General features: G+C 38.9%; 1 protein-coding gene across 3 annotated transcripts; it reads left to right on the forward strand.

Annotated features, from left to right (window-relative positions):
- The first annotated feature begins 23,666 nt into the window (after positions 1-23,666).
- Positions 23,667-41,493, forward strand: LOC140693468 (N-acetylated-alpha-linked acidic dipeptidase 2-like). Of its 3 annotated transcripts, XM_072957315.1 has the most exons (13): positions 24,114-24,243; positions 25,732-25,817; positions 26,098-26,145; positions 26,284-26,404; positions 27,060-27,098; positions 28,567-28,630; positions 29,986-30,053; positions 31,981-32,112; positions 33,515-33,622; positions 35,483-35,593; positions 35,972-36,034; positions 38,255-38,339; positions 41,260-41,493. In XM_072957315.1, exons 3-8 carry the CDS (start codon positions 26,102-26,104, stop codon positions 32,026-32,028), a joined length of 384 nt encoding a protein of 127 aa, XP_072813416.1. In that variant the 5' UTR covers positions 24,114-24,243; positions 25,732-25,817; positions 26,098-26,101; the 3' UTR covers positions 32,029-32,112; positions 33,515-33,622; positions 35,483-35,593; positions 35,972-36,034; positions 38,255-38,339; positions 41,260-41,493. The 3 variants fall into 3 exon arrangements, 2 of the variants coding, with proteins under 2 accessions (XP_072813417.1, XP_072813416.1); XM_072957316.1 differs by lacking the exons at positions 26,098-26,145; positions 27,060-27,098 and having other exon boundaries at positions 23,667-24,243; XR_012069219.1 differs by lacking the exons at positions 24,114-24,243; positions 25,732-25,817; positions 26,098-26,145; positions 26,284-26,404; positions 27,060-27,098 and adding an exon at positions 27,715-27,767.
- The last annotated feature ends 30,596 nt before the right edge of the window (positions 41,494-72,089 follow it).

Consider the following 72,089-nt stretch of genomic DNA (forward strand, 5'->3'; position numbering starts at 1 on the left):
ATATAGCTTTCATTTAAAAATTACAACCATAAGACATGAAACATAATGCAAAACTCACTGGTTATCAAAGACCAGTTAGATCCAAATTATGTTTCTAGTACAATTTCTGACTAGATTTATATAACAAGTACAAACTTTTAATACATCAAGAAATTGGGTTGCAAACTGAATGATATTCAGAGATTTTCCTACCTAACCAAATATACCATCTTCAATTTGCTTCTTTATATCATGTGAAAGATCTTCAACTTAGATAGAAATTAAAAAAAATTGTTATGCTTTGTATTTAGAGCTGTGTGTCTTTGAAATGTTTTAGTAAATTCTTCCACAAAGGGTTCAGTATTTTTTTTTTTACTTCGTAGTTTTATTTCAGGTTAGGGGATAAGGCCTTACAAAATGTTTCTATTTACTCTATCAGCTCCCAACCCTGTCATCTTCTGACCTTAAAGCTACTTTAAAAAAAAAAAAACCCTTCCAAATATTTTGTCAAGTTTCAGCAAGGAAAAACGGTAAATATTCCTGGCAGTATTAAATCACCCTTTGGAAGCAAGAGGCATCCCCAAAGATGGTGCAAATGATGCTGTCCCCTCCAGATCCATTGTGTTTGTTTGTTTGTTTATAAAATATAACGTGTTTATTTTGTACTCTCTGTTTCTCCTTAATGGAGGCATTGGGGATTTGTGCTCAGCCAGCATGTAATCCACCACTGAGCCCAGACACTAATTCCTATGTACAAATAGATAAACACAAGGTGCTATTATATAGCACAGGGAACTATATTCAATATCTTGTAATAGCCTATAATGAAAAATAACATAAAAGGAATATATATATATATATATGTATAACTGAATTACTATGCTGTACACTAGAAATTAACACAACATTGCAAACTGACTTTACTTCAATTAAAAAAGAAATTAGAGCCATTCCCAAAGATAACCAAAAGACTTAAACAATTCCTCTGAGAGCTGGAAACATTTCAGTATGACTTTGGCTGCAAATGAAAAGCCACTCATGTTTCTATCCAGCCATATTTTGGGGACCCTTCACCTTATGATCATCAAGCCAAGTTTCCAGGACACAAAATAAGACAAACAAGAAGTCAAAACCATCCACGTCGAGGGAAAGGACTGACAATCAGTGGGTACGTGAAAGCAAAATTCACAAGTCACAATTCAAAGATCTAATTCTTACAAATGTCCTTTGCCAGCCAATCTGAATTTGGAAAGGCACAACATGACATTTTTAACTCCATCTCTTGACCAGGAGCCATAGACAGAGATCTGGGAGAGCTGACTTTGGTAAGAATTCTCACCCTTCTCTGGCTTCTGCCAATTTCCCCATGATCTCATCTGTAGGCCCTGGAGCAAGTGGAGTGGCCCAGCGGGTCTCATCCTGGTAACTAGAAACTGCAGAGGAGGAAATTTGTTCTTCACTTTACCCTTTATGAGGACTGTGGCTGAGAACTCTTCTCCTCTAGGGCACCTCATGGATGGATAACTTATCTAAATTAACTGTTCTCCCCTGTGGCCACAGTCATTCAAAGTTATCTTTGGTAAAGTTAACTTGCTTGTTCAGCCTAAAGCAAAATTTTATTCACCCAAGGCCTGCACTGGACCCAGTTCAGTGTTTTGAGCCAAACTCAATTCTACTATGGCTGGTTTCCAGACCTAGTCAGGAGAGAGAGATTCTCAAATGAGCTCTAAAAGCTCAAAATATGGAAGCTGTGGAGTTTGGATCTGAGAGGGACTTACAAAGAACCCCCGGGGGCAGCAAGAAAGCAGCCAACTCAAGGGGCTCAAAAGGTACTCATGTCTGGTTGGTCAGTGTTACTGGAGGCCTTGGCTGGGGGGTCTCCTTCAGTTCCCTCTTCTGACACCACAACTGTTAAATGATAAACTGAGCCATATGGTCAAAATGTAAGTGTGTATTTGAACAGACATCAACTTGAATTGAGCAGCATCCAAATGAAATCAGATATAAAGGAACTCCAAAGAGTGGTAAAAAAAATGAGATTTCATATGCAGAAGGGAACAGAAAAAGGCGGTTTTCCTAGGCAAAAAAGCAGGTTGGTTATTGCAAAGTTCCTCTCCTTTGCAATAGATGGCAGGAGTCGGCCAGCTTGATTATGTATCTAATGCTGATCAGATGATTCCAGATGGACTGTTTTAAGATTCCATTTCTGGGAGACCTGACACCGTAATTAAGTCTCAGTTTGGTGACATGGGGCTTACCACAAGTGACTCCATTTTGAGCCTCCTTTGTTGTTTTTAACAATACTTTTTTTTTCCCAAGAACACAGGTAATTAATAAAACAGGGCTGCAAAATGGGAGTCCATGACCTGAAGTTTTATTTATATTGGCTAGTGCTTAAAAATTGAATTATCGTGCCACTAATAGTGATATGCATACTCTAGTTTGCCCTTGTTACTACCATTGATGTGCCTTTACACTACCGTGTTTCATGTATCCACGTTACCAGCTCACTTGGGAAGGCATAGGCTTTTCAAGTATTGGGAAAACATATTTAAAAACAAAATCTTCTCCCAATCTAGATATTCTTTCTACAGAGGTAGCAGAGAGAGAGAATACTTTTATTATCGAAGAAGCATGAAATCAAAATGTGATACGCACCACAGGAAATCTACCAAGAAATTGCAAAGGCACAAAAGAACCTCCTCCCCATAACAGCCAAGCAGATACAACCCATGTTTCCAAGATAAAAGAACAAACAAAAGAAAACAAGCAAACAAAGCAATGAAAGAACTAGTCCTTAAGAGGACTTGACGGGCACTTTTTGTCACACATATTTCATCCTGGCTTTACCTAGTAATCAGTGACTGTCTGTGTTAGCTTGTTAGCTTTATGCCCAAGAAAGGCAAGTCTCATAACCTTGTATGACAGGAAGCTGCTTTGCAAATTGGAACCAAGTGCCTAGGGAAGTCGGCTTCCTCACTGGGAAAAAGGGGGGCTAAGTTCCTTAATGTTTGCATTTCAAAAAGTTGGTCTTTAAGGAAGCTATTCCTAGGTCCTGAAGCTGACAAAAGGACTAGTTTCCAAAAGGATTTACACACATTTCAAAGAGAGGAGGAAGTGCTTCCAAGGATACATTCTCAAGTAAATTCTCTCAGAGAAAGCTGCACAGAGAAGTCTCTTCCTTTGTTTTTAAAAGGGGAAATTAAGCTCTTATACCTTAGTTTCATATATTCTTACAGAAAGATCACCTGAATGGGCTCTCCTAAACAAAGTAGCTTAAGAAAATATTTTTAAAGTAGTGTTTTTTGTTTTTTGTTTTGTTTTGTTTTGTTTTTTAACAATGGCAGTACCTGGCATTTGTGAAGTGATTTTAAAAGTTTGGTTTTAGGAAATTAAAGAGCTTTCTAAAATGCAGATTCTCATAGATACCGATTGTGAAGATCTGAAATTCAGTTTAAATATTCCCATTCTTAGCAGATACCACTCTGACTATTCTGAGGGAAGTTATGCTATTCTTCTCCTTAAGAAACACCACCTGAGGCTAGGCAACCGTTTTGAAAAAGGCATCTTGCATAAAGCTTTTTGACTTGTTTAATGACTTTAGAGTACTCTTAGGCTACTTGCTTACCTAATAAAATTAGTCATTTCTAATTATGCCTGGACAAATATTTTCCCTTGTTGGAAACAGAAGATATCTCCAGTTGTATAAGTGAATGGTTGCTATGGCATCGGTGATGCAGAGCATCCCCTGTGAGTACCAAACCCATACACTGTTGTGATGTGGTCCAAACACATTTTGGATTAGATATTATTTTTAAAAAGAAGAGAAAATATTATCATTTTTGTATTAATTTATAAGCCAAGAGGAAGACTAAAAATAAGGAAAATTAAATGTTTAATTTGAAATATATCTGTGGCATGGTGCTGCATTCAGTACATAATAAGCAAGTCCCTGACTTTTTAAAGTAATCAGCTGTCAGATATTTTTGTCCTTATTAGCACTAGACTAGACCCCTAAAGTCATGGCTACTTGTCTCCAACTTCAGCACTTCAGGCAATAAATATCAACACTGCTAACACAATTATGATGATTAAAATGTTCCTTTAAAAATGGTGACACTTACAATTAGTGTAAGTGACAACAGCTCTTTTAGTTATTTAAATTGAACAGTGGTCGTTTTACAATTATTGTTCTACTGTATTGAAAATTTTGTTAAGGTATTTAATAAGATTGTTGATTGAAATAAAATCGCACAACATGAGAGTTGTGGGTTAAGTTTTATTTGGGGCAAAATGAGGACTATAGCCTGGGAGACAGCATCCCAGAGAGCTCTGAGGACCTGCTCCAAACAGGCAGGGGGAAAACTCAGTATTATAAATGATTTCAGTGAAGGGGGTACGTGTAGTCAATCACACACTTAGGCAGAGGCCTGCTGCTAGTCACAAGGAGCAGTTGTCAACGTAGATGAATTTATTGTTTTTCAAGATAGAAAATGTAAGAATTTGGGCTCATAAAATCTTCTCCTGAAAATAGCTAACTATCTGAAGGCCTGTTCTGCCAGTTCTTCCAGAGCACAGAGCACCTCACTCCTGTTCTCTCCACCCCAAAATCCTTTCAGGGTGGTTTGAGCAGCTGCAGTGGCTCACCACCTAATCCAAGCAGAGGTGGATGGCAGGTGCCACAGTGGCTCCAATCCTTGCAGAGGCAGATGAGAACGGCCAGTTTTTAGTTGACAAGATAAATAGCAAACATAAAATATAAATAAAGGTACAGAGAAGGCTTCAAATTATCCTTTCAGGGAAAAAAAAGGTAATAATATTTTCCTCTTTAGAAATGTGTTTTGTCAAATGATAATGTAGTGATAAAGTGTCATTAAAATCTTGGAAAACAGCTCTCAATCATTAACTTAAAAAAACTGATATTTGGTCATTACTTATTACAGAATTTAACAGCATAGGAAGATGTTTCCATAAGGCATTTTTAGGAAAATAACAATTATTATTTATTTTGTAAGGACAAAAGCCTACACTGTAGTTTAATAAAAACATGATGCAATTCCTGTAGGCTGTGATTCTTTTTGGCCAGCTAAGATTGTGGCTTCTGTTTTCTATTCCCAATGGCAATCTCCAATCTCCTGCCCCCTCTGTCCCACTAGCACAAAGCAAATCAAGAAACACACTGTTTTATTCCATTTATGCTTCTCTCCCTTCAAGCGCTTCAAATTCTTTAGCCAGGGAACAAATTTTAACCCTCTCATCCCACCAAAAAAACAAACAAACAAAACCCCTACAATTTGACTTCTCTAGCCCTTTCTTCACTACTTTGTATCTATCCAAATCTAGACAATTTAATTATCAGTTTATTCTTCTTTTCTTTTCCTGCCACCTTGTCTTTGGTTCTGCGCTCTTCAGCACTCTTTCCTGGAAGTCTCTCGTGCGTCCTTCATCTGCCTCCTTCTCTTGCTGAATGATATTAACCTATCTTTCAAGACCCTGGTAAATGCTACCAATTCCTTGATGCTATTACATCCACAGCCAGAAATGATCATCTCTCAACTGTCCTTGCAGAATTTGTATCATCTTTTCACACAAGTGTTTATCATGTAATTGCTGAATGCCTGATATATACCTGGAAATGTACCTGAATGTTACAAGTTCGGATCTCTGACTTCATGGAACACATAGGTAGTTTTCATAGACTAAAGGGTAGTAGTCTTTCTTGCCTCTAACTATACTATTAACTCTCTAAAGGCAGGAATATTCATCTTTGCATCATCACAGCACCTTGTATGATATTGGGAATGTAGTGGATAGATAATTAATAAAATGATCTTAGTGAGTGGAGGAAAAAATTCTCTACTTAATACAGCATGTTTGAAAGCATAGATGGCTTCTGACTTACTGGCTTACACTTTTCCTCCCTGATGTGGCTTCTTTTTGATCTTTCACCTGAACTCAGCCTCCATTATCAGAGATTTATAAATTACTGTAAAATTATGGAGATTTTAAAGAGTTGTTCTGGTGGAGTGCTTTGAGAAGGTCTACAGGGAGCTGGAGATCTAGCATTTAAAAAGAAATAAACCTCTCACTGAAGCCAAAATCAATTTTCTGAAATACAAATCTGAAATTTCCAGCTATTTTGCAGCTATTTACAGAAAATATTTCCCAAGATAAAACAGAAGCTAATTAACATACCTGACCAGGGAGTCCATCAAACAGATTACTGAATAAACTTCACTTCTCCATTTTTCTGTTTGTCTAATTCCCACTTAACTTTGGTGGTTCTATTTTCTACCACAAACCACACTTCAGCTTTCCTCTTGGGAACCATACTTCCTCCATTCTCAGCCACGTGACCTGAGGGGAATTGCAGCTGATGGGCTGAAGCCATCTACGTATTCATTCCCTGAGTCAGAGTGACAATTTCAGGGACAGTGGGCACGTTAAATAGGCCTAGTTGGATCAACACTTTTCTCCATTCTTCTTCCCAACAGTGACTGGTTCAGAGTGAGAGGCAAATCACGCAGCCTCAGTTAGTCCAAAAAAAGTTAAATTCATGAATTTTCCTGAGAATATTGAGATACTGAAGCCATCATGTTTTTTCAGCCTGAAATTTCTTCAATTACAGCGAAAAGACAGGACCTAGGGGTTGAGAAGGGAAAGAGAGGATGTGAAGCCTGGGCAATGGGCAGATCCAGAGGAAGCAAGGACAGGACAGAGATATGATGATGCCATTTAATTCCAGGAGTCAGCAATGACTGGGGCTTCTCTACCTTACTGCCATATTTGTCAGTAGTTTTTAGATTTTGATGCTCTTGCTGCCAATGCAGAATTTATAGAAAGATGCTAAAAAGTATACAGGCTCACAATTGTATAATACAATACCATCATTTAGACGTTAAGTCACATAACACATAAAAAGTGCACTTATTTAAAATGTACACTTTAACGATTTTAATTCAGCTACAGAATATTTCAACCATAGTTACATTCTATTTTAGGACATTTTTGGCACCCCACGAGGAAACCCTGTACTCACTTACAGACACTCTGCAATCCCACTAAGCTCTCCAACTCCAGACAACCACTATCTACTTTCTGTCTCTATACTTTGTCTGTTTGGGATATTTTATGTGAGTGGAAACATATAACGTGCCTGTCTTTTGTGACTGTCTTTTTTCTCTTAAGAGAATGTTTTTAAAATTCATCTATGTTATAGTGCTCAATTCTTCGCATGGCTGAATAAAATACCATTGTATAGATATACACCATTTTATTTATCCATGACCATTTGGGTGTCTTCCCCCATTTAGCTGTTATGAATAACTTTGCATCAAACAGTCATGTACAAGTTTTTGTGGGGATATATGGTTTTGATTCTCTTGCTTATGTATTTAAAAGTTGAACTGATGGCTTAAATGTTTAGTGTGTGTTTAACTGTGTAAGAGGCTACCAATCTTTGTTTTCCAAAATGGTTTACCGTTATATATTCCCATCAAAAATGTCTGAGGGTTCTAATTTCTCCACATTTCTCCCTCTGATTTTTTTGCTAGCAATTTCTATTACCTTTGTAAACTTTAGAGCCATCCTAGTGAGTCTGAAATAATATCTTATTATGATTTTGACTGGCATTTTCCTGATGGCTAATGATATTGAACATCTTTTCATGTGGTTATCAAACTTTAGTATAACTTCTTTGGAGAGATGACTATTCAGATATTTTATCCATTTTAATTTTTTTGGTCTAATTTAAATTAGTAATTTATTTTCTTAATTTTTAAATTAGTTTTTTTTATATTCTGGATGCAAATTTCTTACGATATATGTGATTTACAAATGTGTTATCCCATTCTGTGGGTTGTGTTTTCAATTTCTTTATGGCATTCTTTGCAGCACAGAAGTCCTCGCTGATCCTTACAGAAAAATGATGAGGGTCAACCTGAGTTTGAGGAAGGAACTCAGTTCTCCAGCCCAAAAACTGAAGAAATGGAGGTTCCTGCAGTCTAAACAACAAGAGATGGCAGAGGTGCAAAAGGTACTCAAGTTCCTGGAAGAGGTCATGGGAATCACCAAGGTTTATTTTCAAACCGTTCAGGAGACCAAACACCAAGCTCTGTTCATTTTTTCCCAGGGGTAGGCCTAGGTAGTAGGAAATGTCTAATAAATCTCTTCATTTTGGTGAAAAAAGGAGCATCTTCCTTTAAATTCTCCTAAGTAAAATTCTAAAGGTAATGACTTAAAAACTTTAATCGGCACATTAGAAACTGCCACCATTTGCACGGAAGTATTACTCCGAGGGAGGGAGCCTTTGATTTTGGTACGGTTTAAAACTGAAAAGGTGGCTCCTGTGTTTATTAGAGCCTTATCTGGTTCTCCCCGTACCTTTATTTCTATGTCCCCCAGAGTGAAAGAGAGATGGGGAAAGACTCCGGGTGTTTCCTCAGAGCAGCCCTGTTTTTGTTTAATTTGGGTTTCTGGTCCGAAATCTTCCTTCATTTTTCTGCAGTCCTTTATATAATAGCCTGGTTTTGTATGTTGGTTTATTTTTTTAACAGTAAAATCAAATGTTAGATGTCTTTGTCAGTCATAGATTAGGCGGGGGTTTGTTAATTATTGACTCACCTTGATTACTTAATTAGCACAATTGGTGGTCCATAATTTTTCTAGATGTATTCCTTTCTTTCCTCCTAATGGTTTTGGAAAGTGGATCAGCCAGTGTGACAAGGGCATTTGTATATGATGCAGACCAACTTAACTTGTCTTTTATTTGGAATAGCCAATTCTTCATCTATGCCTTCTAAAAAGGCAGAGTTAAGTAAAGGGTCATTTTGGTGGTTAGAGGATGACTCACGTGTCATACCTGAATCTTGTTTAAAAGTTTTTTTTCAGACCTCTAAGGGTAATCTGAAATTGAATCATCTAGCCTTTGTTTGCATTGTTGAATAACCAATCTATGGCTTTTGGAAGAAACTCTGGGATAAATTGAGTAATTTATAGCTAATTCTTTACCTCTTATTCCTTGCTCCCAACTTCATATTTAGTAAATAGATACCCTAACAACTCCTCTTTTTTTTTTTTTTGGAAATATTCTTTCTTTCAAGATTGAGAAATAGTAAGAAATATTTGATTTTCAATAATGACATTTAATAGCAGTGTGATCTCATCAAAGTTATGTCTGTCAGATTCAATCTGAAAATGAAGACAAATATGAGTATTATGTAAAAAAGGGTTAGATATGTGATAGCACTTCCCCAAATTGTGTGTATTGCTGGGGCCATAAATTTCTAAAAGGGAGAATTGGAGGATCAGAGAAAAGACAATAACCAACTCTTTGAAATCAAGCAGTTTGGGCTGCCCAAGTGGGTCTGCAAAGGAGACCTGGTGGAAAAGATTATGGAAAGCTGCTGTCTCCATTTATCTGTTGGGTCTCAGTGGCTCTTGGCCAGCAAGATTTTCATTTGGGAAGATGATGTGGGTGTGGAGCCAAAGACAGCAAGAACTAGCTAGAATCCACATGTATCTCTTTGTTTGTTACTCGTAACTCTAAAATAACAGATTTCAGATGAGCTGCTTTATTTTCCCCTTCCAAAATTTGTAAAAAGAATTTCTTATTTGGGCCAGTTAACAAAGTATCATACAGGATAGGGGATTCTTGTAAACTATTCTAGCTTAGCCAAGATGACAGTGCAAAAAATTGCTGCAAGTCAATTAATTTTCCTGTACTTTAATTTCTTTATTTCTAAAATGTTTGATTTTGCTTCAGCAACTCAGTGTCATAGTTGTTGGAATCACATGTGAATATACACTGAAAATTAGGATAATGATAAAAATTATTGTTGTTTCTAAAGTACTTGTGACAACATATTTTAAAATGATTTGCCTAAACACATCAATCTGTGAAAATAAATATTTAATAAATTTTAAAAATAGAAGCCTCTTGAAACAGTGTGGGCTTAACTTGTGTATATCTGCTTGTTCTATAGTCTATGATTGTAGATTTCAAATTTTTACAGTGCAGTACACAACATTTACATTAAAAAATTCAACAATCATCTGTTAACTAAATCCTTACTTGTGACTTCTAAGATAATATATAAATAATTTAATGTTCATGACACATACAAAGAGGTGGATAGCTTACAAATTCTATTACATGGAATTCTGAAGTTCATGTACTACCAAGAAAATTATAAATATAGATTTGTATCTTATATAACTGCTGCTCTGATAAAATTAGTTGGAAGAAAATTCAGAGCCTTGAGTTTTTAATAGTTATTATTTTTAATAATTATTTACTTCAATTTTAGCTAATGAACAGTGGAAACCAACACACATTTAAGCCAGTAATTTCTACTATTAGCCAGAAACACATAGGAACTGTGTATAAATAAATGCAAATGCCATTAATATATAGATTTTTAAAGTTCTACTATATTTTTCTTGGAAATGAAGAGAACTTTCAAAATTATCTTTCTTAATACTATCATTTGATAGATAAAAATAGAAAATTACCCAGATAAAGTAAGAAAAATTATATAGATCATAAATAAAATTTTTGCATAATTTACTGAACATTTCATGTGCCTGTTTTATATTATTATTGTTTTTTGTAATACAACTGACTACTTACACCAACCACTGTGGTATATATTTTACCAATTGTGCACATATTTCTATGATTAAACCTAATCATAACTAAAACAACTGAGGAATTAAAAATTCACTTTAAGCAAAAATCAAAAGAGACTTTGCAAGAGACTATCCCAATCAAACCTATGGCCCTATTGCAGAAAACAGATTTTAAACAAATCTGGACTAGGCCTTGATACGTACATGGTATATAGACTGAGGTTCAAACCACAGTGCCTGATGTTGGGAGTATGTGGTCTTATTAAGATAGTGAAAGACATGTAGTCAGTAGTTACAGAGCAGTGCAAGTATTTGACAATGACTGTTTCATAGGGGAGACAGTGAAGAATTCATTTCTGTGTTTTCATCAGAGACATAGAGTTCAAAACAATGACTTTGGTCCTAAACTTAGGAGATTTTATACTACAATAAATAGTAGTAAGGAGGACGTGTAGATATATTGTGTTGTGCATGTGGGGGCACACACACACATGCCTGTTGTGGGCAAAGATAATGTGTTATTGGCAGGGTTAGCTCATTTAGCCGATACTAAAAAAAAGGGGGAGGACATAGATCCCAAGTGACTTGTGATTTTTACTACTAATAATTATAAAGAAAAACACTGGCAAAATAAGTAAAAATTACAGAATTTTTATAGTCTTTTAAATTTATTTTTTATTTTTTTAACTTTTTTTTATTGATTTATAATCATTTTACAATGTTGTGTCAAATTTCAGTGTTCAGCACAATTTTTCAGTCATTCATGGACATATACACACTCATTGTCACATTTTTTTCTCTGTGAGTTATCATAACATTTTGTGTATATTTCCCTGTGCTATACAGTGTAATCTTGTTTATCTATTCTACAATTTTAAAATCCCAGTCTATCCCTTCCTACCCTCCACCCCCCTGGTAACCACAAGTCTGTATTCTCTGTCTGTGAGTCTATTTCTTTTCTGTTTGGTGCAGCCACTATGGAAAACAGTGTGGAGATTCCTCAAAAGACTAGGAACAGACTTACCATATGACCCAGGAATCCCACTCCTGGGCTTGTATCCAGAAGGAAATCTACTTCAGGATGACACCTGCACGCCAATGTTCATAGCAGCAGTATTTACAATAGCCAAAACATGGAAACAGCCTAAATGTCCATCAACAGATGACTGGATAAAGAAGAAGTGGTATATTTATACAATGGAATTCTATTCAGCCATATAATCGACAACATAATGCCATTTGCAGCAAAATGGATGCTCCTGGAGAATGTCATTCTACGTGAAGTAAGCCAGAAAGAGAAAGAAAATACCATATGAGATCGCTCATATGTGGAATATAAATCACAAAAACAAAAACAAACAAACAAACAAAAACAAAGAAATTTTCTAGTTTTTAAATCCAAAGTCTGTTTATTTTTTCAAGCAACTGTTATACTCACTGAAGGTGAGTAACAGCTCCTGCCTTTTACAGTGAAGGAATAAAGAGTATTCATGATGTGGCTTTTCATTAAAATATGAAATTTTCCATCCTAAGGTCCTAGAAAATGAGTTATTCTACCCTGATCAAAAATGGTCCTCTGGGCATTGACTCATATGGGGTAATTTAATGGAAATTCACATTCTGTAATCGAGACTATATGTTCATCTAATGATGCCAAGCATATTTTAAAAACCCCTCAAAGCTGAAGTTTCAGTCTTCTGCCATGATTGTTCATACCTCTCAGTTGATTAGTGATTCTAAATGACAATGCAAATCAAAGTGAATTTTCATGTTGTGTTTACACCATTAGTGAAAATCTAATTAAATATTTAATAATTAATGCAACTCCTTCCAGGAGAGTTAATACATCAGAGAATGTCAATGGGGAATATCCAGTGGGAATATTACCTTCATTGTTGTGTTTCATATTGTGAATTGAGTGAATTATAGTTTATATTATATTTTATATGCATATTTTTTAAAAACTGCTTGGGCAAGACAATCCAGTTCTTGGTACAATAATGTAACTTTCTTTTAGTTGGACATTATTTTATTGATAACATGTCTATGTGTCTGACACCAGGTCATCAGCCTGCTAGCCAGTAAACATTTAGAGAGTGCCTAACACGTGACCAGTAGTGTGTTAAATGTCAGTGATATTGAAAGCGTTAATATAGAGACCTTTTTCTAAAAAAGATCTTTTTTAAAATTACTATTATAATTAAGCTTCTAATTTTCAGTGGGGAACTTTTGAGTGGAGGTCACAGAAGGTTATGGTGTGTATTAGAATATCCTTTGGCATTATATTTCCACATGTGGAGTATTTATCTTCTCCTACTTTTGGGCTTGAACTTGTAACTTGCTTTGGCCCGTAGGCTATCAGCAGATATGATGTGATGCAAGCCAAGGCTTGAAATGTGTTTATGCACTGGGCTTTCTCTCTTGTACTCTACCTCTACAATGAAGACATGCTGAGTAGGCTGATTGGTCTCAAACAAATCAAAGGCACTTAAGATTAGACCTGAACTGAACCCATGTCCTGGAACTAAACAAAAGTGAGGGCATCAGAGGTCTCAGCAGAGCTGGCCCAGTGGGTCAGCAGTTTGAGGTAGAACCCCAGCTGAACAATTAGTCAGTGCATAGGAATATATATCTTTATAAGCCTCTAAGTTTTGGGATGTTTTGTTGCAGACGCATAGCTGACAGACACAAATGAATCTGTATTTTATAGTGATTGCAATAACAGATATGTTTTTGTTTTTATATCTTGTATTTAAAAATATTTACAGGAGTATAAATATGTGTTCTCTGTTTTAAGGAAACAGAGGCTTCATCATTATTTAACTATTATTTAAGAACCAAGCATCAAAGGCAGAAACAGTGAAAACATCAATGGTATAAATGTAAAAATATGAATGATTGTATTCTACCAAATGTATCCATGACAATTTCTTAAGTGATCATCAAAGTATAGGCAAATTATTCTCCTCAGAAGGCCCTGTAAGCTCCCTGTGTAGTTAACCAGTTTACATAAACATGGAAGACAGTGATGGAGTCGCTTCTTGGTTTAAAAAAAAGTTGTGTCAGTGTGTTTAGATAATTTTTTAGAGTTGTGTTTGTGTTTCATCTGAGTTGGCTCAAAAAATGACAAATATGCAACGTAAATATAAAAATTCAAGGCCACTAAGAGAAAGAAATATATGCTAGACTTAAAGCCATTAATATGTAATTGTTAACTCCTTAAAATAAAGCACACTCTTATTTTATATTATACACCTCTAGTTCTTAGTGCTATATCTTTCATGATGTTGGTATATCATGTGTGAGCAATAAATAGTATTAAGTGATTAAAACAATTATCATACATAAATATATTACAAATGAAAAATTAAATGTTTAGGGACCTTTGTATTGTTAGTTCTTGTATAATGTACTAAATTTACTAAAACAACCTTTTCATATACATATGTACATTAATAATAGAAAGTCATTTGGCATAAATTAACTGTGTATTTTCAGTGATTATAGTCACACCTCAAATCTCTGGAAGCAGTTATTTGGTACATTTTGACATGGACCCTTTTAAAATTAGATTAAATTATTAGTAACTATAAAATCTCTGACAAGAATATGCTCCTTCCAGCACAGTTTATATAAATATAAAATTAAAGGATGGATGTACCCTCCTGTGAGAAAAGCAAATGTAAATATCCAGTTATGTGAATTAGGTGAAGCAAGGACCTAGCGTTCACTTTACATAGTTTTATAGTGGGCGTTTTTTCACCATGACTCTTTCATCACAGGGTGACTAAATGTGACTTGTTCATAACTCACAATTTAAATAGTTTGAGCTCATGTACCCCTTATGAAAAAAGTGAGATTCAGCATTGCATATTTAATTCTTAAAGCGTAAACTGTCTCATATTTACTATCACACAAAATAACAGAACAAAAATAGGTAAATACAGTAGAAAAATATGAATCTGTAGGCAAAATTGACCTGTAAAAATAAATGGGATTATTCCAACAATGCAAATTAGTTTGCCTGTATACAATTAATTAATGTAGTATGGGACAGTAATAGATTACAAAACTACAAGGGGAAAAGCAATTGATCATTTCAGAAGATGCAGAGAAAGTGCGTGATTAAAGTCCAATACTAGTCCTGATAAAAAGCTCTTAGAAAACAAGAAATTAAAGAACTTCTTTATTCTGACAAAGAATATCTGAAAAAAAAACACCCAAAGTAAACTATTGTGATCAATACAAAAAAGTAAAAACATTAACTTCAAAATTAGAAACAAGTTAAGAATATCCTCTATGACCTCTTCCATTCATCATTGTAAGGGAGGTACTTAAGAACTTAGTAAGAAACAGAATCAAATGTATTATTTACTAGAATCTGAAAGAAATAATCCAAACTGTTTATATTAAAAAATAGATAGGTATAAAAAGGGTAGTTTACAGAGACTAAATATCAGGTGTATTTCTATGACTAGAAGCAAAATGTTTGAAATGCAATAAACAGATACAATTTTAACCACAGAAAATATGAAGAAAATAAATTCACCAAATAAAAGTCTTGCGTGCCATCAGAAAAAAAATGACTGTGTGGAAATGCATTAAAGATACAAAAGTAACTGGAGAAATATAGCTTCTTCATGAATATGGAAAGCCTATATTTTAACCATATAAAATCTTACCAAAGTGATTCACAGATTTAATCTCTATGATTAAATTCTGGCAGAGGTTTGAATGGTACTCAACAAACTTACTCTAAAATTTACATGGAAAAAGACACAGCCAATGATACTCAAGTTATTCTTGAAGAAATTTAGGTGAGTGTAAATTCCAGCCATAAATATTAGACAGTAACACTTAGCAGAAAAGATAGAAAAACACTTACACAAACGTGAAACTTTAAGTTTAAACTTTAAACATTAAGTACAAGAGATGTGGTGTTGGGACAAGGAATAGCGACTTTATTTGGAAAGCTGGCAGACCTAGAGGATGGCCGACTAATGTCTTGGAGAACCATCCAGATACAGTCACAATACAGGCTTCTTTTATACAAAACAAAAACAAAAACAAACAACAACAACAAACAAACAAATAACTAGGGAGGGTGTATGGTTGGTTGTTGCAAACATCTTGCTGTAGAAATTCTTCATTCTTGCAGCTGTCCATGTGGGTCAGTTCATGGTGTCCCTGTAAACCTCCAAAAAACAAATGTTATTCTCTATTCTACAGCTGGTTATCTTTATGTGAGTGCAAAGCTAGCAAGACTAAGCCTCGGAAACAGGGCACAGTGGTCAAAGCTAAAGGAACAGATCGAATATAGAGTCAGATTTGTTCTCCTCTATTACGTTAAATTCAGAAAATTATAATATCCTTATAAATTAAAGGTGTCAACACACGAACTCTAGCAATTTCTTTCCTAAGTTACCTTCAACCTTCTGCTTGTGTTCAGTGTGCACCAAGATAAATATACAAGTATGTTCATAACATCATTGCTTATAGTAATCAAACATTGTAAATAACTCAAATATCCACTTTTTGGAAAATGGATTAATGGAATAATTTTTAAGTTGCATTCTAAAAATTTCAGTTTTATAAAAATTAATAATTCTAAATATAAAAATTGTAGTAAAGAGAATGTTTCAGGGGAAATTAAAAAAATAACATTTAATAAATATAAATAGCAACTTAAACTAAATGATATCATTTTATTGATATATAAGTGTGTTCAAGAAATTATAAAGAAAAGCAGGAGAATGCATTTTAAAATAACAGGATACTCCATAGTGAAGAAAGAGAGGTAAATAGGATAAAAATAAAAGCACATTAAGGGCTTTAATAATAAAGTATATGTATTAGTTAACGTCAAAAAGAAGGTTCATAAATTTCAGTTAGCCAGACAATTAGCCATTTTTGTTGTTTAAATTTTATCTTACTTATTTTTATGAAAATAGTACAACTTTAGCATCATGAAATTTGTGGACACTTCCTTTCTGACTTACTATATAGTTATTTTTTGTCATTTTTATATGTACGTTTAAAAATATATATTCTGTGAGGTGTACAAATTCTTAGACAAAGGTTGGAAACTCTATAAGAAAATACTCTCTGTACATTTTTTGTCTAATTAATCTAGAAATCTTCAAGGGATTAGTTGGTTTTTATTATTGTAAATTTTCTCACTTTAATTTTGAGTTTCTCATTATCCAGACATTCTTTTTTTATCAGTCTACCCTATATCTACATATATGAGAGGACCAAGACCCTGATGCAACAATCATTCTTCCCAGAGAAAGCCCATGTCCTGGGATCTATAGGACCCAGCAGCATATATAAATATATACTTATCTACACTGGCACATTATAATCACTCATAATTACCTTTGGACTCACTCTTGGTGTTGAATACTCTGTGTCTGGACAAGTGTACAGTGGTATTTACCCACTATTACATTACCACACACAATTGTTTCACTGCCCTAAAAATCATCTGTGCTTTACCTAATCAATCTTCCCTTTCTAATAACACTTAGCAACTTTTCATCTTTTTATTATCTCCATAGTATTGTTTTTTCCAGAATATCATGAGGTTAGAATCATATAATACATAGCCTTTGTAGATTGGCTTCTTTCACTTATCATTATACATTTAAGGATCTATATTATCTTTTTATGGCTTAATAGCTCATTTCTTTTCAGCACTGAATAATAATCCATTGTCTGATTGTACTATGGTTTATCCATTCTCCTACTGAAGGATATTTTTGTTGCTTCCATGTTTTGATAATTACAAACAAACCTGATGTAAATATCCTTGTGTAGGTTCTTATGTGGACATAGTTTTCAGCTCCTTTAGTAAACTGCAAAGAGTAGACTTGAAGGATTTTATGGTAAGAGCACATTTAGTTTTGTAAGAAACTGCCAAACTGCCTTCCAAACTGTTTTAATCATTTTGTATTTCCATCAGCAATAAGTAAGAGTTCCTGTTGCTCTACATCTTGGCAGGATGTTTGGGGTTGTCAGTGTTCTAGATTTGGTTAGTCTAATAGGTATGTAGTAGTATCTTCTTGTTTTAATTTGTAGTTTCCTAATGGCATATAATGCTGAACGTATTTTCATATGTTTGCTTGCTATCTGTTACCTTTTTTGGTGAGGTATCTGCTCAGGTAATTTGCTGATTTTTTAAATCAGGTTGTTTAATGTTCTATTGTTCAGCTTTTTAGAATTCTTTGTATATTTTGGCTAATAGCCTTTTATCAGATATATCTTTTGCAAATACATCCTCCCAATCTGTGGCGTCTTATCATTCTTTTGACAATGCCTTTTGCAAAGAAAACCAATTGTAATTTTTTTAAAAGTCCAGCTTAGAAATTATTCCTTTCGTTGATCATGCCTTTGGTGCTATATCAAAAAGTAAAGTGAACAAAGTCAAAATATGGACTAGATAATCCTTTAAATAGCAGAAACTAATTTCCAAAGATGGAGCGAAATACCATAATGTACTTATAATATAAAAAACAGTTAACATGACTATTTTCTTGATATAAAGTAGAAAATATATAAAAAATATATAATTAGAAAAAATTTAACTATCCTTGTGTAGGATAGAATAATAACTATCAGAAAAAGACAATAAACAGGTTTTTTTTATATAATATTGGCAAAACTGGATTAAAGAAGACAGCTTCTTGAAATTTATGTTTTATAGAAAAGTCATCCTGAATTTTAAATTCTAGAAATAGCCAAAATATTATACAAGTATGAAATAAATGAAATTATCTTCAGTGGTATAACGAATGAGGTATTTAATGCCTGAAAAACACATGTGAAGGAAAAACAAAAGAAAGTCACTCAAAAAAAAGGAAATTAATGAACAAAGTTATATGTGGAAAACAAAATAAAGTCATAAATAAATTAGTCAATAATACATATGGATAAGCCTAAATTGAGTCAATTTTCCTATTAAAAGACATTAAAATGCATAAATTCTCAGATATTTGGGGGAAATCTCTAGGATATTTGCAAGAGGAACACTTAAACATGCTGCAAAAATAATTGAAAATAAAAATATAGAAAAAGAAACACCAGAAAGAAATACCTATTACTATAAAATGTAGTTATATCAGTTTTAGTTTTAAGCAACATAAAAAAGCAAGGGTAAATATATTGGAAATGTCATGTTTTACTTCTCAGTTTGGGTGGTAGAGTAATGCATATATATTTTATAATCATAACCTGTATGTATTAAATGTTTCATAATTTAGAAATGCAAATAAAACTATAATCAAATCTTACTGTAATGTAACAAATAAAGAATTAAACATTCTTTTTTGTATGTAATTCCTGGGTATTAGTTATGTGTGTGTATATTATATATATGTATGTTTTTGTCCTAGAATCAAATTATGCACACAATTTTGCTCTATGAACATTAGACATTCTATATTGAGAATCCCTTATGGTTTTAAAAGACTGTAAATATAATTATTAATAACAAAGAACTTTTTATTTGTGAAAACCATAAGAAATATAATTACTCAGCTTTACTGATGTTGTTACTTTTTTTTAATGCTTCACACTGGCATTTTTCTATTAAAATAACCATTCTAATATCTCTATATTTATACAATTGAAATGATTTTAACTTTGAAATTAAATTCTTAAAAATTTTTAGTGAATAATATAGATTATGAAATTTAGAAACAGAAAAAATATTACTCACAAGCCCATAATTAACTAAATTTAATCTTTGATATAGAGACTTCCAGAATGGTATCATTAAAAATATACTCATTATTTTAATCATAAATTTTGCACAGAAATTTTAAAATGTTTTACATATCCAAGAAGTCATTAACTCTGTTTTCCTTTTCTTCTTTTTCCCCACTACTTATACCTGATAGGGATAAGTCTTGAAGGGATCATCAAGAGGACATGACTACTGGAATGTGTTTGGCTTGCCTTCCCTGCAGAAGCCCCACCAAGTACTCAGCCTTGTGACAGTAATGTGCTTGTTGCCGAGACCATTGGACATTATTTTAAGACTTATATATAAAACTTTTAAGATTCTGGTGGGGTTGCAGGGAGACTCTTGTGGCTGCTCAAGACAAGTCTCATAAGTAAGTTATCTTGCTGATAAAACCTGCTGCCCACTAAGCTGCAGGGCTCTGCTTCTTTCAATGGTCTCTCCTTCCCCTCTGTGTTGGACCAGTTCATGGATCATCAAGCAGACTGGGATGAAGTACATCCTCCAGAAATTCTCTCTCTGAAGATGTCTGGGTGTAAATTTTTTTCATCCTTTTTATTTCTAGAAGTATATTTGGTTATTACTCTCACAACTGCTAATTTGTCCAGATGCATAGTTTTAAGCTTAGAGTGATTTATCTTCCTTTCATCATGCTGAAAATGTCTCTCCTTACACAGATTCATTATCATGGTGGCCCAGGTTTTTTTTTTTTATTTCAATTTGAAATTATATAGGCAGAGGTATCTTTTCACCAATTGTGACATCAAAGTTTTGAACTATTTTAATATACATACTGTTTACTAAAATAAAATTGTATAACATGAGAGTTGTGGATTAAGTTTTATTTGGGGCAAAATGAGGACTATGATCTAGGAGACAGCACCTCAGATGGCTCTGAGGACCTTTTCTGAAGAGGCAGGGGGAAACTCAATATTATATATGTAATTTTAGTGAAAAGGAGTACATGCAATCAAACACACATTGAGTTCTTTTGCCAGTTATGAGGAGCAGACGTCACCATTAATGAATTTTGTGCTCTTCTAGATATAAGGAGATGCAAGAATTGGGGCTTATAAAATCTTCTCCTGAAAACATCTATCTGAAGCTCTATTTTGTCAGTTTTCCCACAGCACAAAGTGCTCCATTCCTGATCTCCACTGTGAACTTTTAGGGAGTGTTGAAGGTCAGCGGCTACAGTGGCTTGTGATTGGTTATAGTACCAAGCAGAGGTAGATGGCAAATGTTATAAACGATTATTCCCCTTAACATTTTTATTTGAAATCATTTTTTGCTTACTTTTTTCTCCATTATAATTTTATATTTTACTGAAAATATAAAGACTTATAATTGATAAAAATTCACTGTTTAATCTTTTAGTTGTAAATATTAGAAAAGAAAGTTATTTTTGCTATCTCAACTTTTTTATAATTTTCTTTTAATTGTATCTGTGTTATTAACCATATAATAATCAATAATGCAAATTGATATAAAGTAACATGCATTTACAAAATCAAACAAGTTAGACAGAAGTATCATTTTATGAATTACTTTTATTTATTGGCATTTATTTTGAAATATTTTCAAAATAGACGTGATCCTTATTTTGTCTACCTGTAGATTCAATACCCTTTAACATAGCATTTATATAATCATATCATACTTCTTAAATTTTAAAAAATGTATCCTTTTCTTAGTATTTATATTTATTTTTTAGGATAAATATATAGTTACCATTCCTTCTGATTCTTTGAATGTCTTGGTATTACTTTGGCTTAACTACAAACATAACAACATTCGTGGTAACACAATTATAGAATTATAATATTTTCTCTCAAAGCTTTATAGCTATTTCCATAATATTTTTTGGCTAGTCAGTCTTTAATAGAAGAAGACAAGGCTATTCTTTGTTTTCTCTATAGAAGTAATTTTGTTTAATTTTTTTTCTGGTCCACTTTTAAATTTAACATTTTGAAATAGATATAGATATATATGTATTTTGCATTATAATTAAGCTTTAAACATGGTATATTCTTTTACTTATCTTGCTAAGCCTATTTCCCTGCCCTGGGAACAAATCTGGATATCCAACAGTTTGGCACATTTTCTTGGTTGTTCTCTGATTGCTTAGTCAGGTCATACCCATGCTTTAGCTACTGCACTGGATGACTGAATTTCTAATGCTATTTCCGTCTTTTGAGCTGCAGTTTCATTAAATTTATGTATTATTTATTGTAGAAGCAAATAAAAGCTTATATTTGTAGGTAAATGGCATAAGTTTTAGTGGAATGTGGAGGTCACAATACAAATGTTTAGTTGATATAGATCTTTACTCTAAATAATGATGAAATTTTTTGATGTTATGTTGCCTTCCTGCTTTCCTTCCCTCTTCTTTTCTTTCTTTTTGATTGGTATTTTTGGCTCTAAAATTTTTTTTTTTGGCAAAATGTTATTTGAATTGATACAGAGATGAAGGATACACACACACACACACACACACATAAATGTCTATATAAACTCTGCTAAATAATCATAAAATCTCTGTTTCTCGAATCAATTCAAAATATTTTAAGAATGCTGCTTTCCTTGAATTAAACTTAATTCTTCTCATTTATTTATTAAGCAGCATTCCTTTGTCATGCACTGACTATAGCCTTATTCTTCCACTAAGTAATTGTGTTTTATAAATTTGCAAGCAACCAGAGTGATTTCGGAATTTGTTAAAGATTTACAAAAATTTGACATGATCTTAACCACATGCTGCTATTGCCAATATGCCCGTTAGAGTGATGATTTTACTAAAGCAATGTCTAACTCCTTCCCATTCCTACAATAATGGCCTTATTATTATACTACAAAAGATGACATCTTCAAATAAAGATGTCTAACTCTATAACAATATTCCATGAATTCACTTATTACACAATATTAACAAACTACTTAAAGAATGAATCAAAACCATATAAGATATTATTTCTCATGTATTGGAAAAAATAATATGATGAAGTAAATTAAATCTAATAGTGTTAAAATATTCAAAGCCTTTCTAATGACAAAAACTTTAAATATAAAATATTCTACTTCAAAAATGCTTTCAGAGGTGTTATAAATGGTGAGAGGATTATATATCATATATAGTTTTCTGTTTATGAATTTGATTATAGCAATGGAACAGTGTAGTATTAAATTTAAAAAAATGCATATCAATTGAAGATATAAATTAACCTCAAATTTGGGTTGTAAATAATTTTATATTTAGCTTTCAGTTTTCTTTATGCGTTTTTATATAATTTCAGGAAAATAATTATCATATACAAATGTACAGATCTGAGTTTTTATCTAATATATCTCAATCTCAAGAGTTCTAAAATCCCTCCATTTCCTTCTTTCCTTCCTTCCTTCCTCTTTCCTTCTTTCCTTCCTTGGTATAAAAGTTAATTGTTGGCAATATTTTATCAGAATTTATAATGTGAATGAAGGATGAAAGATATATACATATATACACACACACATATAGTGATGATCCAACTTGGAATAAATATTTCCATACTTCTATAAAAAATATGAATGAATTTAACTATAGTATGTAATTCCTTAACATTTTTCATAATATACAGTATATGTACTTACAACTTTATACAGTGAAATTAATTGTTGAATATCAACTTTTATGCATGGAAGAGTTTTTATGTTATTATAAAGTATACTTTAATAATTGTGATAAAGGAGAATTACATGGTGTTAAGGAATCATGTTAATGTAATGGGCTTTATGAATTCACAAATTAGCTGAGCACTGAGAGTGATTGGAATTAGATAGGCAAATCTCTTGAGGGGAGTAGGGATTGACGTGTAAAAGATTATTTCTAACAGTGAGGATAGCATGTGTATACCCCTGTAGCATGAGGGAACATAGTTAAGTAGGAGGATTGTCAGAAGTATATCTATGGTAATGATCCTGAAGGTGAACAAGGAGTGATTTGAGGCTACTAACAAGGGTAAGGCCAAATATGTAACAGTCAGCATATTATAGCAGGCTGTCCCACAAGCCGGCCCTCCGCCCGCGCCGCGGGGTGGGCAAGCGCCCCGCGGGGGTCTCGGGCTCCCAGCCCACTGCCCGGCCTCCCTGCCACATGCTATGCGTCATCCGGGGACGCCCCTCGCCGAGAGAGACCCTCAATCACAAGTCATCCGCCCTCCCCACCCTCCTCGCCGTGTCCTGCAACCCCGCCCCCGAACCGCCCTCCCGATCTCCGTGCAGTACCCCCCCCCGCCCCTCGCCGGGAAGAACGCAGTGACTCCAAGAGCCGTGGCGGCTCTTTGAGCCCAAGGGGCGAGCGAGGCAGCCATTGGCGGAGGCCGCTGCCTCTGGCTGTCAATCCCGCGGCCCGGCCCCGCCCCACCGGCCGAGCGTGGCAGGACGCAGGGCCGCGGGGACTGTCGGGACGGTTCCAAGATGGCCGCGCGCTTGGGGTCCGCAACTGCTGGCGGCCCCGAGCTCCGTTCACTGCCACCGCTGCTGACCGGAGCCGCCGGTCGGCCCGGCGACTCCGGGGGCTGACCCCGCGTGGCGGGAGGCCGCCATGGTGACCCTGGTAAAGCTGGCGAAGGCCTTCGAGTCCCTCAAGTCCTTCCAGCCGCCGCCGCCGCCGCCGCCGACTCAGCCCCTTCAGCCGGCACCGCCGCCTCAACCGCCACCGCCGCCCGCCCAGCCCCCTCAGCCAGCAACGCAGCCGCCGCCGCCTCGGACCCCCCAGCCGGCACCGCAGCCGCCGAACCCCCAGCCCCCTCACCCGGCACCGCAGCCGCCACCGCTTCAGCCCCTTCAGCCGGCACCGCAGCCTCAACAGCCACCGCCGCCCGCCCAGCTGTGGGTCAGGAGCTGCTGCATAGACGGTGAGTCCCTGCGGGCCCCTCCCCAACCCTGCGCGGGTCTCCGTCCCTCCCTCGGCCTCCCACGAAGGCCCCGAAGCGGTCCGGGCCCCACGCCTCTGCTTTCCCGGCTGCGAAACTTGGGAAGGAACAGGGCTGTGTTGTGATCGGAGGCCGCGCGTCCCGTCTGGCTTCCTCTGAGCCACTCCCCACCCCTCTCCTCCTCCGGGCCAGGTGTAACATTTTGTCTTCCCTTTTCAACTGACGGTTTAAAGCAGTGTTTCAGATAACTGTCAAAACACTGTACATGCAAAATACTAGGTTAACTTAAGGGAAGGAGTAGGAGAGAAGGGGGAAAGGAGCGAAGTTCACCGGTCACTTCTGTGGGGGTGGGTTATGTGGTCACAGTGGTGAACGCGTAACTGCTACATGGCCCCGTGCGCTTACCATCATAGTCGTTACTGTTACTAACCCCAGACAGCCCTGGTATTAAGGAGGCATAACCACAGAACATGTGCTCATTGAGCTTAATTTTACACAAACAGTAAGATTTCCACGGAATCAAGACAGGCAGTAAACGCCAGCTGCAGAGGACAGCTTGTGCAGGGCTGGGAAAGAGCATGGCATGATCAGAACTTTAGTTTGACTGGCTTGAAATGTAGAGGGAAAGGGAAACTTCACACTGATGAATCAGAGAGGAGATAGCTGTTTTTTATTAAACTAAAATGGTTGAATGAGCCTTGTTGATTAATGATTTGCCTTAGCAATGTGAATTTGGATTCTGCAAGTATTTTATAAGTTCTGTAAGAAGCTTGTTTTAAAATTTCAGAACTCTTAAGGTATTAGAAGCTCAGTTTTATTTTATAAGAATTTTAAAAAAGTGTTTATTTAACTCAATTAGAACAGAGTTCTTTTAACATAGGAGACTTTATTATCTCATGTATTAATACCCTCTAGAGGTACACAATGAAAAATGTGATTTATAAACAGATACATACAGACACAAGGAAAACAGAACATGTAGCTTCAGTAACAGTTTAAGAGAAAAGTCAGAAACAGAAATTTTCCCTGGTCAAAATATCAAAAAAAAGCACCTGGGGCTTATATTCCTTAATTGATTTGAGCTCTAAATGGACAAATACACATTTTTTTAAAAAAAAATTGCTAAGAACAAGATTCTTTTTCATGTTGAGTAATAATTTTGGAGTTTAAATAAATACCAACAATAGAGCTATGAGGGAGGAAAAATATAAAATACTGATTTTTTTATTTGATTTCACCATAAGGTGCATTCCTTAAATACATAGGAGACAACTGTCATGATTTGTGCAACTTGCTTGCAAATAGTTCAACAGTATTAACAATGATTGAATTTAGGTGGTGGGCATATGGGAATTTATCATCCTATTAAACAGTTTTCTGTACTTCTGAGACTTATAATAAAACATTGGAAGGAACCTGTTAGACATAATGCTCTATGTGAAGTAATTTGTTCCCTTTGTGAAATTCTAGGAAGGTTAAAATGCATGTTCATAACATCAAGAAAGTCACAAGCATTTACGATGTAATCAGAACTACCTGAGGATCTGTGAAACTTGGTGAGTTGGTGAATTTTTTGAAATGCTTAAAACATTTTGTTTTTACAAAGATTACAGGAGTAAGAGAAGGTAAATCTTAATCAACTCTTAATATTTTTTTCCTGGTTGATGTGATATAATTAAATGTGGGGGAAAAAAGGTAAATTCTAAAAGGAGACACTACCTTGATGGTTTTCTATGGAGGAAACTCAAGCAGGAGGAAGTTTAATTTAAAAACATAAATTACTGCTCTTTATAATACATTCTAAGTTGTCATTCTTTTGAATGCCTTCCTTTCCAGACAGATGTGTTATTCTGGGAGATCATCAGGACTTCTGGGTATTTGGAGGTATTGACCTAACCAGTGGAACTGCTGATTTATAAGAAGTTGTCCAGAATTTTGGAAAACTGATTAGTAGAGGTAAATAATGTTTCCATGGCAAGTGATGACAGAAAGTGACTTCAGTGAATTTTCCTTTGTTTTTAGGCAGATGTACCTAACCATGTATGCTAACAATGATTTCAAGCTGGAGACTGAGAAGAACTGCCATTTTTGCCAGCTGGGATGCAGAAAAATTTGGACTTCTGGGTTCCACAAATGGACTGAGGTAAGTAAGTCAGTAAACATATCTTCTTGGTCAACATGTATCTCAGGGTAATCACAGGTGTGTTCCATTACCTGATACTGTTTTAATTTGGATAAAAACAAGAAAATTTAAGAAATAGAGTTTGTTTTTGCTTTTACATCAGTTTGGCAAAACAGAACAACCTCTTAATTACTAAGCACAATCCAATTTTTTCATTATTTTTAAAATATTTTAGTTTCTATTTATATTTGTTTTGTGATAAGTAAGTAAAATCTGTAAGCTCAGAAAATAGTCAAACCTAGGAAGCTGCTTCTGACAAGTGAATTAGCCTATTGAAAATCTGATTTAGATCCTTGGCATTAATTTTCAAGTTTTTACAGTTTCCTTGGATTTCTTCTATCCAGGAAAAAAACATGCTCTTTTTAGATGACTATACTCTGATTATAGTCTCTCCTTTATGGATTCCACACTAAATTGTAACCATAGGTATATTTTACCATTTACAAAAGTGCCTGGTTGGGAAGTGTAATACAATGATTTTGTAAATTGAATTACTCTAGAATTTCAAGGATTTATTTTTAATTCAATTATGATTAATTTTCATTTGTCACTGGCTCTTAATGCTTTATTTTAAAGTGTCTCTCATAGACCCCCTTCTTTCATCTTCTTCCCTTAGGCTCTCTGTCCAGTAACTCTAAGTTCTTACATGTTCAAGGTAGGCTTGTGTATTTTTTTAAAGGCAGGTGCACCAAAAAGCACTTTCCTGTGACTATCCTCTGTTTTGTTCATCATTTATGAGTCCAAACTTTATAGAATTGATTTAAAGAATGTCATATCTTTCTTATTATTGTGAATGGTTTTTAAAATGCTTTCCTTCTGACTCATTTCTGCATACTTTAAAATAATAATATGAATCAAATAAGTATGGGAATAAAATCACAGTTACTTGTATCACATTTGATTCCATTTATATGGCAAAGTCTTATTATTATGTTGGTGTTATGAACATGCATTTCATAATACACTTATTTAGATGAATCAGATCTTATTCATTAAGGTCATTTACTTTTAGAAATATGTAATTTCTTGTGAATACATGTATATAGAAATACATGTGTCTTTTTATAATTTAAGCAGCTTAAAATACAGATAAAATAAATCCAAGATACAAGATAATATGCCTTGCATTAATTTAAATTCATGTGAGTTAAAAGACAATTTGAATATTGTTTCCCATTTTCTACTAGCTTCTTGATCATATTCGGCAGCACATTTACCTTTACATATAGTTAAGGAATCTTTTTTATTTCTACTGTTGCTCTGTCATAATGGAAACTCTGCCGCAGAATCAGCTGTTATCTATCCCATGTGGTCAAGTGCAGAGGTGAGAATTCTCATTTGTGGGATGATCACTCACAGCTTTAAATGTTTTTTACTGTAACTGCTTTTATAAGGTAGCAAGCTAGAGAGAGAGAGAGAAACAGAGAGAAGAAAAGAGTTCTCTCTGCATATTCCCATGTGTGTGATGGCATTAGTCTTCTTCTGCTGTATTTTTCTAGAATGTGTGTGCGTGTGTGCATGTATGTGTGAGAAATGTCTTGTCTTTGTCCTAATAGCCACTCTTCTCTCCCTCTAGTTTTTTTCTCTATCCTCCACTCCTATATTTTTCTTTTTCATCAATATCTTCTCTTTCAAAAAATTCTTGATAAATCAAATTTCCAACTTCCTCACTTTTAATATGGTAAAGTTACTTGGATCTCCAACATCAAGGGATCTCATACTTTAATGTCTGTAAGGATTGCCAGGGACACCTTTTAAAAATACAGATTTCCAGGCCTTACTTTGAGCAGTCCTCTTCCAGTAGATCCAGGGTGAGGCTGAGCATCTCCGAGCCTTCCCCCTTCATATTGTGGTGCAGGGGATCAGGGGCAGTTTTCCTCTGGGTCTCCCTGCTGTTGCTATGAACAGTGGCTACAGCATCACTAATATTTTTCTTTCTTGTTTTAATTGCATTAATATTATCAACCAGTTAATAGCATTTTCTTAAAATTATGGTCAAAAGCATAGGTGTTTGATTTATAATGGTATCTGCAAACCACTCTTTTACTGAATTAATTTGTTTTGCTTGTATTTCCACAATTGTAAACGCTGTGAGTTAAGTGACTGCTTTGCTTCAACTACAGGAGAATGTGAAAACACTCCAGGAGAGAGAGGTTGCATATATCAATGCAGACTCATACACAGAAGGTAAATTTTATTTCAGATTGTCATTAAATAGTATACCAGTATTTAAGTCTATCAACTCCAACTCATAAACTAGGATTATCCTCTTTCTATGAGATGCCTCAATAATACTTCCATTTCTCCATTTTACCAGAGAGAACATTATTATGATTAATTGAATCAATATGATTCATAACTAAGCTATTGATCCTAATTTCTTTAGTCTACTTACCATTTGCCTATCTTGGATTACTACTTAAAACTTTAGTACTTTTGACATTCTTCCTGTGGAGCTATTTTTAAAAGTTGGGCTAAGATATTTCATACAGGAATAGTTCCTGTATGTATAGGAACAACTCTGAAATAAGCACCCACTACAGACTTCCTTTTGACCCTGACATGTGGCATGTGCATCTTTAGGCTTTCATCGTATTATGGTTATTTCTAGGTAAGTATCACAGGACACATGTTAGTTACTGACATGCTCTAGTCTAAAGTCTTGATATTGAATTGAATGAATGAATAAAAACATGAACATTATGGCCTTACCACTTCCTTTGCCAAAGACCCCTAGGTACTGCTGCCATAATGAGCAATGACCCTTACTGTTACTGCAGGAGCTGCAGCCTTAGCAGCAGAGTCCGCCTCTGCAGTCTCCTATCCTGAGTGTGTGCTGCAGCCTCTCTGGCTCCTGAAGAGTTATTTCCACCTTGTGTTTTAGTTTTAGCCACACTGTCTGCCTGTCTGTCTATTTATCTCCCTACCAATCTATCTATTCTAAAATTTTATTCATTTCTTTTTACTGAAGTACATTTGATTTGTAATATTAGTTTCAGGTGTACAGCAAAGTTACTCAGTTATATACATATACATATACATATACATATACATATACATATACATATACATTGTTTTTAGATTCTTTTCCATTATAGGTTATTATAAGATACTGAATATAATTCCCTATACTATACAGTAGGTCCTTGTTGGTTATCTGTTTCATATATAATAGTGTATATCTGTTAATCCTGAACTCCTATCATATCTCTTCCCTTCCCCCTTTCCCCTTGGGTAACCATAGTTTCTTTTCTATGTCATGAGTCTATTTCTGGTTTGTAAATAAGTTCATTTGTATCATTTTTTTGTTTGTTTACATTCCACATATAAGTGATAGAATGTGATATTTGCCTTTCTCTGTCTGACATACTTCACTGAATATGATTATTTGTAAGGTCCACCCTATTTTTAATTCTCCAGGAATGATGCCTTCAATTTGAAATCTGTTATATATTGTTTATAATTAGAAAATAAAGTTAGAATTAAATACAGGTTTGTAGTCCATTTGGAGGTATTAAAATTCTCTCTTATTTATTTTGCAGGCAATTATACTCTCAGAGTTGACTGTACACCCCTTCTTTTCCAGTTGGTATATAAACTGACAATAGAGGTATGTAAATAGATCTGTCGTAATGATTTCTGATGAGTAGATAAATCAATAACTTTTGTTTTCTAAATTACTAATATTTAAACTGGTGACAGACATAGCTGATTTGTATAAACAAGAAATCAGAACGAGCTTTAATACACTACTTATGTGACATAACTATGAGAACAGTAGTGATAGTCTCTGTTCTAATAATAGTTCCTAATAATTGTATACATTTGTTAAAATGTGCAGGGTCTATTGTTTCATGGGGCAGTGTCTCTTTGATATAACAGAAAGAATACTGAGCTGGGTTGGGGAAGCCTTGGCTGTGAAGATTGCCTTGGCTATTCATTCATTCATTCAGGAAGTATTTATTGTGTGGTTACTATGTATCAGGTCCTATGAAAGGAACTCTAGCAGCAACAGTGATAAAAGGACAAGGTTACTGAATCCAAATACTTTGTAATCTAGAGAGGCCACAGACCTGTAAATGAGGACTCATACTTCACTTGAATATTGGATACTATATACAGTGGAGGACAGTTGCAGAAGAGAGAAGTTAAAATCCTGGAGTAGCTGGTGAGGTTGGAAAGCACTAGAAGGTGTTTAGAGAAGGATTAGTGGTTAGGCTTTAAAATGGAAGGATGTGAAAGTGGGGAGAATGTTTCTCCTCAGAGGACACAGGACCTAATAAAGATGTGGATGTGTGAAAGAACATTTCCTGACCTCTGGGTAATGCAATATAACCTCAATGTAAGGTGTTGGTGAAAAAGCTGGTAAGAAATGGGGCCTGACACATAGGCCTAAATGTTCATAAATCTGGTGATGGTGAAATTAAATTATCATTTTTATTCGTTAGAAAAATTACTCTGTATCAGTGCAGTGAATACGTTAAGCTGTAGTAAGTCTAAAAGCAAAATGGAAATAATTCCACATACTTATTTAGCACACAGGAATTTATAAATACTAGTTATTGATGTAAAAAGTACCCTGAAAATGCTACTGCACTCTGAATCTCTAAAAATTATGTGATCTACTCATTGATTATATGTGTGCTTCATTTAAATAACCCCCCATTAAAGAATTTAACTGTAGAAATATTTCTTTCAAGTAGGTATCACTTAGATGACAGTGGGAAGTAGATGTCACATCTCTGTGGTCCTGTTTCCAAATCGCCCTTCATCTTGCCCTGTCCTTTTCACTGTTAGTGTCTTTAACATCTCATCCTCCCAAGTGAGCATCCTCCCATGCCCATCACAACTCTCACCATACTGGGAAGCTTAGGTCCTTGATCCTTTTATTGAAATGTCCCATAAAAACATCTAAAAGCACGCTGAAAAGACAGCCCTTGTTGGGGAATCCTTTTCAGGAGATAGATTTACTCTCTGTCCTACAGAGGAGGCTCCTGCCTTTATAGGAGGGGTAATAAGAATTTTAGGGCCAAGAAGGAGAAGCTTAGGTCTATCCCCTTTGTACATTTATTTAATAAGTATTAAATGTGTAAGTGGTTACCATAGTGACAGGATAAATCAAACATATTTTCTGCTATTAGTGTGTTACCTGTGTAGCCTGGAGAGACTATGATCAAGAATTTTCAAATCCAAGATAGGGATTAAAATCACCAAAGGGTATACAGATAAAAGTGTGGGAAGCAAAAAATAAGTATCTTAGTTTATTATTTTACATTTTGGAATTAAACAGTCTGCTTAATGGGAAGTTGGAAATTTTTTCCCATTCTAAAGCCTCTTTTACGTTAATTTGAATTTAATTTTCATGCCACTTTAGATACAATATATTTGTCTTTCAGAGTTTTTGTTTTAGGTAGTTTTTTAACAGTTTAACTGGGAAATTAAAATGTATATTTAGAAGTTACATTATCAGGATGAACTAATTAATTGTCCAGAAGAGAAGAGTGAGATTTTATAATCTTGTTTGATTTGATTGTCAGTGGAAGAATCAGACATCATTCATCTGGAGAAATGCTATTGGTTGCTGAGGGCTCAATCCCAAACTGGATGATTTGATTTAGAGACATTTGGCCCATTGGCTTCACCACCAATTCGTCCATCTCTGAGTGAAGGTGGGAATCCTTCTATTTTCTGCAAATGTTCTTTGCTAAACACGTGAGCCTTGTTCCACCTTTGGAGCCTTGTGTAAGTCGGTTTACCTTTCTGCACTTGAATATTCTCATATATAAAATCAGTTTGACCAAGACAATCATTATGAAAGTGTGCTCCAGTGTGGTGCCTCAGCATCTGGTGCAGGGTCAGGGTGGTGGACACTGAATAGGCAAAGCTCTAGCTTCCACACATGACCCCACCTCTTCCACAGCTGAGGAGTGTCTATTGTATTTCTTTTATATAGAAGAAGGTTCTACTGCTGTATCCTTCCCCCACCCTTAAAAAATTAAGAAACCACTAGACCATCTCTAAGGTCCCCACTTAGCTCTAAACTTTTCACTACTGTATATAAATATATATATGTATATATATATATATATATATATATATACATATTATATATATTAAATGATGTTTACAAGGAGCAGTTGTGGGTGATAATCACAAAAACTGTATTTGAAATCTGAAAGCTTGGGTTCTTCTTCTGATTCAGACCTTTTTAAAAAAAATTTCTTACTTTTAGCAAGTCATTTAACTACTTCCTAGCTTCAATTTTCTGCTCTTTGAGGGCACATAATTAGATTCTTGAAATAGACAGTCTGTATTCTTCAGATTTCTAGTGTGTTTTAGAAATATTTATTTGTTAGGGAAACATAGAACAGACAGGGTTTCCACTTCAGCAGTGCAGTTATGTTTTTACCTTTTTATAATTAGAGATTGAGAAATCATTTCATTTGAAAGTAAAATGATTCCATTTATTTTTTATGAAAAGTTTAAAAACCACAGGATTAGATTATAAATTGCCCTTTATTTCTGAAATTTAATATATTTAGTTATACAGATTAAGTGGTACAATGAAGACTGCAGTACAGAATTTCTGTCTCTTATAATATAGTGTGTTAGTTTTCTTGCTTCATGAAGGAGCTGTATGAAGCTCATTAATAACAATACAGTATATCTTTGATAGAGTTCAACTTTTCTTCTTCTTTTTTCCTTTTACTTCTTAGTCTTTCCAAATTAGGATAATTGTGGTCTCTGACATTTTTCCAGTTAAATTTTTTAAATACATTTTTATTTTTTACATTCTACAATCACTTTTGACTTTTGGAATTAATATAAGATAGAGACAGGTATGCAGACAAAACCAAACACTAAATGAGAGTATTTTCTTCTAGAAAGTTAAATTTTGGTTATAATTATGCCAGGGGGAAAAAAAAAAAACTTCCTAAGACAGTGGAAACTACTGCTAACTTTTAAAAACTAAATCAGTTTATGCGAGTCATGCCTCCTTTCATAGGCATGTCATTATTAACAGGAAGTTTGTTGGATGTGATTTATTCTGTCTGTGTTCCTATTTTACAGGTTTATTTAATGCTTTTGGTGAAAATCATGACAGCCACATAGATATTAAGGAGATATCCTGTGGGCTATCAGCTTGTTGCAGAGGACCTCTGGCTGAAAGACAGAAATGTAAGTGTGTTAAACATCACAAAATTTGGAAGCTATACAGAGAAAAAAATTAGCATCCATTCATGTAAAAAATCATCTGATTAAGGCTTGAATTTTCATCCCTTTGGCAAATAGCAATCTCTTGCTGAGGTTTTACTGAGGTCAGTGTAAAGGTTCAATCATCTATTCTTTTTTACTGTGGAGTAATTTAAGATCTTTGTTATTAATAATGGTTGATTTTCCAGATAAATGTACAATTCATGATAAATGAACTACATCAGTCATGATGTGTTTGAAAATGTTAAGCATATAGAAAATATTTTCTGGTAGTCTATATAGAAAATTTGTCTTGCTTAACTTGAATTCCAACTTATTTTCTATCACTGTGTATATTGATATTTTATTAGCAAAATTAAATTTATGATAAAACAAGTTTATTAAATACTAAATTTATCTTTTAAACCTATCAAATATTATGGCATAATTTATAAGCATATTACATTCCTAAATCTTAACCATATTTGTTTAGGAAAATGCAGCAGTTTACATTTAATTGGAACCTAATTCTTACATATTCACTAGGGTCATTATCTCTGCATCTTTCTAAAATACAGCTTCACAAATACTGCATATTTTGGATATGATACTTAATAGTTCAATATTCTTTAGTAATGTTGTACTGTGATGCACTCAGTTAACTTAATAGCATAATTATTACATGGGTGTGTGAAGTAGATAATTATTTAATCTTAAAAATTTAGATTTCTTTTATCTTCCCTGATAGTATATCTTTACTCTAACCTGGCTTTGTGATAGATTATTTGTTCACATTAAAGTTCTGGTATTAAAGAGGCTGAAGTCTTTGTTTCTCAATTGAGGTTAATTGTTGTCTTAATTTTTTTTTAAATTTATTTTTTTGCCAGTGGACTAGTGGAAGTTAACCAACTAGACTAACTAGCAATTTTGCTGATATTGATGTTAATTAGCAAAGTGCTGATATTTTGGATTTTTAGCTTGTTGTATATAAACTTCATTGAAGATTTGAAATTGTTCTTAGGCAAAAATATTGGGTGCACATTAATTACATTGGAGAGGCAAAATCTTTATACAGTCATCTCTCATTATCTGCTGAGGATTGGTTCTGAGACCCCCTCAGATACCAAGTCCATGGATGCTCATGTCCTTATGTAAAATGGCATAGTATTTGCATATAATCTATGCACATCCTCTTATATACTTTAAATCATATCTAGATTACTTTTAGTACCTAATACAATGTAATTATTTGTAAATACAATGTAAATGATATGTGAATAGTTGTCAGTGCATAGCAAATTCAAGTTTTGCTTTTGAGAACTTTCTGGGAAAATTTATATATATATATATATATTTTTTTTTTGATATATTGTTTATACCTGTGAATGCAGAACCAATGGATACGGGGAGCTGACTGTACCAGCTTTTTGTTGATTCTTAATGTAGATGGAATATTTTCAGCATTGTAAGAATCAACTCTGAAGTGATCAGTTATAAATATTAGAAATTAATTTAAAAGCTTGAATTACCTTCTCAAAATCTGTGAGATATTGTATAGTAACTTGGCCCTTCTTTTTCAGTTTGCAAGAAATTTAACTTTAGATTTAGATGAAGGATAGAGTTCTCTAAGCTGGCTAATGATATAAGGAGAGAGACTTGTGAAGTGTACAGGAATTCCTACAAGTTCAAAGGACTTTAATGACACAATCTCCTCCAAATAAGAACTTAATCCAGAATGTAGTTGTTTGAGGAACTAAGTAATTTCACTAGGGCAGGTTGTAATAAAATGTATTATACTTCAGAATATAAAAGTAATTTTCCTCCATAAGAGTTTCTTTTCTTTAGTTTGCTTCAAGGTATTTGATGTTGATGGTGATGGAGTTCTCTGTAGGGTTGAACTGAGAGACACGTGGTTGCACAGAGGTCTGGAAGGACAACTGCACCGATGATACCCTGGTAAAGTCTGATTGTATACATCTTGCATGTAAACTTCCAACAGGAACATAGAGTGAAGAATTTTTTAAAAGAGGTTGAGAAAAAGATTTCTTACTACTTCTAGGTTCTATATTATGCTACTCAAAATATTCATAGCCAAAGATGCAAAATTGGGAAGAGAATTTGCCTTAGAAAATTTAATAAACTGAATGTATTATGTAAAAAAATAAATGAAACCACTGGAAAATTGTCATAAATTTTTAAGGCAAACAAGCAAGCTATTTCTGGAATTAAAAAAAAACAAACCTGACCGAAAAAATATTTTATACTTCAGCTACTGTCTAATAAAAATGATACCTTCTCTTTCCTAACTACTGATTTGGGTTTCTGGTTTTAAAGGAATTACTTGTGGATCTATCCAACATTGTAGAAGACACATAGAATGCACATGACACCACAAAGGTGAGTCTAGCAGAGACTAACTTATTCTTTTCTAAAAATACATTATATTCTGAATTGGTATAAAACCTTACATATACATACTTGAATCTCTTCTGCATCATCCCTGCTAAATGCTTATTTGGACTTGTGGTTACAATAACTCCAAGTTGTCCCTAAGGAAAGCCCGTTCGACCTTTAAACAACTGCATTAAGTGTTATTTACATAAAAACATTATATTTCATAAGCTAGGCATTTTGTAAAAATTAAGTAGAGACAGCCCTTGCCATCTGTAGTTTATAATCTTTACTTCTTACAGTTTAATACATTATGGTAAGACAAAACTTATATTGAGCAAAAGAAGCCACAGAATAAAAGAACACATTGTACAATTTAATTTATATGAAGTTCTAGAACAGAGACAGAACTAATGTTAATAAGTGTTACAATAGTGATTTTGGAGATGGGTGATTTAACTGAGAAGGACCATAGGATATCTGGGATGATGGAAATTATTTTTCATCTCAATCTGGGTGGTGTATATAGTTTTTAAATTTTTTTTCAATAATATTGGTGAGGGTCTGTCCTAAGTTCTTTAGTAGCAGCCAGAATAAGTGTATAATAGCAGAAACAAGCATGTACTTTACAAAGAATAAAGCCTTGAATTTTTTTAGTTTCACAACATTTTAAAGATATTATAATAGGTTTGCCTTAATGTCTATGTATCCCTGTGAAACTGAAGATAATCCATATATGTGAGACACATATGAGTTAATTTGACCCTTTCTATTCAAATGTTGACATGTACCAAGTTCCAGATGGTAGGATGTAGACCATAGTGGCCTTACACAGGCTTAGAAAAATAAGTAACATTTTTTTCAATCACAAATCCAGAAGAAATCATCATAGTCTTATTAACTGACACTCAATAGAAATAAATAATAGAAATGAATTTCTCAGGGCTTGATCTTTGTTTGGCAATTCAGATAACCGTCTTCATTTACTTTTCTGCCCAAAACTAAGGTAGCCATTTCTATTTGGTATATATGAAAACAGAAACACAGGAAAGTTTCTATTAGGAAATACCTTCTGTAGAGATACAATTTCCATCGCCTTTCTTCTGGGTGTTTGATAAGTATGGAGGTTATCATTGCTGTCTATTTTTATATACGACCGAGTTTCTTCTTATGGCTGTACTTTTGAACATTAAAAAAAAAGATCATTTAGCTGCTCCATCTCCGTGTAATCATAGTAATGAAATGGTAAAAATTTATAATAGATTTTGTACCTTTCAAACAAACCTGTTACCCATATTCACTGGTGACTAGACGGTGACAATATTACCCATTATTTTGTAACATTATGTTGGTGTTAATATACTTCAATGGAAGTTGCATCATGAAAGCCAATAATTACCATCACAGTGCTTTAAAATCTTTTCTCATAATAAATGGTATTATATATTGAATGAATACATGAATATCATTAATAATAAATATTATTAAATATCATTAAATAATAAATCATTAGATAATAAAATATAATTAAGTAATAAAAGCTAAGAACATTATTATTCATCTAGGATTGTTAAGGTGATTGTTCAAAACATGAAGTAAGAAGCATTTGGTTATATTTTTGCCTGCCAAGAAATATTGTCTGCTGTATATAAATGTAATTTTTGGTACACTTTGACACCAAAAAAAAAAAATACTGCTTTACTCAACTTGTGAACGTAATGTTACATTTTATTTTGAGGAAATGTTAATATAGATACTCATTTATTATATATATTTAGTTCTTTTAAATCTCTTAAGCAGTCTAATAATATTGCCAGATGTTTTAAAGATCTTAGAAAATTGTTAGGTCAAAGGGCATAATCCAAAGAGTTTGGAAAAATGCTTTCAAAGTTAGTAAACAGTCCTTTTTCTCTACCCAGAACCTTTTGTGGGTTCTGTTAGTAAACTTCACCTTGAACCAGAAGATACTGTGAGTTATTTCCCAGGTCTTACTGGAGGAAGATTTTTGGTGATAAATTGCCCACATTATGACTGACTACTTCAGAGTTTGGTTACTTTTGAACTTATTCTTGCTGGCCTACTTTCAGATGAATACATAGCATCTACATTAAATCATTAGTTTTCTTTCAGACAAATGACCATTGAAAGTTTAATAAAACAAATTTAATTCAAATAATATAAGAAAATGAAGATTTAAGATATTCTTAAATATTGTTTCTCTTTCAGAATGGCCATCTTAACTCTAGAAGAATATCAGATCTGGAGTGTGAAAAATGTTCTTGCCAATGAGTTTTTGAATCTACTTTTCCAGGTATGTTTAAGGTAAATGACAGAGACCGAGGGCAGTGGTACCAGTAGTTCTACATCTTTTCCATTATGTAGTAGTTAGACAACTAGACTACAAAACCATATATTGTCAAAAGAACTGCTTTAACCTGTACGCCACCTGCAGATGGTAAGTTAGAGCGTGCGTGCTTCTCAGAGTCACAATGTGCATGATAGGAAAGTAGAGTATAGCTGATAAAGTTTATCTTAATAACTCATGATAGAGCAGATTGTAGACACATAGAAAAGAATTTAAAATGTAAAAGCCATTATAATTTGCTATTTTTCTTTACTTTTTTTTTTAAGACCCTCCCTAACAAGTAAGGCAGTGTGGACAGAGACATAGATCATAAGTTGGCAGCTGTAAATTTTTCACAAAGTATACCATCTTTCCAGTTCGGAGGTTATTTTACATACAGAGCTGTTTCTTAATTTTCTTTCTTTCTTTCTTTTTTTCTTTTTTGTAATTTAATTCTTTAGAAGGTCCAATAAAGATTGAAGGAGAAAGGAGGAAAGAAAAGCTGTCAGGGGTGAACATGAAATCATAAAACTTGCCAGATTTTAAGTATTTTCCCAGTTAAAGTAGTTCTCTTTGCTCCAACTTAAAGAAAGAAGTTATAGTTTCCCATTTTTCATAGTTCTTCAAAAATATATGTTGATTTAATAGTATTTTACAGGGGGGAGGGGTGTGAGTAGGGACAGACTGGAAGTTCAAGATTTGTAAATACTGACAGGTATATATAGAATAGATAAACAAGCTTATACTGTATAGCACAGGGAAATATATTCAAGAATTTGTAGTAGCTCATGGTGCAAAAATATGAAAACAAATATACGTATATTCATAAAGGACTGAAAAATTGTGCTGTACACCAGAAATTGACACAACATTGTAAATGGACTATAACTCAGTTAAAAAATAGAAGATATAACTGTTAGAACAATATAAAAAAATTAGTATTTTAGATTTTTCTTATTTTATTCTCCTTTTCTTATAAAAGCACCCCTATGAAGATCAATAAGGCTTGATATCTTCATATCTATCATGATCCTTCATTGTGAATACAGAGTAACCTGCCTGTGGCACAGCTATGTTAGAATAAATGAAAATTGAACTCTTCCTGACAGCTAATAACTAATGTATATTTAAATCATATGAAATCTGATAAGCCTGTGATGCCCATTTAAATCAATCAGTTGGTCCACTGTCAGTTATCTGCCAGGATCTAAGTTGATATGTCTTTATAAAATATAAATACATATAAAAATAATATAAACCTACTATAAACAGAAATGATTTGCTTAGTAATATGAAAATTGAGCAACTATTTTTATCTCATTTAAAATGATGCCCTCAATTACTTTAAGTTATCATTAATTATATAGATATTTTGACCACTTAAGTTTGTGTCTGAGTCATCTTGTAGCTCTTACATAGCAAAGCATTTTGAACTTTTATATGGCCTTTCCTATTTTCTCATGCTTATCAGGGACTTGCATAGGCACTATTTTTTCTATGACTCTATAAACAGATGTATGCCTGAAATTTTCTTTTGTGTCTCAGGGTTTCTAGCATTATATTACTGACAGATTTTTTATTGGTTAGCAATCTAATTTTTTTCTTGGTATATATAGTCCTTTCAGTCCTTTCAAATATATATATATATATATATATTTGTAGTCAGTTTTCAATGTTGTGTCAATTTCTGGTGTGCAGCACAATGCTTCAGTCATACATGAACATACATATATTCATTTTCATACTCTTTTTCACCATAAGTTACTACAAAACAGTATTGGATATAGTTCCCTGTGCTATACAGTATGAACTTGTTTATGAATTGGGAGTTTGAGATTTCCAGGTACTAAATATTAACATTACTTTTTATGATGCTCACTTTATCCCATATTCAGACATGCTTTTAAAACTTTATTTTCACTTAATATATAAGTAAGCAGACTTACTCTAAATTGTTTTATTTTCTGTCTGTTTCTAAAATAGAATTAGCTAATAAATTCAGTGATAAAAGCTTGAATTATACTTTTATTTTATTTGCCAAGATCCCACTCCTGGCTGACCATTTTGGGTATTTAAGTATAAAGTAAGTAAATGTCAGTAGAATTAGGAAACCATTCCTATGGTAATATTATTTTCAGTCCTTTCAAATAAACTCAGTGCCCAATATTTTGCAGAGGAAGCATTCTAAACATGATCAGGATCTTCTATCTTATACGTTTGTCAGAAACCATCAAATGTTAAACAGTTTGATAAACAGAATAGTGCACCACACTGACCCCTACCTATATCCATGTTCTAATCCTGAAATCTGTGAATATGTTATTTTACATGGCAAAGGGTATTTTGCAGATGTATCAGGTTAAGGACTCTGAGACAGGGAGATTAGCCTGGATTATCTACATGGGCCTAGTCTAACAACAGGAGTCCTTAAAAATTGAAAATCTTTCCCAGATGTGGTCAGAAAGATATGACTTTGGAAGAAGGATTAGAAAGCTGTAAAGCTCTTAGCTTTGAAGATAGAGGAAGGGTCATGGGTAAAGAAATGTGGGTGAACACTAGAAGGCGGAAAAGACAAGGAAATATATTCTTCCTTTGACTTACAGAAGGGCATACAGCCCTGCTGACATCTTGATTTTTAGCCAAGTGATACCTGTTCCTGACTTGACCTACAGAACCATAAAATAATAAGTTTGTGTTGCTTTAAGCTGCAAAATTTGTGATAATTTGTAACAGCAGTGATAAAAATAAGTATAGGGGAGGTAATCCAAATTTATGGATTGGAGGGCTCAACATTTTAAAGATGTCAGTTCCCCTTCAACTGATTCAAAGATTTATATGTGCACATCAAAATCCCCAAAACTTAATTGTTGTTACTATTTTTTTGTAGAACTTGACAAGCTGATTCTAAATACATAGAGAAGCTTGAAGAGCCAACAATAGCCAAGATGATATTAAAGAACAATGTTAAAGAACTTATTATAAAACAATATTAAGTCTATGTGATAACTACCTAAAGCTAGACATATAGACCAATGGAACAGTATTGAATTAAACCCTGTACCATACATGAACAGTAATTTTAGATAGATTATAAATCTAATAAATTTGAAACAAAAAGCAAAGCATCTGGGGGAGGGTAAATCTCAGGTGGAATGTGTGTTTAGCATGCATAAGGTCTTGGGTTCAACTCCCAGTACCTCCATTAAAATAAATAACCTAATCCCCCACCAAAATAAAGCATCTAGAAAATAGTGTAGGAGATATTTTAATGACTTTGAAGTGGCAAAGAGTTCTTAAACAGGACACAGCACTAAACATAAAAGAAGAGTTTTAAGTTGGACTTCAGTAAAATTAAGAATTATTTTTATCAAGAGATACCATTAAGAAAGTGAAAAGCCACATGGTGGGAAAATATATTTGCTATGTCTATATCCAACAAAAGACTTGTATCTAGGGCATATAGAGAACAAAAACCAGTGGAGAAAAAGAGAAAACCTCAATTTTAAAATGTGCAAAGAAATTGAACAGGTGCTTCACACACAAAAAGAAAAATCCAAATAAGCTATGAAAAGTGGCTGAGCTCTTTAGTAATAATAAATATACGTACTAAAACCACACTTGGAACACCATTAGACATCCACTAGAATAGTTAGTTGTTAAGTGATATGAAGCATTGGTGAGGGTAACATGCAATGGGGACTCTTACACATGGCCAGTGGGAATATAAATTCTTACAAATACTTTGAAAGTAGGCTTTTTGAATGAAAGTTATATATGTATATGTGTGTGTGTTTATATATGTACACACACACACATATACATACATACACACACACACTTCCTGTGTACCCTTCAGAAGCTTCTACATCTGAGCACAAAAGGACATCCAGAAAATTCTCATAATCACTATTTGTTATAGCCCCAAATAGAAAATGACCCAAACACCTGTAAACAATAAATACATAACCATAAGTGGTGGCACATGCATACAAGTTGTATACTTTAAAGCAATAAAAATAAATATACTAGTTTACAGAAAACACTAGTGGATGAATCTTACGTAATGTTGAGTGGAATATACGGGACTAAAATTTCAAAAGCAAAAAAAAATCCATGGTGGCTGAATTTAGGATGGTGAATCCATCAAAGGGGTGCCATAGTATCTGGGAAGAAACCCAAAGTGGAACAGCAATGTTCTGTTTCTTGACTGGATGAAGGTTACATAGATGTGTTTACTTTGTGAAAAATCACTGAGCTGTATACTTAAGATATGTTCACATTTAAGCATGTATATTATATTTGCATTTTTTAAAAAAAGTTTGCTTGCAAAAAAAGATATCCAAAGCCTAAGTATTTATCAGCAGGAGAATGGATAAAACAAATGATAGTATATTCAAACAATTGAATACAATTCAACAATAAAAAAGAATCAACTACTGATACAAGGATGAACCTCAAAAGCCTAATTTATACATTTCATTGTCAGGTAAATTTTAACCCAGAAGGTAAACAAAACTATAAACAAGCATGTGCCCTGGGGTGAGGGGTGCTGAAGCCTTTGTCTCTCAGACCTGTGCCATTACTGGCACATCTCGCAAGAAGAGAGGCAGGGCTCAGCCACAGCTACCATCTCCTCCTGTGCCTAGTGCCCGGGTGGGGGCGGGGCTGAGACCTGAATCTGCACGTGGGGGCCCCCACAACCTCTTAGGCAGGACTGAGACTTGTTTATGGCCCGAGGCAGAGAGGATTTTTCTATTTTGACACCTCAGAGAACTTGTGCTGCCAAGGGAAACAAGGAACTCAGATTTGGCACAGAGTGTAGGCGGGGCTGTTTCCGTGGTCTTCCCTGAGCCCACCTACAGACCACCTACCCGAGGCAGAGCAGGCAGCTGCATAGAGCAGCGGAGCGACCAGCACCAGGAGAGGGCAGGTGGGCAGCCACCCACCTTCCTGGCAGGAACACAGCACCTGACCACGGTGCTGGGATGGGGATGTGATCTGCCCACCTGCTTCCCCCCAAGCACAGCATCTGACTGTGGCATCAGGAGGGGGAGTGACCTGCCCACCCACTGGATAAGAGCTCAGCTCCTGACCTAGTGTTAGGAGGGGGCACAATCTGCTGGCCAACAGCCACTGAGAGCAGCACAGATGACGGTGCCAACAGAAGGCCTATGAAACAGCAAGCTCAGTTCATGAAGCAGGGCAAAGACACAAAGACCTCTTGATAAAATCATTAAGGGCACACCATCTCCAGGATAAGTAGGTAACTGCTACTCCTTAAGCCATGGTGCCAGAGAGATATGAGCAATGTGAAGAAGCAGAGAAACCACTCCCAATGAAAAGTTCAAGAGAAATCCCCTGAAAGCATGATCAAGGAAATAGACATTGATGGTCTATTAGATCAAGATTTCAAAAAAGAGTGATCAAAGTACTGAAGGAACTTAAAGAAATAGTGTTTAGGTATATAAAATGTATCAAAAATGAAATAGAAACTATAAAGAAGAACTAGGTAGGATTAGTAAACTCATTGGCTGAGATGAGAGCTGACCTAAAGGCTGTGCAAAGCAGACAAGAAAATACAGAAGAATAAATAAGTGACCTAGAAGACAGGACAACAGAAAGTACCCAATCAGAACAGCTGAGAGAAAAACAAATGAAAAACAAAACAATATACGGGACCTATGGGGTAATATAAACTGTGCCAATGTATGCATAATAGGAGTTCCAGAAGGGGAAAAAGAACAAAGCGGATTGAAAAGGTATGGGAAGGATTCATGACTGAAAACTTCCCAAACCTAAAGAAGGAATCATATCCAAGCACAGGAGGCTCAGATGGTCCCAAGCAGGAAGAACCGAAACAGACCCACACCAAGGCATATCCTAATCAAGATAGCCAGATTCAAGGATAAAGAAATGATCCTAAAGGTAGCAAGAGAAAAACAAAGAGTGAGTTACAAGGGAACACCCATAAGGTTTTCAGCTGATTTTTCTAAACTATTTACAACAGCTAAGACATGGAAACAGCCTAAAATATCCATCAACAGATGACTGGATAAAGATGTGGGGTATTTATATGATGGGATACTATTCAGCCACAAAAAATGACTACATAACGCAATTTGCAGAGATATGGATGCTCCTGAAGAATGTTATTCTAGGTGGAGCAGAACAGAAAGAGAAAGAGGAATACCATGTGAGATCACTCATGTGTGGAATCTTAAATATATGCAAGATCTTGTGGCAACTCACAGCAAAAAAAAAAGTGACAATGAATATATGTACGTTCATGTATAACTGAAAAATTGTGCTCTACACTGGAATTTGTCATAACATTGTAAAATGACTATTACTCAATAAAAAATGTTTAAAAATAAGTAAAATAAAATATAACCTTTAAGATACTGTATAATGAGAGGTGTGATGTTCTAGTATATGTTCTACGAAGTACGTTAGACACACATAAGAATAGCCAATGGTCAGAAAGATCACATTTTATCAGCTACCACCCCATGCAAATTAATGGCATTTAGCAGATATTCATATGTGTGTAAATATATAAAATAGGTATTAGTCTATATGTAAATCAAGTCAAATATTATATTATAATCTAATGTAAAATCATATCAGCAAAAGCACTGTGCTGACATAAGTGTCTTGGTGTAAACAGATTACAATTTTTTATTGAGTTGTCATAATGGGGTAATATTGTGAACCAAGTGGAAATTGTAAAAAAGAAAGTTATCCAAAAAAAAAAAATCCTGACTACATGAAAAGATGCACAGTTACTATAAGGCCTCTCCCATTATTTACTATCAGTGTCAGAAAGTCTTGGAATAAGTTAGGAGAATTAAAATTCTAACAAGACACAAGAATGCACTCTCTGTTAAAGAAAATAAACCAAAAGAAAAAAACAAATGAATAGACAATTAAGGTCCTACAGATAAAAATACCAATTTTTATGGGAAATAGTCTTAAAATAAAAAATAAGGAGATTATATTCTAATTTCACCTTTTGAATAAAGATATACAAAATTTAGCTGAATACCTTCGTATTTTGCACTTATGAAGAAAAAAATGTATTTGCAATGAAAAAGCAGCCATTATCCTGCCTTTTGAGTATTCTAAAGTTTTAGGTTTGAATATATTTCATCTTAAATGATCTTAAGCACTATGCAGTGGTTGGTGTTTTAAAAATACCACTGTGTGTGGAACTTCTAAAAGTGCTCCAAAAAATTTATATTTTTGTAATAATTTAGTAATGGCCTGGATATTATTTTTAACAAGACAACTCACCATGGAACACTGCAAGATTTTTTCAATGAGTTTATATTCACACATGTTTAAGATTGTCACTGTATTATGAGAAAATGTCAACCGTGGCAGTATTTTGACTTGAAAATGAGATAAGCTGAGAAGCATATTTTAAGTGTAAACTAAATGATTGCATTCCTTTAAAGACAATACACACTTCTCTTTAACTCTCAGTACTTTCTCAGCCCCTTTCCCATTACACCCGCGTCCCCGCTCCTGACCCTTGGTGTACACACCTCCGTTCACACGGAGGAAGGGGGGACCCGGGCGGTGAGGATCAGGGGCGCGGACACCCCAGCGGCCCTGATGGACACGAACACTCACCCGCTCCCGGCGGGCTAGGAGAATAGTCGAAGAGGGCCCGCCAGCGCACCCCTCCCTTCCTGCCCTGCTGGCCGGGGCCCGAGCTCGGTCAGGTCCACACACACCCCAGCAGGAAGCGAGCTCAGGCTGTGGGAAACCGGCGTAACTTCAGACAGAGAGCGGGGAGCATCCTCCCGCAGACACGCAGGCAGCGGTGTCCCGGAGCCTCCTTGGCGCCACCCGCTCAGCCCTGAGGAAAACAAGCTCCGCCCCCAGGGAAGACGCTGGCTGCTGACGCGAACTGCGCATGCGCACCGCCACCTAAGACACGCTGGCTTCGTGCGCCCCCTGCAGGTCCTCGAGGGCGGTGCAGGATACTCGGAACTTACTGTAGAACACATGACCCCTCCCAGCCATGATGCTAAATCACTGGAAATCTCAGTGCCCTGGACTCTTTTTTAATGGCACTGGTGATGCTCTCATCCAGCTATGCCTGCTCTCTTGCCTGGCACATGCCTCAGTCCTTGGAATCCCGCCTGAATCAGATTCTGTTCTGGAGGAAGGACAGGTGCAGAAGAATCTCAAAATTCCAGACTTAGAAGATGACCAGGAACCCAAACTCAACTCTGTCAACTCCCTGGGGTCCCCTGAGGAGTGTGGTTTTCTCAGAACCATCTTCCCTGTGTCAGGAGCAGACCAAGCCTCAGGTAGCTTAGAGAGGCTATCATGCAGCACATGCTTTGGATGGTTCTCAGTTCTGACCTGCATGATCTTGAGACCCTTTTGTAACTCCTAACACTCTGTTTTCTCAAACCTATAGTGATATAGATATATATAGATGACGACTGAGTTAATCCTCTTACAATGCTGAGGTGCTATTGTTCCTTGGATAACAGAATATTTTGAAGGGATCAACTGTTTATCACTTCCCCCTAGTGAAGTATGTTTTTAAAACTAGAAATGTTTCAGGGGCACTCAGATCCTCCTCTTGCACCAGTTCCTGAGGTGTTGGCAGTTTCTGCTCTGAGCTCCAGATCCTGATCCTGCCGATGGTCTATGGTGATGCCAGTGTGTACATGCTCTTCCTTTTGCACCGGTATGGAAAGGAGACAGCCCTTCCCCTACATGAGGCTGCAACATGCTGACACTCAAAGCAGGCACAATGAAGAACCAGCTAGAGTCCCCGGTACCAGCTGTCCCAGGTAGAAACATCACCTTCACCACAGTGTTCCTGTGCTCCTATCAGGCCTTCACTACTCCCAGCAGGCCATGCATGAGCAGTGTGACTGGTGACTGTCTGTCCCAGCATGGCATGGTGGTGATGATCCCACCTTATCTGTTTGTTTTTGGAATGTCCCCACACCTCTCTGAGCTTCACTTTGCTCTTCTCACAGGCAGAGTTGTACAGGCATGAACCTCACAGGGTTATGGTAGGTAGTCACGGTAGCTGCTCACCCAGTGGCAGGCTCTGCCGAGAGGGCTGCTGGGAGTGCTGTGTGTCTTCACACTTGTCCTTCACTCTCCCCAATGAAAACACTCTTGGCCTTATCCTTCCCTGGCCTGCGGCCTTTCTGTGCTTGCAAATGAACATGGAAACAATCTACAAAGAAGTTTTGAGGTTCTGTCCATCTGGTCCAGGAAATGCTGACTTTGCTAGATGTGCTGTTGGGTGGGCTCTCATGGGAGGCTCTCATAGGCAGGACTTCCCTTTGCAATAAGCTGCCCCACCCAGGCCTTTCCATGATCCAGACTCCTGGGACCAGGGTGCAAATCTCCAGCTCCCCACTTGTCAACCATGTGACCTGGGCAACTTTCTCAACCCAAGCTTTGTCCACCCAAGGTCAGCAGAGATGGGGGATAACAGGATGTCCCGCACAGAGTGTCTGTGCAGATTAAGTGAGGTAGAACAGACAGAACAGTGGTGGGGCCTGGCCCATTGGTTGGCAGAAGGGAGCTCACCATGTGCAGCAAGTTCCACGGGTCACCCAGCAATCTGCCCAGAGGCTTAGCCACTCCATCGCTATCATGCATCTGAAGTCCACTTAACCACAAGGGAGAGAAACAAACACATATTCTGAGTGTAGCTGCCACAGGGAAAATTGCATCTGAGCGGGGAGTAATACCAGAGGGTGATCAGGATGGCAGAAGATGCCCCCTGGGTTTGAGCAGACTGGAGCTGCCCTCCAGAGCCTGGGGTTAGTGAGGATGGGCTTGTAGAAATGCCCCTCTCCTTTACCCATCAATGCTGGGTCCTGCGGGTACTGCGTCCCACAATCGGTGTGCTGCTAGTGCTCTCAGCACAGAGAAAAACCCAGGGGTTCCCACAAGTCTTCGGCCACGTCCTCTGCTTCCTGAACTCCCACTCTGGTGACCCCACCTGGGATGCAGAGGTGAGGTGAGGCAGGGACCTATGCTGTCAACATCACTGCTCTACCCTGGGAATCTGGCACACAGTAGGTGCTTGGCAAGTCATTGTTGAATGAACAGCAATACTGGGCCAAGTTTCTGTGGGTGTCTGTGCCTCCAGATCAGGGACCCCTCAGGGCCAACCTCACAAGTGACATGAAAATAATGATCCCACCAGGAGCAATAACAGTTCCTCAGAATAAATGGGCTTTTCCAAGCACTCTCCACCTGTTGCAAAGGCCTCCCAGCAGGGAAGTGGGCTGTCAGGGGCAGCACTGCACTCTCCACTGTAACGAGGAGAAAGCCAAGGGCCACAGAGAGGAGTGCCTTTCTAGTGTCACTGCTCACTTTCCCACCTTTTGGGAGACCAGGAGGCTTTTCTACTACATTCTGGCTCTGAAGCCCGAATACTGTGTGGACATGCCTCCCTCCCTGGAGCAAGGAACCACTAAGTGACCTGTCACTTGTCACCAAGCAGACAGGCTCATTCCAGCTCATTGTGCCACCAGCAGGTTGTGCTAGAAGCAGGATCCTCTGGGAGACATCACACTCTCCCAAGCTGGAAACAGGTGAACAGCCCACAGGTTTCCTGGAGAGGATGGTCACATGGCCTTGATCTGGCCAATCAGCATTTTCCATCCTCCCTGGCCACTGTGATTGGCTCAGGGCTGGGCACCAGCCCAATCAGGCTCCACGGAGGTCAGGCCTAGTTGCTGGAATCCTGGGAGCAGAGAAGTTCTATTTCAGTTGGGAGTTGAGGGGTGGTGATGTCAGACTGTGGCAGTTGGTGACTATCTTGCTTTCATAAAGGCAGAGCCATGTGAAGATGTCACCAGTGGCCGAGCCCAGAGGTGGGGAAGGATGACTTCTGTTGTTGTCACTGAACACCAGGTACAGACCTGCCTGAAGCTATCTCCCTTTGGACGTCTCAGTTAGGTAAGTCATTCTCTCCTGCCCTGTTTGCTTCTTTAAGCCACTTTGGTTTTCTGTCACTGGTTTTAAGAAAAAGTTTGACTATTCCTTCAAGCTGGCTAAATGGAGACCCTGGAACTACAACAGTGAGGTGACAGGCAACAATGTGGCTAATAGACTCCAGAGGCCTCTGTTCAAACAGGGGATTGTAAATGACAAGGGAGAGTACACATGGCCTCAGTGAACAGATTTGCTACTGGTAGCTCCCAGTTCCTGGATATTAGAGTGCATGCACTCAGCCAAGTCTCAGCTCTGCTGTCACACCTGCTAACCCACACCTCTCCTCTCCCACCTGCCGGGCCTAGGGGGGCTGGACACCCCCGGGCACCTGAAACAGCCCAGGGCTTTGTGTAGTAATTTACACAGGCTGCCCCCAGTTCTGAGGGTGAGGGTGACTGGGTTCCAGTTTACAGAGAAAAGAGACTAGACGGTCTCACTGGTGAGATGTGGGGGTGGGACCCCAATCTACCATCTGACCTATGACTTCAGAGTGGACAGCCTCCCCACCCTCAGCCAGGATGCTTGCTAACCCTAGGGGCTCAGGAGTCCTGCTCCCTCCAGCACCCCTCCTGGAGGTGAGAGTGGGGGGCTCTTCTCTATACAACATTCACCCCTGCAGGGGCACACGTGTGACCTCACAGTCTGTCATCCCTTTCTTATGACCTGGACCTCCTTGATGTGTGAGCACTGCAGATCATGGGTGCACACGTGGGCATGTGCACCATGACTGAGAGGACAGCACTCCAATTTAAGCCCCCTCCATGCTCAGATGATTACATCCTGGAATTGAGGGGTTCCCAGGGGTCAGGTGGCCAATTCTGGCCTTAGGGGAAAATTCTTATCACCCAGGGGGCTAATTTTTAAATTAAATTACACATTTACAATTCAATAGTCAAGCCCCTTTCTAGGCAGCCTTGTAGCCTCTCAGCTTTTACCCCTCGCTGTGACCATGTTCTTAGCTTCAAATTGAGTGCCATTATGGACATGAACATGTTCCTGTCATGTGTCACCTTCACAGTAATCGGCCACCCCAAACTCCCCTCCCTTCCCCTTGTCGATATCTCCACACAGGGAGTAGGGCCCTTTTGATGCAGTTGTGCAAATGTGTGAGCTAAGGGTTTAGAATGTCCAGGCTAGGAGGGGTCTGCCCCACATGGCAGGGCAGGTGGGCTGGCAGGGGGTGATGGTTCACTTGTAAAACCTCAGCTGGTTTCAGGCAGTGACAACAGACTGGCAGCCAAGGGCTCAGCTGGTGCAGAGTAAGCGGATTAAATGTGTTCACCCAGACGCCTTGTGGGTGGCAGCCCTGGAGTACGACTACAAGTGAGGAAGGTGGAGGGTCCCCAGTGCCTGGACCTCCACCTTCTAAAAATCAGGACTGAGATGTGGCTTTGAAATCAGAACACTGGAGTCCAAAGCTTCCCCCACCACTTTGTCAATAATTCAAAGCAAATGAGCCTCAGTTTTCTCATGTGTAAAATGAGAACTTTGAAGCCTCTCCCTCTGAGGGTGTGGAAGGAAGTAAATGCGGTGACAGCAGAGCACAGGAGCTGTCTGGGCTGAGCCTGCACACAGGCAGGCCGTTGTTGCTGCCATGACCACTGTCTTCCAGGGCAGGGTCTGCACTCTCTCCCTGTGAAGGTCCAGACAGTAAACATTCTAGGCTTTGAGGGACCTACAGTCCCTGTCACAACTACCACCCTCTGCTGTTGGAGGGCAAAGGCAGCTCCTGCAGTAGGTAGTCCAGTCTCGCACCCCCGCTTCCTGACATAAGTATTCCTGAGATACAATTTTCACATAAATTTGTTGGCTTTAGGTGTGCAGCATAATGACTTGTTACATGTGCATATTGTGAAATAATCACTGCATTAAGTTTACTTGACGTCTGTCATCACCCATAGTCACACACTATTTTCCTTGTGATGAGAAATTTTAAGAGGTACTCTCTTAACTGTCAAATGCACAACGCAGTGCTGTTAACTGCAGTCACCTTGCAGTAAATTATGTCCCCAGGACTTGTTTATCTTCTAACTGGAACTTTGTACATTTTGATTATCTTCCCGAATTTCAATCACCCCCTGACTCACCTCTGGCAACCACCAACCTGATCTCTGTTTCTATGTGTTTCAGTTTATTTTGTAGATTCCACATATAAATGAGATCATAGGTATTTGTCTTTCAGTCTTATTTATTTCACTTAGCATAATACCCTGAAGGTTCACCCAAGTTATCACAAATGGCAGTATTTCACTTTTTTAATGTCTGAATAAGATTCCATTATATATACATATATATGCATCACGTTTTCTGTACCCATTCATCTGCTGATGGACACTTAGGTTGTTTACATATCTTGGTTATTGTAAATAATGATACAGTGAACATGAGGGTGCAGTTGTCTTATTGACATAGTGATTTCATTTCCTTTGGATATATTCCCTTCAGTGGACTTGCTGGATCATATGGAAGTTCTAATTTTAAATTTTGGGGGAGCCTTCTTACTCTATTCCCGAGTGATGGCACCAATTTACATTCCCACCAATATTGCACCAGTTTCCCTTTCCTTCACACCACCACCATCACTTGTTATATCTTGTATTTTGATGACACCCACCCTGACAGGTGTGACGGGGTATCTCATTGTGGTTTTGATTTGCATTTCCCTGATGGTGAGTGATGTTGAGCACCTTTTCATGTACCTGTTAGACACCTGTGTGCCTTCTTTGGAAAAATGTCTATTCAGTTCCTCTGCCCACTTTTTAAATCAGATTGCTTTTTTTTTTTGCTGTTGAATTGTAAGAGTTCTTTATATGTTTTGGGTGTTAACCCCTTATCAGATATATAGTCTGAAAGTACTTTCTCCCCTTCTGTCTGTTACCCTACCCTCTGCTTTCTGGATGACAGGGGTCCAGGCACTTGGGAATCTCTGCTTCTCACGTGTTTCCAATGGTCGGTGGGTGAGGGCTGTGTTCTGATAAAAGTGTGCACAACCGTGGGTCACTACCCCTTAGTTTAGAAGGTGGGCTCTGAAGAGTGCAGTGTGGGCAGGGATGTTTCCCTGAAGTCATCATTTGGATGGTCATGTGCTCTGGAACTCACATCATCTAGCCCGGATGTGATGGGGCAATTTGCAAAGGGAGGACCTTGCAGCTAAGACACTGACCAGGTGATCTTGTGTCTTGTTGGAAGGACCTGGAAAAAAGTTGTGTGGAACAGGGACTCCTCCAGGTCACAAGGCTCAGTTCAGACTTCTGGGATGCAGAGACCTGCTCTGAGCCACTGTCACTGAGGGGGGAAGGGCCTCAGGCAGGAGGGAGGGGTTGCTGGATTTCACTTGCCCTGTTTGTCAAGTTTTAGCTCTGGTGATATGTGGAACATGGGCTTAGCTTTGGAAATGTAAGAGGAGAGGTTCCAGGGGAAGGGCTGGCTATTTCCTCTGATTGAGGTCCTACTGTGTGCCAATCACAGCAGTCCTCTGAGTCAGGGCTGGAAAGCCAGGCACAGAGAGGTCAGGGAGTTTCCAGGTCACACAACATTAGGGGCATCATTAGGGTCTGATGCAGACCTGACGGCCAGCCCACATTCTCTCTCCTTTCCCAGTACCATTATGATTCCACATGCCAGAACTACCCAGAGAGGCCCAGGTATGGGCCCTGGGACCTTCCCTGCCTAACATGCCAGGAGCCTTAAGAGGGACGACAAGACACTTCCTGAGTCCATGATGCCCAGAGGCTGCTCTTAGCAAGAGGCTCAGCACACACTCCTGGATGAATCCTAGCTCTGTCCTGAGTCACTCTGTCCTCCCTGCCTCAGTTCTTCTGCCCACATGGGGCTGGAAACAGCAGCCACTTCACAAGGGTCTATGGAACCTCCAGGATCCTGGAAGCAGCGCCCTCACACAGGGAGCACGGTCTCCTTAACTTTTCCTCACCTCTTTGCTGAATGAGGAGTCCCAGCGGGGCCCTGGCTTGCCCCAATTCTCACCCCAGATCAGGGTCCAGCAGGGGGTGGCGTCCAGGTTGGACTCTGTCCTCTGCCCCTTTTGGGGACCCTCATTCATTGCACCTTGGCTGCCTGGACACTGTCTTCCAGGGGCCACTCTGTGTCTCCCACACCTACCTAGCATCCACCCACCCTGGGTTACTCCAGCGCCCTCTGGCCCTTGGCCACACACCTACTCCATGTTGAGTGGAAATGAGGTGACCGACATGCTGGGCCTCCTGGACAGTCTGGAGGAGCCCGATATCCCCAACCTGCCCACCACCCCAAGAGCCCAAGATGGGGAGAGAGTGTGCCTCCATTCATACTCTGATTTGCTCAGATTCTCAGCACCTACTTTGCTGGTTGGATATGGGGACAGAGGTATGATATAAAAGCAGGAGACCTGGACAGCAGACCATGAGAAGGGGGCTAGTCCAGGCTGGTCTCATAACCCCCTTAGCTTTGGCTTTATCATCTTTAAAGTGGGACAGACTCTTGTGAGGTGAGCAGGATCCTGACCCATAGCCAAGCACTGTCCTACACGCCTTAGAGAAGCTCACTGACTCCTCATGAAAATCTGTGGGGCAGGGACAGGCATTATCACCCATTTCTGCAGAAGTAACTGAGGCAGAGAGAGAACAGCTGAGGTGACCACCCCAGATTACAGAGCCCAGGTCATCTGGTTCCAGTGTCCAGGCTCATGGTCAGTGCCCACTCTGGGTTTTCCTCCTCCCTTCATCCTCCACTGGGACCCATGGCCGCAGCCTCATCTCAGTGTGATTGTTCATGGGGAGCAGGATGGGTGCACTGAGGGCCCGTTTCTCTGAGGACTGCTTTCCCAGAAGGCTCAAGGGGTTGACTGTATTCACTACTGGACACCCAGGCCTGGGCCCAGACCAGCCACACTGCAAAGCCTGAATCAATGATTGTTGAGTGAATAGCTGAACCTCTGCCTATACCTGCATGTTGCCCCCATTTCCTCATCTCCACAGCTGGCTACCCGGCCAAAACCTCGTGTAATCAGGCCTGGGCCAGGGACAATCAAGGGGACCAGAGCTGCTCAGCTGGTGACAGGAAGCCTCAGGGGCCCTGTGGCTGTCCCAAGCATCTCCTGGGGCAATTCACAGAGAAGCCCAGCCAGCTTCCAGGAACAGCAATCAGGTCCCAATCCCAGTGGTATAGGGTAGGTCTTGAGGGGTGTTTCCTGAGACTGACTTTGTGTATGAAGGGGGCCTGGGGGTCAGGCTGCTTTCAACGTCCATTCCAGGCCCACACCCCTACTGGCAGCATGGAGCTAGTCATAAAGGACACAGGCCGTGGGGCCAAGGCTATAGCAGGGCTCTGCTCCCTCTCTGTGGCTCAGTGTCCTCATCTGTAACAGAGAACTAGTAACAGGGCCATGGGAGGGCTCACTGAGACCCTCCTCTGTGGCTTTGGTTGGACACTGCCCTCTCTCTGCTCAGTGCCCTTCTCTGTAATAGAGAACTAGTAACATTTTTCTTAGTCCCTTTTGGCCCCATTTTTCTGAGTCTCTTTCTACATTGGGCCCAGGGCTTTCACAGAGATCACAGACTTGGGATGTAATCAGAGTGTGGTCACAGCCCTAGTGGTCCCAACTGAGGCCAGGGGAGCTTCAAGGGGGGTGGGAATCCAGAACTGCTTCATGGAGGAGGTGAGATCTGAGCTGTGTCCCCAAGGATGAGCTGTCATCTAGCTGAGGCCTGGCACTGAGCAGGACCCATGTACATGGTTAATGAGGGTGTGAATGAATGAAATGGCACCCCTCTAACAGAGAGTGAGGGGGGGAGTCCCCTAGGCCAAAGCAGGAAACACGGGGCACCCTGGGGGAGCAGAGGGCGTGGCTGCAGTGTGATGCCACCACTTTAGCGTGTGTTCTGGTGGATTGGGAGCCCTTTCCTCTCCTCTGCTACAGTATCCTGCTCTTCATTCCCAGCAACACCCGCCTGTGTCACCTCAGTGTCCCCAAGTGGACCTGGACCTGTCTTGTGGGAGATTGTGAAGAGGGATTTGGTGTGCAGCCCAAGACTGAAGTGGGAGGGAGAGGATAATAGGGACCTCCAGAGGGGATCATGGGCTGGGAGACATCGGAGGGGTGGGGAAGGCAGAGCCTCAGAGATGTAGGATCCTGCTAGTGGTGGCTCCTTCACGAGGGGCTTCACAGGGAGGAAGCAATCATGGGGTAAAGGCTGAGCTCAGTTTGGGGCTTGCTGACATGGAACAGCTCATCACAGAGACGTCCAGAGGAGCTGGATGTAGGGAATGAAGATGCCACTGATGTCAGGGTCAAAGCCTGAGACCCAGATGAGGTGGGGCGGTGGTGCAGGGGAAGGGGCTTGAGGATATCAAGATGTTCATTCATTGGGGTCCTCAGGGTGGGGACCTTCATGTTCATTTCACAGCCACCTGGAGCCTGACAGAGCTAGGCTTAGGGAGGTCACTGAGTAGACACGTGCCGACAACCTAGATTCTCCTCTTTCCACAGAAAGTCCCTGGTGTGAAGCCAGCAGGCACTCTTCAGAGTCATACACCCTCACCCCTGGGCTCTCTGTGTGCCTAGAGCCCAGTGGCCCCTTACCTCCCACTCCCCACTGCAGGACCCTTTGCACACCTGCATTTCCACAAGCTATAAAACATCTTCTCTTGCTGTGTGTTTACCCTATGAAACCTCATTGCCCCAGGAAGAGAGGCCTCACATCCTTCCCTTATTAAAGTGGTAAAGCCTTTTGTTCAGAGAAGCCCCTGACAGATCTCACAACCAACCAGGTACCTGTGCATGAATTGATCATGCAGCCCCCTCCTCCTTGTGTGCACAGCACCCCCCCAATAACAGACCCCACACACTCAACATTGGCTCTCGTGTAGGCACCTCTTGCCTGTGTGGCCTGATGTTGCCTATAGCAGTGTCCCTATTGAACTTTCCTAAACCCTTCTCAGACGCTGGTAATTCTTTACCAACCCAAGTAATTAGCCTGCCATTGTGCCCACAACACCTGAAACAGAGTTGACTAAATTATGCAGACTGATGATGCAGGTTAATTTGCTATAAAGGTGAAATCAAGGTTTACAAATGAAAGCAACGTACATACTCAAGGCAGGACTAAGAACTCACACGGATAACTAAGACCCTCCACATACATCCCACTTTGCCCTTAGGGCCTTTGCGATGGCTGCTCTTTCAGCCGGGATCTCTCTCCGCCTGCTTCTTAAACATCTCCAGGAATCTGCTCAAATGTCCTCCCTGACCCTATTTTTCTCCATGGAACATATCACCTCCGGACATTGTGTATATTTTACTTAATTTTCTCTGTGTCCCCCACCAGGCTGTCTGCTGCATGAGGATGGAGACCTGACTGCTTCACTACCTGCTGTGCCCGGTATCTGGAACCCACCCAACACACAGTAGGACCTCAGAGATTGTGTGACGGGTTTGTGATCACTGTAGGCCACAGACAAAAGTCTTCCCAGCAGTCATGGTAAGAGTCATTCATTCTCTACTTACTGAGCCCTACTGTGTGTTGGATACTGACCTGGGTGGGAGGCATGCAGTGGATTAGACACAGTGAGCACACACAGCATGTTAGGAGGGACATGTGCTCTGGAGAGCACACAGGTCTCGGGGAAGTCAGGAGTGCAGGAGTGGAGGAGAAGAGGGCCAGGTGGAGACAGTGGTGGCAGAGGAGACAGAGAGGTGGGGCCCAGGTCATGCAGGGCTTTATGGCTCCTGTGAGGGCTTTTCCTCAGGGCAGCGGAACCATGACTGGGTACGGAGCAGGGGCCCGGGTCCTGAATGCTATGCAGGAAATGGAGCAGGTGTCTGCTGGGGAGATGTGCGTGGAGGAGGCTGTCCCTGTAGACTGTGCAGGCAGAGAAGGCTCCTCTGAGGAGGTGACATCTGAGCTGAGCCCTTGTATGGACCGTGTTTCCACCTTCTGTAGACTAGCTTTCATCTGCCCTGCAGCCCTATGCAGGACACACTCTGTTCTCAGTCACCTGGACTTGGCCTCCTGCCTCCCTTGTGGGCCCTCCCACCCCAGAAGGAGTCCTTCTAGATCTAACTCACTACCTCCTCCACTGGACTTGGGCTCACACTGAGCCACTGTCCACCTGCCCAACTCACCCAGAGTCAAGTACAGACTCTTGGGGGAGCCCCTCCACCCCAGAGCCCATGAACTTACTCAAATGGCCAGTCCTCAGCCTGCTCACATGCCTCACACTCCCCTCCTGCAGAAACCCTGTGACAGATCATGTCCACAGCACCCTTCTCCTCTGATCCTGACCCCAGGCTTTCCCATGGGGTGTGACCCCGCATAGGTTGCAGCCCCCTCCTCCAGTCTGGTGAGTAGAAACTACCTTTTCTTTTTTCTTTTGTTAATATATTTATTTTTTAATTTTTATTTTATTGAGTTATAGTCAGTTTGCATTGTTGTGTCAATTTCCAGCATAGAACATAATTTTGTCAATTGTGTTTACTCTTTCAAGAAACCATCTCTTGGCTTGATTTTTTCAAATGTTCCTTATATCTCTATTTTATTTATTTCCTCCCTGATCTTTATTATTTCCTTCCTTCTGCTTACTTTTGTTGTTTTTGCTCTTCTTTTTCTAATTCTTTTAGGTGGTAAGTTTGATTGTTTATTGCAGTTGTTCCTCGTTTTTGAGGTAGACCTGATTCTCTCGCTATAAACTTCCCTCTAAGCACTGCCTTTTCTGGATCCCATAGGTTCTGTGTGGTTGTGTTTTCATCATCATTTGTCTCAATGTGTTTTTTATTGCTTCTTTGATTTCATCATCCACCTTTTTTTTTTAAAGTAGTATCTTGTTTAACCTCCATATTGTCATTTATTTCTCCTTTATTTTTCTGTAGTTAATTTCTAGTTTCATGGTATTGTGGTCAGAAAAAGTTGCTTCAAATATTTTCTATCTTCTTCAAATTGTTAATGCTTCTTTTGTGCCAAAGTATATGATCTATCCTAGAAAATGTGGTATGTGCACTTGAGAAGAATGTATGTTCTATTTTAGGGAAATATAATGTTCTGAAAATATTACCCAAGACAAATTGTTCTATTGTATCATTTAATTTCTATGTTGTCTTATTAATTTTATGTATGGAAGATCTGTCCAGTGATATTAATGGATTGTTAAATTCTTCTACCGTGATTGTATTCCGATCAAATTTTCCCTTTTTATCTCTTAGTATTTTCTCTTTATCTGTTATGTATTTAGGTGCTCCTATGTTGTGTTCATATATGTTAATGAGTGTAATATCTTCATCTATGACTCCTTTAATCATTATAAAATGTCCTTCTTAATCTTTCTTTATAATCTTTGTTTTAAAGTCTATTTTATTTGAAATCACTGTTGATATTCCTGCTTTCTTGTGATTTCCATTTGTGTGGAATATCTTTTTCAATCCTCTCACTTTCAATCTATGTGTGTCCTTCTCCCTAACGTGGGTCACTTGTATACAGGGTATTGTAGATACTTGCTTTATTATCCACTCTGCACTCTATGTCCTTTGATTAAAGCATTTAGTCCGTTGACATTTATAGTAATTATTAATAGAAATGTGTTTATCACAATTTGAACTTTGTTTTGCAGTTCATTTTGTATTTCCTCTTTGTTCCTTACTTTTTCTTTTTGTGGTTTGATAATTTTCCTTTGTATTATCTTGGTGTCTTTTTAGTTTTGTGACTCTATTGTAACTTTTTGGCTTGTGGCTACCCTACTTTGTACATATATTAACCCATTACTATATCTGTTTGTTTTAAACAGATAATAATATAAGCTCAAACCCATCCTACCAAGAACAAAAAAGAGAGACAGAGAGAAAGAGAGAGAAACCTGCATATTTTCTTGCTCGCCTCTCCCACCCTTAATGATTTAGATGCCCTCTTTTATGATTTCATGTTTATTCTGTTGTAATTCATTGTAGCAATCACCTTTCCAATTATGGTTTTCTCCTTTTTGTAGCATCCTGCTTCTTTTCTATTTAGAGTAGGTCTTTCAATATTTCCTTTAGCATAGGTTTAGTGTTGCTAACTTCTTTTAGTTTTTGTTTCTCTGTGAAGTTCTTTATCTCTCCTTCTATTCTAAAGGATACCCTTGCTGGATAAAGTATCCTAGGCTGCATCATTTTTTCATTCAGGACTTTGAATACACCTTGCTTCTCCCTTCTGGCCTGTACTGTTTTTGTAGAGAAATCAGCTGAAAATCTTATGGGGGTTCCCTTGTATCTCATTCTTTGTTTTTCTCTTTCTCCCTTTAGAATCATTTCCCATTCTCAACCCTGGTCATCCTGATTGTAATATGTCTTGGTGTGGGTCTGTTTGGGTCCTCCTTGTTTGGGACGCTCTTTGTTTCCTGTGTTTGGTTATCTGATTCCTTCTTTAGGTTTGGGAAGTTTTCAGTCATGGTTTCTTCAAATATCTTTTCAATCTCCTTTGTTCTTTCTTCTCCTTCTGGGACCCCCATTATGAGTAGGTTGGCATGCTTTATGTTACTCCATAGGTCCCTTATATTGCTTTCATTGGTTTTTATTTGTTGTCTCTCAGCTGTTTTGTTGTCCTGTCTTCTAAGTCACATATTCATTCCTCTCAATTATCCAGCCTACATTTTACAGCCTTTACCTCAACTCTCCTCTCAGCAAATGAGTTTTCCAATTTTCACTGGCTCCTCTTTAGAGTTTCAATTTCGTTTTTTGACATATTCTCTGTCTCTATACACAATCTCTTTTAGTTCCTTCAGTACTTTGATCACTCCTTTTTTGAAATCATCTAGTAGACTATCAATGTCTATTTCATTGATTGTTCTTTCAGGGGGTTTATCTTGTTCTTTTAATTGAGACAGGTTGCTCTGCTTTTTTATCTTGCTTATATCTCTTTGGCACTATGGCTTATGGGGTATCAATTATCTACTGTGGTCTTTCAAGGGTTTATTTATTTATATAAAGTGGATGCAGAAATAAAACTAAGCACAAAGAAATTAGTTTTAAAAGCAGTATAATCAATAACAGAAGAACATATTGAAACAAGATAACAATTGAGTTGGGATGAATTTTTAAAATATTAAAGGAAGAAAAAATATTTGAGAACAGAGTATAATCACAACAGAAGAACAAAACAAGGATAAAAATGAAATTGAACAAATTGAAAGATAATAATAAAAGTATTTTAAAAGAAAATTTAAAAGGGATTAAAATAGAAATATAAAAATTATTTAAGAAGTAACATTTAAAAAGTAAAAGAAAATAGAACAGAAAAAGAAAAGAGTATGTTCCCATGGAGATTGTGTGCCCTTAGTAATTTTATCAAGAGGTCCTTCTTAAATATGTGTGGTTACCAAGACTTCTGTGCCTTTTGTCTGTTATCCCTTTGATTAATGATGTGGCCATTAACCTGTTAACCAGAGCCTACCCTGGCTATTGAATGGGGACTCCTCTTTGTTTTGTGGTTGTCACAGCTCCTGCCCTTGCCTTGCTTCATGAACTCAGCTCGTTGTTTCCAGAGACCCTCTGGTCACACCCTTGGTCTGTGCTGCTCCCAGTGCCTGTAGGTAGACATGTCACATCTCCTCCCAGTGCTGCATCTTGGTGCTGCACTCCTGCATGTTAGGTGGGCAGGTTGTGCCCCTTCCCAATGCCGTGTCCAGGTGCAGCAGTCCTCCACAGTAGTTGGGTTGGTTGCTCCCCTATTCAGTGCTACTCCCCACTCCACATCTGTTCCACACCCTGTGGGTGGGCTTGAGGCAAATGGCCACACCAGCCCTAGTCCCTGCTCTTTGCCAGAACGTTGCTCCTTGTTCATTTGTCTTAGAGGTGTGAGTTCGTAGAGGCACCAGGACAGAAACGTCCTATATGTCTGGGGATGTAAACAAGTCTCAGTCCCACCTATGAGGTTGCAGAACTGCCAGGTACATATTCAGGTTTCAACCCCATGTCTGCCTGGGTGGGTATGATGGCTATTGCTGAGCCTCATCTCTCTTATTCTGAGAAATCACCAGTTATGTTGCCGTGAGTCAGCAGAAACAAAGGACGAAACACCCCTTCCCCCAGGCAAGCCAGCAATATTGCTTTGCTTTATTTTTTTTCTTATTTTATGGGAGGCCCAGGCTGTTCTGATCTGTATACAATCCAAGCAGTTGTCCACAGCACACTGCAGTCCCCCAGGGTTACCTATGTACAGTCAACCAGAGTCTGCCTGGATCCAGCAACCTGTCCCTTCCCATCCCTGATTCACTTCTAGGTTTGGGGGTTGTTGACACACTTTGTGCCCATTTAACTTAATTCTGTCAATCAAGGGTGGTTCTGTACACATCTGAGCCTCAGAGGTTCCCTGTCCATCCTGCTGACCTCTCCGTTGGAAAGAGGGAGACCCAGTCAACCAGCACTATCCCTCCTTTGCTGCTCCCTCTTCAAAGGACCAACCCCAAGCCATTTTGCATTTTCTTCCTTCTTTTTTCCTTTTCTCCTACCAGATTGGTGGCACATTTTGTCTTTTGAAGATGGCAATGTTTTATCAAAGTTCAGCAGATGTCCTGAGTGGATGGGTGTGTCTGTGAATGTCAGTCTTGGTGAATTTATTGGAGAGGATAAGATACAAGCATCCTTATACTCCACTATCTTGGCCTTTCTCCAAGAATATACACTCTTAATAATTTTGTCATAAGGTTATTTTTAACTATGGGTGGTTGCCAAGTCTTCCTTCTACGACTTTTGCCTGTTATCCCCTTTGTTGGTGGTGTGGCTGGTGTTCTGGTGGCCTGAATCTGCCCTGGCTATTGAGCAGGAGCTACTTTTTGTCCTGTGGTTGTCACACTCCTGCCCATATCCTGCTGTGAAAACTCCACTTGCTGGTTCCAGAGGCCTTCCAGTCTTGCCCCTGGTCTGTGTCCCAGCAGCATTAAATGGGTGGTCTGCACCCCCCACCAGATGCCTGGTCCCAGGACCACACTTGTGCAAGGTAGTTGGCAGGTAGCTCCCCTGCCGCATTAGGTCCATGCTTTGTAGGTGGACTCAGAGGAAACTGCTGCACTAGCCCTCACCTCTGCTCTGTTCCAGAACACTGCTTCTTGTGCATTTGTCTTAGAAGAGCCAACTCAGAGAGGCATCAGTGTGTAATGGTCCCTTCTTCTTGGGACTGTAAACAAATCTCAGTCCCACCTATGAGGTTGTGGAGCCCCTAGGTAAAGATGCGGGTTTTGACCCCTCCTCTACCTGGGAACCATGCACCAGAAAATATGGTGGCTATGGCTGAGCCTTGACTCTCTTCTCCCAAGAAGTCTCCAATAATGGTACTGTGGGTCTGCGGACACAAAGACTATGGCTCCCCTTCCCCCCAGGGCACACCAGCAGTGTTTTTTGCCTTTTTTTTTTTGTATTTTATGGGGGACCCAGGCTGTTCTGTATACTCTCCAAGCCATGGCACACAGAACATTGCAGTCCCCCAAGGTTTCCTCTGTAGAGTCAGCCCGAGTCCTCTGCTCAACTCAGACAGCCTGTCCCATCCCACTCCTGCTGGTTCGCGTCTAGGACTGGGGATCGTTGGGACCCTTTATGCCCAATTAACTTAGTTCTGTCAGTCAAAGTCTATTCTATACAGATCTGAGCCTCTGAGGTTCCATCTCCATCCTGCTGAACTCGCCATTGGAGTTGGGGAGACCCAGTGTATTAATGCTATTCCTCCTTTGCAGCTCCCTCCCCATTGGAATGGTCCAGAACTATTTTCCTTTTTCTTCTTTTCTCCTGTTCTCCCACCAGATTTGTGGAAAATTTTATCTTTTGAAGAAGCCAATATTCTGTCAAAGTTCAGCAGGTGTTCTGGGTGGTGGGTGTGTCTGTGGATGTCACTCTTGGTGAATTTGTGGGAGAGGGTGAGCTCTGAGCAACTTTTTTACTCCACCTTCTTTCCTCCTCCTTCACTCTTTTTCTTTTGATTGGAACATTTAGTCCATTGACATTTATAGTAGTTATTTTATAGATGTGGGTTTATAGCCATTTTGAAATTTGTTTTCCAGTTGATTTTGGTATTTATTTGTTTCTTTCTTTTAATTATTTTTATTTTTGTGATTTGATAAATTCCTTTTCTATTAGCTTGGTTTCTTTTTGGGTTTTATGACTCTATTATATACTTCTGATTTGTGGTTATCTTGTCATTCAAGTATGGTAACCCCTTATTTCATCTGTTTGGTTTTAGTTGATAGTCATGTGGGCTCAAATGCATCCTAAAAAGAAAGAAGACAAAGAGAAAAAAGAAAAAAAAGAGAAAAAAAATATATATTTCTCTTGCTCTCCTCTTCCACCTTTTATGATTTTGCTATTCTCTCTTTCTTGTTTGCTTTCTTGTTTTCTTTATTGACTTACTGACTTATTTATATCCTCATGTTTTCCCTTGCAACTCACTGTATTTATCGCATTTCCAATTATGGTCTCTTAATGTCTATAGCTTCCTGTTTATTTTTTATTTAGATTAGAACTTTCAAATTTTTTTTTAGCATAGATTTAGTACTGCTGAATTCTTTTAGTTTTTGCTTGTCTGTGAAATTCTTTCTTTCTGTTCTAAAGGATAGTCTTTCTAGATAGAATATCCTAGTTTGCAGCCTTTTCTTATTCAGGACTTTGAATATATCTTGCCACTCCCTTCTGGCCAGAAGTTTTTAGGTAGTGAAATCTGCTGAAAGCTTATGGGACTCCGTTGTAACAAACACTTTGTTTTTCTCTCACTGCCTTTAGAATATTTTATTTAACTTTAACCATTTTAACTATAATATGTCTTGGTGTAGGTCTGTTTGGATTCTCCTTGTTTGGGACCCTGTGTGCCTCCTATACTTGGATAATTCTTTCCTTCTTAAGGTTTGGAAAGTTTTCAGTCATGATTTCTTTAACTATCTTTTCAATCCCCCTTTCTCTTTCTTCTCCTTCTGGGACTCACCATTATGCATAGGCTGGCACACTTTATATTATCTTGCTTTAATTGGTTTTTATTGACTTTTCTGTCTGCTGTTCTTTTTGGGTTATTTATTTTATCTTGTCTCCTAAGTCATTTATTCATTCCTCTGCATTATCTAGTCTTCTTTTGATTGCCTGTAGTTGAATTTTCTATTTTTAACTAGCTCTTCTTTATAGTTTAAGTTTTCTTTTTAAAGTTCTCTGTCTTTATTGATAGTCTCTTTTAGTTCTTTCAGTGAGTTGATCATTCCCTTTTTGAAGTCTAGTAGACTATCAAAGTCTATTTTACTGATTGTTCTTTCAGGGGATTTCTCTTGTTCTTTTAATTGAAAGTGGTTCCTTGGCTTCTTTATTTTACTTATATTTCTCTGGCTCTATGTATTTCTTCTAGACCCGTTTCTGAGCTGTGATATGTAGTAGGCAGGGTTGGAGCACTTCAGTTGTGAAGAAAAATAGGCAGAAGATGTTCACTGGGGAGTTCTCTCTGTGGTGTTGCCTGTCACTTGTTTTGCAAACTTACAAAGTACTATTTGTTGATGTTGGCTTTATCCCTGCCTTAGCTATGGGGATGTCAGCCACCTACTCTGGTGCCCCTCAGGTTCTGAGCCCCAGGAAACATCATGCAGATCCAGCAGTGTCAGTCCCTTGGACCTGCCTTAGCAAATGTGCAGTCACACACAGAATTTGTGGTCCACTACAGGTTCAGCTCAAACCCCAATCCCGCACCCATATATGAAACCATACACCACCCTGTTGTAAATACCCTCACTGACCACCCTTCTTGAGTCAGAACTCCACTCACTGCCTGTAAGTCTCAGAGGTGTGGATCCACAAACTTACCAGATACAGCAAATCCACCCTCTCTGCCTGGGGCTGTAAACAAATCTCAGTCCCGCCTGTGAAGTTGCAATGGCACAGGGTATGGAGTCAACATTCAGCTCTGCCTTTGTGCAGCAGTGTTGGCTCTCACCAAGCCCCATTTCTCTTCTCATGAGAACACACCAACAATGGAGCCAAGTGGAGAAAGTGACTTTGGCACAGCTGTGTTTCATTCCTCCCCCATTATACCAACATTGGTGCTTTTTTTATGAGAGTTTCAGTCTGTTCTGTTCCACACACACACACACACACAGCCAGAGCTCACACTGCCCTCTAGTTTCCTGAGGCTGCCTCTCTGCAGTGTGACCCAGCCCTCTGCCTGGGCTCTTCACTGACTCCAGTAGCCAGTTCTGGCTCATCCCTGCTAGCTCATGTCTGGGGCTGGTCATCACAGGGACCCTCTGTGTCAGTTTTCCCCAGTTCTGCCTGCCATGCAGTTGTCACTGTCTCCTCCAAACCTTGGAAGCTCTGCTTCTTTCCTAGCTGATCTCCCAGCTAGAGAGGTTGTGTCCCAGTGTGAGGGTGCCTTTCTTCCTATGCTACTCTATCCCTGCAGGATCAGTCCTGCACTGAATTTTTCTTTTCTCTTTTTATTCCTTACCATATTTTGTGAGAATCTTCCAGTATTTCAAAATAAGAGACACTCTACCAAAGTTCAGGAGGTTTCTGTGCAATTCAATGTTTTTGTAGATGTAATTCTTTGTGTATTAGTGGGAGAGGTCAAGCTGTGAGTCTGTCTACTCTGCCATTTTGGCTCCTTCAAATTTTAAAATAGGGCTAGGTCTTTCTTAATTACTCTTAACAAGCTGTTGTAGTTTTCAGCGTACATGTCTTGTAATTTTTCCTTGCCTCTATTGGATGCTGATTCAGAACATACACAACCTTCTGGAGAAACCTGTCCCACCCTGCCATTTACTGCCAACTAGCTGGCCTGTGTCTGAATCACCAAAAGATTTTGTTCTTTATCTGATTCTTTATTCTTTAGAATTTATCATTTTACTCTCATAAATGCTGATTGTACTTGTAACAGATATTTTAAAATAAAAATAATAAACTTTATTCTATAGATGAAATATGAATGAATCTCAAGTAACATATGCTTTTAATACCTTAGAATTAGTAAAGCAATATAGATACATTATAAACGCTTGAAATGTTGCCTAAAGGAAAAGTGCAGAGATTTGCAAATCCCACTCCCAGAAGTGACCGTCATTAATGGTTTGGTGAACATCTCTCAGTCTCTATCTCTCTCATTCTCTCTGCCTCTGTGTCTCACACACCACAAGATTCATTTACATCTATGATGATTTGACACATATGTGGTCATAGAGATGGCATCTGGGATGTAGATGATGGATTAACAGGCATCCAAACTGAGGGCTTCCTTGACATCAGGTAAAGACCTAGCACTCATTTTTCCAGCTGCACAACATTCATTCCTCCATGTGAACCAGAACTGATGAATCCCACCCCCTCTCCATGAACATTAATGTTGCTTCCATTTCCCTAGTAGTTTAACCAGGACTGTGATGAACATCCTTGAAAAGACATCTTTGAAAAATTGTGCAAGAATTTTAGTATGATCAACACTAAGCATCAGCACTGCTCGGAAAGTGGTGCACTTGTGGAACTGTGATGCATCCTGCATACTGTTCTCCCAGAGCGGAGAGTCTGCTCACTCTTCCCTCCAGGGGATCTACTGTGGCCTCTGCCTCCTCATGTTGTCACTAGAGCTGGTTGTCACCAGGCTAAAGGCCTGCCAGTGTGATGTTGACCAATGCTGTCTCTGAAGTGTGAACATCTTCGTGCATCCTCACTTGAGAGGTCGAGCATCTCTAATATACACTGGCCACCTGCATTGCCTCTTGTTGGAATTGCATGTGTTTGTTCTGTTTCTGTTTAGAACACAGTGTTTCAAAATATTTTTGGACCACAGGGATGTGAAACCTTTCTCTGACTTTAGGTTATGAAAAATGATTTTTCCATGTTGTGGTTTGTCTTTCATGGATTTTGATTATTATTATTTTTTTATTTTGTTAGGTTATGTTTTGCCACAGGAAGAGCTAAGCATCTCCCTCCTTGCTCTGGTTTCACACATAGAATAGCAGTGCCTATCTCGAGATTATGCACATAGTTACTAAAAATATTCATTTTGTACATCTCATCTTTAATCCACCTGGATTTCCCTTTCAAATAACCAAAATGCTACTTCAAGTAAAAATAAAAACACCAATCCCTTATTAAAATATGAGAGCAGACACAAACAGCCACCTTTTGTATGATTTCATTGATAGGGAACATCCAGTGTAGGGAAAGACACACAGAGAGAAAGAGGATTAGGGCTTGTCAGGGGTTGGGGGAGGGAGAAAAGAGAATGTGTGCTTTGGATACGAGGTTTTATTTTGAGGAAAGAAACAGTCTGAAACTAGACAGTGACGATGTTTACACAGCATAGTGAATGCACTTAATGCTCCTGAATTGCACAATTTAAAATGGAAAAACATCTAAATTTTATTATGGTAAACTTAAAACATAAAAATAGATGGTACTCTAAATGACATGAAAGAAAACAAGGAAATGACAGAAAAAACAAACAAAAATGATGCCAGGAGAAGGGAAGTAAAGTTCGGGTCTGGGAGTGGGTTGATTCTTAGAATTAGATGACAGTGTTGGTGGTTGCAGAGACATCTCAGCCCGTAGGGGTGTTGATGCCTGAATTGGCTCTGGGTCTCATAGAAGTATGTGTGTAGGTGCAGGGGGAGCTACAAGATCAGGCTCAGGGTCTCCCTGCAGGACTGGTAATGTAACCTGTCTCTAGGTCTCCTGTAGGGCTAGTCTTACAGTCTGCAGAGCTGGTGGGATGTGACACGGTTCTGTGTGTTTTGCAGGTGCAGGCTCGGGTTCCCCAGCAGGGTTGTTAGAATGGGACCCAGTCCTGGGTCTCCTGCAGGAGCCAGCTCAGGATCTCATGCAAGACCAGGCTCAGGGTATCCTTGTAAGGCTTGTGGAATGAGACCCCATCATTTTTCTCCTGCAGCAGCAGATTCAGGGTGTCCCTGCAAGGTTTTGCAATTTCACCCTGCTCTATATCTCCTGCAGGAGCAGGCTTGGACTGTCCCTGCTGGGTTGTTGGAATATGACCCATCTCTGATTCTCTTTCAGAAGCAGGCTCAGGGTCCCCCTACAGGGCTAGTCGATTTTGTTCCAGTCTTAGGTCCTTTGCAGGTGCAGGACTGGGGTCTCCCTTCAGGGCTGAAATGTGACTCAGCTGTTGGTCTCTTGCAGAAACAGGCAGAGTTTCTCCCTGCAAGCCTTGTGGAATGAGACCCAGTGCTGGGTCTCCTACAGGAGCATGCTCGGGGTCTACATGCAGGGCTAGTGGAATTGGACCTGGCTAATGGTGTCCCTGCAGTGCTGCTGGAATTGTTCCAATTCTTGGGTGTCTTGAAGGTGTAGGCTCTAAGTCTCCCTGCATTGCTAGTGAAATGTGACCCAGTTGTGGTTCTCCTGAAGGGACAGTCTCAGGGTTTCCCTGCAGGGCTGGTGGATGGGACATAGTCCTGGGTCTCCTGGAGGAGCAGTCTCATGATGCAACATGACCAATCTCAGGTTCTCCTGCAGGAGTAGGCTCGGGGCCTTCCTGCAGGGCTAGTGGAATTGGACATGGCTCATGGTCTCCCTGCAGTGCCATTGGAATTGGTCCAATTCTTGGGTCTTTTGAAGGTGTAGGTTGCAGGCTGATAAATTACCTGTAGGGCTGTTAGAATGTGACATGGCTCTTAGTCTAATGCTAGAGCTGATTCAGGGTCTTTCCACAGGGTTGGTAGAATTGGTCCCAGGCCTGTGTCTCCTGCATGTGCAGGCTCTGGTATCCCTGTAGTGCTTGTGGAATGTGACTGGGTTTCTGTTTCCTGCAGGGGCAGGCTCAGAGTCTCCTTGCAGTGTTGCTGGAATGGCACATGGTTCTGAGTTTCCTGCAACGGCAGGCTTACGTTCTTCCTGCATGGCTAGTTGAATATGACTCAGACCTTGGTCACTTGCAGGAGCAGGCTAGTTTTCTCACTGCTGGGATGGTGGAATCAGACCCTGTCCTGAGTTTTCTGCAGAAGCAGCTCCAGGTCTTCCTGCAGGGCTGTTGGAACATGACCCATCACTGGTTCTGCTTCAGGAGTAGGCACAGAGTCTCCTTGCAAGGATAGTGTAATTGGACCCAGCTCAGGGGTCACTTCAGGGCTGATGAAATGTGTCCTGTCTCTGTGGTTCCTGCAAGTGTAGATTCTGTGTCTCCCTTCAGGGTTGGTTTAGTGGGACCCATTCCTGGGTCTCCTGTAGTAGTAGGCTCAGAGTCTCCCTGCAGGGCTGGTGGAATGGGCCCCTTCTCTAAGTCACCTGCCAGAGCAGATTTGGATTCTGCCTTCAGGCTGGTGGAATTGGGCCTGTTCTTGCATCTCCTGCAGGAGCAGGCCTTGGGTCTTCCTGGAAGAATACTGTAATATGACCCATCTCTGGTTCTCTTGCAGGAGAAGCTCATGGTCTCCCTAGAAGGTTAGCAGAATTTGTCTCATTCCTTGGTCCAAGGCTCAGGGTATCCCTGCAAGGTTGGTGGAATGGGACCTAGTCCTGTGTCTCCTGCAGTAGCAGGTTCTGTTCTCTTTGCAGGGCTGGTGGAATGTGACTCCACCCTGTGGTTCTTTTGCAGATGCAGGCTCAGGGACCCCACCAGAACTGATGGCTTTTAGTCTCCTATGGGAGCAGGTGAGGAATTCCCTGGAGAGCTGTTGGAATTGGTCCCAGTCCTGGGTCTCATACAATTGCAGGCTCAGTGTCTCCCTGCAGGGTTTGTGGAATACGACTTGGCTGTGGTTATGCTGCAGGAGCAAGCTCAGTGTTTCCATGCAGGGTTGGTGGAATGGGATCTAGTTCTGTCTCTCCTGCAGGAGGAGGCTGGGGTTCTCCCTGGAGAGGCTGATGGAATTGGACTGGGATGTCTGTCTCCTGCAGGAACAAGCCTACAGATTACCTGCAGAGCTGGTAGAATGTCACACAACTCTTGTTCTTCTGCAGGAGCTGGCTCATGTTCTCTGTGAATGGCTTGGTCCCCCCCAGAAGCAGGTTTGTAGTCTCACTACAGGGGTGGTGTTACGTGACCCGCACTGTGTTTTCTGCAGATGCAGTCTTAGTGTTTGACTGCAGGATTGGTGGAATGGGACGAAGTTCTCGGTTTCCTGGAGTAGCAGGCTCATGGTCTCCCTTCTGGGGTATTGGAATGTGACCCAGTCATGTGTTTCCTGCCAAAGTGGCCTCAGGATATCCCTGCAGGGCTGTTGGAATTGTACCTCACTGTGTATCACCTGCAGGATCAGGTTTGTGCTCTTCCAGCAAGGCTGGCGTATTTGGACCTATTCCTGGGTCTCCTGCAGAAGCAGGCTTTCAGTCTTCCTGCAGGGCTTCTGGAATATGACATATCTCTAATTTTCCTGCAGGATCAGGCTTGTGGGTCACCCAGCAAGGCTAGTTGAATTGGACCCACTTCAAGGTCTTAGTGCATGATTGATGGAATGGGACCCAGTCCTGGGTCTCCTGCAGGAATTGGCTCAGAGTCTTCCTGCAGGACTGGTGAAATTGGACCAATTCCTGAGTCTCCTGCAGGAGGAGGCCCTGCATCTTCCTGGAGGGATGGTGGAATATGACAGAGATCTGTTTCTCCTGCAGGAACAGGCTCAAGGTGTCCGTACAAGGCTAGTGTAATTGGACACATTCCTGGATCCATTGCAAGTGAAGGCATGATGGTCTTCCTACACAGCTGGTGGAATGTGATTCGGCTCTGAGTCTCCTGCAGGAGTAGGCTTAGGGTCTCCTTGAAAGATTGGTGAAATGGGACACAGTTCTGTCTCTCCTGCAGTAGCAGGCTCAGGTTCTCCCTACAGTATTGGTAAAATTGGACCTGGCTCTAATTCTCCTGCAGTAGCAGACTGAGGGTATACCTGCATGGCTGGTTGAGTGTGAAGGAACAGCAAGTCTTAATACATTGGCCCACTCCTGGGAAAAGGATAAACAAGGCTTGGTGCATGGTCTCTTGTATTGTCTGAAAAAGCCCCTTGAGATGTGTTGATTCTGATGACCTTGTCCAAGAACTTGAACACTTTTAGAATCTCTGCCCATTCATCTTGTTTAGACTGAAGGAATCTGCCTTTCATCAGTTCTTGGAATAGAGATCAACACAAAAGGAAAGAGGGAAGAAAAAAATACCAATCTATCTGTTGAGAAATCAGCTGAAGACATTAAAAAGTTCTCTTGCAATGCACTTGTTTCTATTTTGGTGCATTTAGAATCATTTCCTTATTATCAATTTTGGCCATTTAAATTAGAATACATATTGTTGTAGGCCTACTGGGGTTCATTATGCTTGGACGCTCTGTGCTTGCTGTGTTGAGATAGCCGGTTCTATCTTTGGTTTAAGAAAATTTCAGTCTGATTTCTTCAAATACCTTTTCAAACCATTTGTCTTTATTCTTTTCCATGTGGGATCCCTATGAGTCATACACTGGTATGTTTTCTCTTATCCCAGGTTTCAGTTGCATGGCTTGCATTGGTTTTCACCTGCTTTTCTATGTCGTGTTCTGACTGAGTGATTGTGATTATCCTGTTTTCTAAGTCATTTATTTGTTCCTGTGCATTATCTAGTCCGATTTGGACTGTCTTTAGCTTAGCTATTCTCACCATTGAGTTTTCTGATTATATTTGGCTCATCTAAAGTGTTTCTCTTTCCATTTATACTAGCCTGCATTTGTATTCATAGACTCAAGATTTCCTTCAGTGTCTTTATGTCCTCCCTTTTCAAGTCATGTTCTAGTAAATTTTGGGGGTCTAATACATTGGATGTTCTTTCAGGAGACTCCTGTCTT

This window comes from Vicugna pacos, unplaced genomic scaffold, assembly GCF_048564905.1.
Source record: "Vicugna pacos unplaced genomic scaffold, VicPac4 scaffold_19, whole genome shotgun sequence".
In the NCBI taxonomy this organism is placed as follows: Eukaryota; Metazoa; Chordata; class Mammalia; order Artiodactyla; family Camelidae; genus Vicugna; species Vicugna pacos.

Excerpts from the sequence above, each read along its gene's own strand:
- LOC140693468 (XM_072957315.1), top strand. The coding sequence starts at position 26,102 with ATGTGTTATTCTGGGAGATCATCAGGACTTCTGGGTATTTGGAG. Across the intron at positions 26,146-26,283 it reads GGACTTCTGGGTATTTGGAG|GCAGATGTACCTAACCATGT; the intron begins GTATTGACCTAA and ends CTTTGTTTTTAG. Across the intron at positions 28,631-29,985 it reads TGCAGACTCATACACAGAAG|GCAATTATACTCTCAGAGTT; the intron begins GTAAATTTTATT and ends TTTATTTTGCAG.